General features: G+C 39.9%; 4 protein-coding genes across 4 annotated transcripts; 3 read left to right on the top strand and 1 right to left on the bottom strand.

The window, feature by feature from the left end:
• The first annotated feature begins 19,932 nt into the window (after positions 1-19,932).
• LOC110713236 ((R)-mandelonitrile lyase-like) lies at positions 19,933-24,039 on the top strand. The gene is made up of 3 exons (XM_021891698.1): positions 19,933-20,849; positions 22,046-23,558; positions 23,654-24,039. The coding sequence occupies exons 1-3, from the start codon at positions 20,738-20,740 to the stop codon at positions 23,691-23,693; spliced, it is 1,665 nt and encodes a 554-aa protein (XP_021747390.1). The 5' UTR covers positions 19,933-20,737; the 3' UTR covers positions 23,694-24,039.
• Positions 24,040-27,478: 3,439 nt separating this feature from the next.
• LOC110713319 (D-3-phosphoglycerate dehydrogenase 1, chloroplastic-like) lies at positions 27,479-49,198 on the top strand. Its single transcript, XM_021891776.1, has 5 exons — positions 27,479-28,409; positions 47,281-47,657; positions 47,762-47,872; positions 47,961-48,056; positions 48,157-49,198. The coding sequence occupies exons 1-5, from the start codon at positions 27,758-27,760 to the stop codon at positions 48,826-48,828; spliced, it is 1,908 nt and encodes a 635-aa protein (XP_021747468.1). The 5' UTR covers positions 27,479-27,757; the 3' UTR covers positions 48,829-49,198.
• LOC110713320 lies at positions 33,450-36,259 on the top strand. Its single transcript, XM_021891777.1, has 3 exons — positions 33,450-35,452; positions 35,544-35,865; positions 36,006-36,259. Exons 1-3 carry the CDS (start codon positions 35,345-35,347, stop codon positions 36,188-36,190), a joined length of 615 nt encoding a protein of 204 aa, XP_021747469.1. The 5' UTR covers positions 33,450-35,344; the 3' UTR covers positions 36,191-36,259.
• Positions 49,199-49,624: 426 nt separating the features above from the next.
• On the bottom strand, positions 49,625-54,883 carry LOC110713318 (receptor-like protein kinase). The gene is made up of 2 exons (XM_021891775.1): positions 51,628-54,883; positions 49,625-50,333 (listed from the first exon to the last, which is right to left on the bottom strand). The coding sequence occupies exons 1-2, from the start codon at positions 54,608-54,610 to the stop codon at positions 49,984-49,986; spliced, it is 3,333 nt and encodes a 1,110-aa protein (XP_021747467.1). The 5' UTR covers positions 54,611-54,883; the 3' UTR covers positions 49,625-49,983.
• Between the last annotated feature and the right edge of the window lie 17,206 nt (positions 54,884-72,089).

Genomic DNA, 72,089 nt, shown 5'->3' with positions numbered 1-72,089 from the left:
TGCTTGCATTATCTACAGATAAATTCCCACAAAGAACTTCCTCTAGGGGATCCCTTGCAAGAACCTGTGGCAAGCTATCATCACAAATATCGTCCATTATATCAATTACATCAATATAACAACAATTTTCCTCTAGCATAGGCCCTTTCAAAACTTTCCCTAAATTAAAAGTAACATTATCATCACCTACAGAAAGGGTTAGTTTACCCATTTTCACATCAATAATGGCTCCTACAGTCTGGAGGAAAGGCCTACCTAATATAATGGGTATTAATGTATCCTCTGCCATGTCTAAAACTACAAAATTAACAGAGATAAAAAATTTACCAACTCTAACAGGGACATCCTCTAAAATACATAGGGGGTATTTTACAGAATGATCTGCCATTTGCAAGGTTATATTAGTAACTATTAATTCTCCCATATTAAGTTTAGCACAGACAAACTATGGCATAACACTGACACTGGCACCTTAATCGCACAAAGCTTTATCAATAAAAACATTCCCTATATGACAAGGGATAGAAAAACTACCGGGATCCTTTAATTTAGAAGGGGATTTATTTTGCAATAAGGCTCTACACTCCTATGTAAAAGCTACAGTTTCTACTTCATTAAAGGCCTTTTTCCTAGTCAGAATGTCTTTCATAAATTTAGCATATGCAGGAACCTGAGTGATTAAATCAGTGAAAGGAACTGTTACCTGCAAGTTTTTCACAACCTCTAAGAACTTACCGAATTTTTTATCAAGCTTACTCTTCAATTGTCTATTAGGTAATGGTAGTTTGATAACCGGGCTCTAAACATCTCCTCCCTTATCCTGAGATTTACCCTGCTGTAGACACCCAAATGTGTCTCCCTAAAACCAAACCCAGAAATGAATACCTTTGATGTCATTTGATTATCGAACAAAGCGAAAGTGTGAAAAGTCTACTGATGAGAATGTTTTTATTAAAATATCTCTTCATTCTGTTTTTAAAAATATTTCTTTTCTTACCTTATTTATGAAAAACGAGCATTCCAGTTTAGTTTGGTCCGTGATAAGTGTCCAATAATGGTGTAGTTGTATGGGGCTTTAAAAGACCTTTCCAACTGTATATTATAAGCCCAATTCGGATGAGTAATGAGGAAGTTACGGCGAAAATACTAAACTGGACCCGATTTGGTTTTTATATACGGCCCAATGATCTACAGGAGGGCCTATTATTAATTATCATTCCTTAAGCTATTAGGATTGACTACAGTCTTATAGAATACTCTAGAAGGTTCTTTTAAATCCTAATGGAGTAAGGATTGATAATTATGTTTTAAAGAGTTTGAAATTGAATAAAACTACTCCTTTTAAGAATCCTTGTTTTGTACGAAGTGGAATATATTCAGTTTTTATTTTCGTGCCTCATAATATTTATCCAAATTTTATATGGTTGTATAGATCTTAAAATTATATTTCCAATTATATATTATAATATTAAATCCGAGCTATAACAAAAAAGATATGAATTAGATATGAAACTCTATCCAAAACAGACACCCTTCCACTATTTCGTCCATATATTTTTATTTACAAAATATTTTTATCTGATATTAATTTGGTTGGAAAGTATACTACAAGATCTTTCCACCGACATATTATATGCCTTATTTGGACTTCCGGATCAAAATATATGATAAAAACAAAAATGTGTGAAACTCATTATTAGCGCTTGATGCTAAGCATTAGCACTTGGCGCTAAGACTTGGCGCCTTAGCGCCAGGCGCTAATGACCAGCGTTTGGCGCTAATCGAGTTTTATTCTCGTTGAAACTATGGTTCGATTTTCTATCTTTTTTGCTGATTTTCTCTATAAATAGCCTCCTAAAAGCTTCGTTTTAAATCATCAATTCTTATTCTTTCTAATTCTTTCTTGTCACCAATTCTCATCAAGAAATTCTTGATTACTCTCTCTCTCTCTCTTTTCTAAACTATCCTTTTCTCAAATACAAAATTCCGCATTCGCAAGACTTAGATACACCTAGCCATATTCGAAGTTGCCTTCGCTCTAGACGTGAAAGGTTTTAATTTCTGAGGGTTTGGTCCCAAATCTCTATTTCAGTTATTTGATTTAATTGCTTTAATTATTATTTTCCTTGAAGTTACTAACGTGTGTATTTTGTTATTAGAAAGAGGTACGAGACATCCAAGTAAGTGTTTTAATTGTTTAATTAATATTATGATAGAAATCATGTCTAGGTTGTTATTATGATTTCTAGTATCATGTTAATATTTTTCTTAATTTGATGTTTAGGGTGACAATAATAAATTCCTAGTATCATGTTTAGGGTAAAGAATATAATGTCAATTATTATTTCTATGATGCTTCCTATTTTCTTTCCTAATATTCATGTTAGTATCATGTTAGGGCTATATATTTGATCTTTATTGTTTAGTGACATGCTAGGGTTTGTTATTAATATTGTTAGTATCATGCCTAGGATCTTGCTATTATTATGCTTTAACATGATTTATGATTATGATTATTTTTATGATTCATGATTATGGTTATGAATATTATTATTATTATAATTTTATTATGATGATTATTATTATGTTGCTTGATATATATTATTGTTACTGCTTGATCACGTCTTTTATGCATGTTTAAAGGGAATTGGTACTTGTAATCGTGCTTCATAAGATAATTTATAATCTTGTTTAGGGTTAATTTGATTATAATTCAAGTGATCGCCAAGGATTCCCGTAACACGATAGTTACCTGCCGTGGCGCGGGAAATTCCTACCTGTTTTTCCGTCTAAATACATTTTTAACCCTAATTTCCTTCGGCATCTTAAGTGCCGATTGATAATTTCGAGCCTTTTCTGAGTTTTTATTATTCGGGCTAAAATAATTAAATAAAAATAAATAAAGGGTTTGGGCCAAAAATAAATAATAAAACAATAAAATAAAAAAGGTTTGGGCTAAGAATTAATCAACAAGTTTGGGCTGAAATTAAAACTATGCTTTTACCAAACATCAAGACTAATCCATGGACTGTTCAAAAATATGAGTTTAATAAAATATGATTTTTTAAGCACTCTCGGGATTAAATACTAAACCCGACCAATAGTGGCGGTGAAAGGTTGTTCATCATCGGGTTTGGTTTTGGGGAGACATTTTTAGGTGTCTACACCAACTAATAGCTCCCCCAAGCCATGCTTGGGACTAGTAACCAATGGGGCTCATATAGGCTTGTAATGTGGCTAAATAAACAATAAAAAGGGCACATGCAACAACATGGGTAACAAGAAGGGAACAAATGTATCAAATATCGTTTGAAGGCTACCTAAGAGAACAAATGCTTTCGTCCTCCTCAATGTGCATAATATTGAGCCTTACAAACATTACTAATAGTTGCAAACCAATACTCAAATTCCTTGACATACCGGGAACTATCACACATTCCTAACCAAATCAACTAGCCAAGCACTATATTCACAAATAGTTGGAAAAATTGACGCATGTTTAGGAATCCAAACAATAAAACTTCAAATCATGATCAACAAATTCACAAAGCTCATTATCATATACCAAGAATCAAAATAATATTTTCCAAGTATGGGACACAGGGAAGCATGATTTATAATTCATTGAACGTATTTTTTAATTTTTATATTTTTTCAATTTTTTTTTTGTATTTTTTCATAAAGGAAAGCAATAAAAATTACACTAGAAAGCAATAAAATCTATACTAGAAAAGCAATAAATAGAGAAAAAGAGAGAAAAAGTTACCATATGTACAAGAAATCTCCCCCCAAGCCAAATCAAGCAATGCCCTCATTGACTTGGGAGTATAGCTAGGAGAAGCTACTCCTCGTCATCATCCATCCTCTTATAGCCTCTTCCAAAACTCAAGCCGGCACCACCCTGGCTTGTTCCAGCACCACCATAGCCCAAACCACCTGCAAAGTAGTTAGGGTCTACATTTCCCCCCCCCCCAATACCCCCAAAAGGAGCATCGCCCTCATATCCATGGACTGAAGAGTAGTCCACATAAGTACCAAAAGCTCTAGGGGTCGAATACCCTCCTTGGGGGTATTGGAACCAATCGAGAACTAATGCCTCGGGGGGAATAGCCCCTCGGCGTGCATAGTTGTCATACATAGGGTATAAACCCCTCCTGAGGTTCCTCTCTACATGACCTACCCGCTTATCTAAAGTGCCTAACCTAGAGTCTAGGTTTTGCACCATGCCCTCCACTCTCCCTTACCCTCTCTCTATGAGGTCAAGTTGGCTCCGAAAAGCCGAAAATTCATAAGGGGCATGGGGGTCGATATTATAATCGACAGAGGAGGTGGGCATGCCATAGGTGTAGGGTTGGGGTGGTGGTTGGTAATGTGGTGAATGGTGTTGGGGGGAATGGTGGGGTTGTGCTTAAAGGTGAGGTTCTTGAACCTCACCTTGACCGTTTATATCAAAAGTGTAAGAAGGCTTCCCCTTCTCAAATTTGGTCAAGGCGGGGTTGGGTAGTGTAAATGCTTGTTCTCTCCTACCCGATTCCCGGTAGACTATCCACCAAGTCTCACCACCCATAGGTTTCACCCAATTGAGGCCCCTTAAGTATTCTAGGTCCATGAGGGTAGAACCCTCCACTTTCCTATGCCCGGCTAGGTTCCATCCTAGGTGTTTCACAGCTAAATGGGTCACCAACCCCCAAAAGTAGATAGGCGCCCTAGACCTACCCCCCTCGGCCGCATTGGCCGCCCTTTGAAAATGTTGGGCTATCCTATGTGGTATGTTTAATTTCTCAGCGTTAGGAATCATATAGGAAGCCAACAGTTCAAGTTCATCTCTCCTAACGTTTGCCGGTTCATGCCTCCCAAAATTTGTGGTGCCGGCAAACCTTAGCCAAAACTTTGGGACAGGATGTTGAATCCACGTCCCTTTGGCATGTTTGAGGTTAAGCAAACCCTCCCCGGTGAGTCTCTTGTAGACCACGGCGATGTGGTCTTAGGAGGGTTCAATAGGTTTGTCCGATTTAAGCTCAAACAATTTACCAAATTCTTTTAAAGTTAATCGCACATCATTGTTTAGCAATCGGAATTGGACATGAGTGATTAAAGCATTAGTTTTAAAAACATTGAAGCTAAAAATAAATTCTAATGTCAAATAATCATAGGTATCATAATGCATTTGGAAAAATCCACTCATTCCTATACCTTTAAACAATTTCTCTACGGGTTTATCAAGACCTAGCCTAGACAATGTAGGATGATGAACAAATCGAGTAGAGATTACCTGCCTCTGGATGAGGTTGAGCATCCTAGCTTATTGTTCCGTTGAGGTGATAACAACTTCCTCCCATCCCGGTATTTGAAGCTCCGGGTCGACCATCGGTTGTTGTTGTTGCCTAGAACTTTCACCCCTTTGTTGTCTAGATCTCTTTGAAGCCATTTGTAGTGAAAAAGTTGGGAATTTAAGCTTTCTCTCTCTGAGGGTTTTGAGAAATCTTGAGAGAAAGTTGTAGAAATTTGGTGGAAAATGTAGAGGAAGGTGTGAGGATTAAAAATATGAAAAAAAAAAATTGAGTTTTGATGGATGAATTTGAGGAGATCTTGAAAGGGAGATGAGTTTGGAAGTTTGAAAATGGAGGTTTTAGAGAGATAAAGTGTGAATGAAGAAGAAGAAGTAAGAAAGAAAAAGAAAAGAAAGGAGGAAAAGGAGTTATAATGCCTGGAGAAAATTAGGCGTGCCCAATCGGGCGAAGGCTGGGTTTGCTGAAGTATAAAGTGCGCGCCCGATTGGGTGACTTTCGCCCAATCGGGCGCGAACTCGAACAATAAAATAGCCCTTTTTTCTCGCCCGATTGGGAAAGCTTCGCCCGACATTTCTTTTTGTGTCACTCAATTTCTCCAAAATTCCTCCCGATCGGGCGGCCTCGCGCATTAATGCTCGATAAAATCCATATTTCGCGCCCAATCGAGACTCCTTGCCCAATCAGGCATATTTTGCTTGAATTTTGACTTCTAGGTGCGAGCCTTGCGCGATCGGGCCTGTACCCAATAAGAAGCTTCCTTTTTCTTCAAACTTTTTCTCTTGAAAACTTCGTACTTTATTATCTAAAACCTGTACAAAAACACTTATGAAAGGTAAAAATTCACTCTCCTCACCTCTCTAAAAAAAATACAAATAAAATGAAATAAAATAAAAGAAGAACTAGTCTAGAAAGCAGGAAATACGGGTTGCCTCCCGCAAAGCGCTGGTTTATCTAGGTCCCGCATGACCCTCTTAGGTGAAGTAATTCAACTCCACCAATTTTAGCCCCCTCATGATATAGCTTGAGTCTTTGGCCATTAACCTTGAACTCGTTACCATGTTCATCGAAAACCTCCACATAACCGAATTTATTAGCCCTTTTTACAGTAAAAGGACCCGACCACCTTGACCTCAACTTTCCTGAGAATAGTTTAAGTCTAGAGTTGAACAACAACACTTTATCACCCTCTTTGAATTCTCTCAGAAGGATCATCTTGTCGTGCCATCTCTTTGTCTTCGATCTCCTTGTAGACACGAGCACTATACTAGGCCGTCAACCTAACCTCATTGAGTTGGTTAAGTTGAAGTAACCTCTTTTCTCCCGCTAATTTGGCATCCAAATTGAGCTCCTTAGTAGCCCAATATGCCTTGTATTCTAATTTAACCAGGAGATGACATGCTTTATCGTACACGAGTCTGTCTATATGGAGTAGTACCTATTGGGGTCTTAAACCTAATTCTATATGCCCAAAGGGTGTCATCCAACTTATCGCTCCAATATTTCCTTGACTTTTCCACCACCTTCTCTAGAATGGCCTTGAACTCACGGTTGGAAACTTCAACTTGGCCACTAGTTTGGGGATGGTAGGCTAAACCTATCCTATGGTAGACACCATACTTTTTGAGGAGGGTGTCTAACTTCCGCTCATGAAAATGAGATCCTCCGTCACTGAATATCGCTCTAAGGACGCCAAATCTTGGAATAATAGTCTTTTTAAAAAGTCTCTGGACCACCTTGGCATCATTAGTAGGAGTAGCGATGGCCTCAACCCACTTGGATACATAGTCGACGGCGACAAGTATATAGCGGTTCCCTTTTGAAGAAGGGAACGGTCCCACGTAATCAACACCCCAAACATCAAAATTTTCAACTTCCAAAATTCCAGTTTGAGGCATCTCAAGCCGCCTCGAGATGTTGCCAATCCTCTGGCAAGAGTAACAAGTCTGCACAAAAATGTTAGCATCCTTAAACATAGTAGGCCAATAGAAACCTGACTCATTAATCTTAGCCACCGTTTTAGTGGGGTCGTGATGTCCTCCATATGGTGAGGTGTGGCAACTAGTAAGCACACCATGAACTTCCCATTTGGGAACACACCTGCGAACTAATCCATCTGCACACTCACGAAACAAAAAAGGATCATCCCAAAAATAATGTTTAACATTAGAAAGGAATTTCTTTTTTTATTGGTAGGACAAGTCATGAGGTAGAGTACCACCCACTAAATAATTAGCAAAGTCAGCATACCATGGGTGTTGCTCTACAACTGCATATAGGTTATCATCAGGGAAAGAATCATCTATAGGGAGAGAATCCTTACCCTCATAATACCTGATACGTGAGAAGTTGTCTGCCACTACGTTCTCTACTCCCTTTTTATCTTTTATCTCGATATTAAAATCTTGGAGCAAAAGAACCCAACGGAGTAGCCTTGGCTTTGATTCCGCCTTAGCTATCAAGTACTTCAACGCTGCATGGTCAGTAAAAACAATGACTTTAGAACCAACAAGATATGATCTAAATTTTTCTAAAGCATATATAATAGCAAGAAACTCCTTCTCCGTTGTGGCATATTTAACTTGGGCTTCATCCAAAGTTTTGCTTGCATAATAAATAGCATGCAAAACTTTTTCCTTTCGCTGTCCGAGCACGGCTCCTAGTGCAAAGTCACTTGCATCACACATAATCTCGAAAGGTAAATTCCTATCGGGAACACATATAATGGGTGCCGATATCAGAGCCTGCTTAATCTTGTTAAAACCTTAAGACACTCGTCAGTAAAAATAAAAGGGGCATCCTTGAGCAAAAGCTGAGTCATTGGTTTAGCAATTTCAGAAAAATCTTTGATAAAGCGACGATAAAACCCCGCATGACCCAAGAAACTTCTAACTCCTTTAACATTAACTGGGGGAGGTAATTGCTCAATCACTGAAATCTTAGCTTTATCTACCTGTATGCCCTTATAAGATACAATGTGACCTAGAACTACTCCCTCTGTCACCATAAAGTGACATTTCTCCGAGTTTAGTACCAAGTTGCATTCTTCACATCGTTTTAAAATTTTAGCGAGATTTATTAGACATGAATTAAATGAAGAACCATACACACTAAAACCATCCATAAATACTTCCATAATAGACTCTATGAAATCAGAAAAGATGCTCATCATACAACGTTGAAAGGTAGCGGGGGCATTACATAAACCAAAGGGCATTCTACGATATGCAAAAGTGCCATCAAGGCATGTAAAGGTTGTCTTTTCCTGATCTTCAGGGTGAATTGGAATTTGGAAAAATCCCGAATACCCATGCAAATAGCAGAAGAACTTAAGTTTAGCTAACCTCTCAAGCATTTGATCTATAAAGGGGAGGGGGAAGTGGTCCTTTTTAGTGGCGATATTCAGTCTACGATAATCAATACACATACGTCACCCTGTTACATTTCTAGTGGGAATTAATTCATTTTTTTCATTAGTGATCACAGTCATCCTACCTTTTTTAGGCACTACCTGCACAGGTCTTGCCCACTTGGAGTCAGAAATGGGATATATAATACCTGCATCAAGTAACTTCATAACCTCTTTCTTGACTACTTCCTGCATGTTAGGATTCAATCTTCTTTGGGGTTGAATACAAGGCTTATAGTTATCCTCTAAATGTATCCTGTTGTCACGGTCCGAGAGTTTGGACCCCGAAACGTGCGGCGCGCTCTAGCCTTTTGGCAGCAAGAACGCTAGCCTTGAGCGGAAGAGGGGCTTGCGAGCACAAAGCAACACAAGCAGGCAATTGGATCAAGGAGCACTCACGTCTATTTGAGCGACGGAGTCCGGGTGGTCGGGGCTTGTGACGGTCGATACTTCAAAGCGGGCACAAGCGGGTCTGAACCACGAGTTCTTAGTGAATCAAGTTGGTTTGGAGGGGAGCTATTATGCAAGTAAGACACAATATCTATAAAGGTCTAACAACAAACAAGTATAAGAGCAAAGCAACACTTGGTAGAAGGCTTAAGATTTCATTAATCATTCACCCTTTAAAGAGCTTTAAATGACATACAAGGAGAATCCCTAGTGAACACTGATCTGACAGTAACACAATAATGGGACCTCAAGCTAAGAAAGCATAAACTAAACTCTAGGAAAGCACTTAAAGGGAATCTAATACATCAAAAGGAGTTGGATTCTAACATCCTCCCCCACTTAAGCTGTCGACGACCTCGTCGAATTACAAGAGTTACAATCCAAGTTCGAAAACCCTAAACTATCTCAAGTTACAGATGCGTCGTTGGTGTGGCTGTCTTCTGGAATCTTTGCTGACTCTTGAGCTAGATCTTCTTTTTTGACGAGGAGCTTGTCTCTGGAGTCGCTCGGCTCGAACATCTTGTTGAGAGCTTCATCTCTAAATTTCCTCCTAGGAGTGGTGTTTGTTGAATTCTGGGGGAGAGCTGCTTCCACGACCATCTGTTGGGGAGCTGCTTCCTTGAGACCGTGGTGGTGAACTTCAATTTGTGGTTGGTGCCTCTTGGGTGACCATTGTTTCTTTGATTTCCTACACGTGACCTGCGTTGTTTGCTCAACCACTATTTTCCCTCTCTATTGGGAGGTTCTTCTTTGGTGTCTCTTTGGTGTCACTGGGCTCGTCGCTCTTTGCTTCGAACCGGGTGTCTGATTCTGATCTTGGCAGGGGTGCATCTGGGATGTTGCCAATTCATTAGGCTTCATCTCCCGCTTCTTCGAGTCTCTGGTGCAAGCTTGTTTCCTCTATGTTTCCTTCTTCTCTGGCTCCATCACTCGCATTGCCGAAAGGTATCGAACTTATGGTTCCTTCTCAGGTGCTATCATTCTCATAGCACTCAAGCGTCGTATGGAACCCATCCTGTATGTAGGTTCCTCATTGCTGCTAGTCTATTTTGTGGCCTCATGCATGGACATGGATGACAATCTCTTTTGGATCTTGTCAAGCTCTTCTTTATGCTCGCAGTTCCACCATTTGTGTGGACCTCAACAAAGTATGCAGTTCAACGCCCTTGTATTTTCCGAGGATGCGCTGGCCCTTGAGTTTCCAGAGTTGTGGGAGGGGGTAGATGTTAATCTCTAGGCATCACCTCCTCCACTTCTTCTATGATAAGTATTGATGGTGTTGGACGATACTCGTGAGCCATTCTCTGTACCCTTTGGAGAGTTTAGAGACGGATTGTTAGAGCGTGTGGACGTCCCACTTGATTCATTCTCAGATTGACGACCCTTTCCGACTGAGTAATCCATCAATCTTTCAGCGGCACACGTAGAAGCAGCAAGGGTATCAATATTCTGCCTCAAAATCTCTCACTGCGCCCATTCCTTTAACCCGTTGAAAAAGTTGAACACCCGATCTTTCTCATTCATGTCTGTGACGTCCAACATTATCGCCGAGTGACAAGGGTTAAATCGGTCGCTACAATCTAACTCTCAATCAAACAATACTTATACGAGCACCCTATAACCAAGTACAATGGCAAATAAAGGTTCGGTCCACGAGGAACGAGAGTAATTGCAAATCAATCTTAAACCTAAGCTAGTTCGAAATCAATGGAAAAATGGTGTTCTAAAATACTACTAATAAGATGGAATAAATCAATAAACTAAGACACTAGGGAGAACGGGAATTCACCAAAGCATCGGTAACTACGCAACAAGGAATCACAGAGACAAACGGGATATGCAAAAACTATATGTCTGATCAATATCATGTGATAGGAAGACAACGGGCAATACTAAGCTTGGATTTCTCATGCACTTAACATTACTCGATACATAATCAAACCACATTCAATAATGAAATACTCAATTCACAATCTCTTGTTCAAATCAAGGATATCATGCAATCAAATTCAAGATTCTAGGTTAGCTACTCCTATTATAATGAATTAACATGAAATCGCATATAATCAATTTAATCACAATCCGTTTATCAAAATCAATCCTCAATTACATAGATTACCTAGGCCGGGTTTCATCCCGAAACCCTAGCTAGGAGACTACTCACACATATTCATAATCAAAGCAATAATGAATTCCAATAGCATAATAGATATAAACATGAATTCTGATTAAGGAATAATAAAGCTTGATTAATAAACAAGAATGAATAATACCAATTGTATTGATGCGAATCAATGGAAAAGTTCAGAACTTTGATATCCGTCGTCAATGAATAATACAAAGAATCTTCACAAATCTTGCTTCAAACCAATCCAAGAAAACTAAAATCGCTAGAATAATCTCTAAGAAAACTAATGAATCTCTAATACTAAGAACGTTCTCCAATAACTCTCTACAAAGGCTCTCAAAACTATCTCTAAAACTGTCTGAGGAATCCTCTTAAAGTTAGGCCTTATATACGTCTTCTAATGCGGAGAAGTCAAGCGCGCAGTTAACCCTGGATCAGCACGGCTGTGCTGTATTTGGCACGGCCGTGCTAGCTTGTTAGTAAGTAAACCGGATTTCTTCTTCAAATTGGCACGGCCGTGCTATATATAGCATGGCCGTGCAGCTTCCTGGCACGGCCGTGCTAAAAATGACACGGCCGTGCTGAATATGCTCTAGCACGGGGCTCATACTGAAGCTGACACGGGCACGGGCAACATCTGGCACGGCCGTGCTAATGGCCTGCACGGCCGTGCGGGTGCGTGGATACTGACACGGCCGTGCTATTGGCTTGCACGGCCGTGCTGCCTTGCCTGGGGTTGCTTGCTTATAGGCCAGCACGGGTGTGCCTATGGTAACACGGCCGTGCTGCCTGTGCTATGTTATCAATGCACGGCACTTGAACTTCCTTAACTCCTCGGACTCCGGTCAAGGCTAGCTCGGTTACGCATCAAGGGCTCGGGATCCGATTAAACTCGGTTGATATTACCTGATAACACATCAAAAACAAACCGAAAACCCGTGAAGCACGTAATATGGGGAACGTAAGCATAACAAGGTAATAATCGGCCAAAGTGGCCCCAAATACATCCAAAATCATCTTAAAATATGCCCTAAAGCGCGCCCTAAAGTGCGCTTGTCACCGAGTATTCCTTAACATAGTCATGAAGAGAACCCTTCTGGCGGCACTCTTGCAACTTCATCTGTGCAACAAATGCTGTGTTGACGGGGTAGAATTGTTCTTTGAGTTCCTCTTTGAACTCTGCCCATGTATCAATCTTGATCCTTCCTGCTTCGATGTCTGCGTGCTTGGTGCGCCACCACATCTTAGCATCTTCGGACAAGTACATAATGGCAGTATCCACCTTCTGATCGTCACTCAGTTGACATATTCGGAAGTACTGCTCCATGTCAAAGAGGAAGTTATCAACTTCTTTCGCATCTCTAGCGCCATTGTAGTCGCGAGGTTTGGGCGGCTTGATCTTCGCCGCACCAACACCTAGCGCGCGTTAAGGTAGCACATTTCTCAAGTGCTTCGTCGGCTTGTCCTTGAACAAATTACAATTGTTCGAGGAGGGCCTCTCTGTCAGCCATCAATTTCACAATTTGCTCGGCTTGCTCATGTACAATAACTTGGAGCTCGGCCCATTTGTCCGCCTTCTCCTCGAGCCAAGCGAGCCTTTCTTCTACGAATTCCATCTTTGTGTAGCCCTCCTTGGTGCCTACACGGGTTGCTTGCGACGAGGTTTGGGCCTCGGCTCTGATACCAACTGTCACGGTCCGGGAGTTTGGACCCCGAAACGTGCGGCGCGCTCTAGTCTTTTGGCGGCAACAACGCTAGCTTTGAGCAGAATAGGGGCTTGAAAGCACAAAGCAACACAAGCGGGCAATTGAATCAAGGAGCACTCACGTCTATTTGAGCGACGGAGTGCAGGTGGTCGGGGCTTGTGACGACCGATACTTCAAGGCGGGCACAAGCGGGTCCGAACCACGAGTTCTTAGTGCATCAAGTTGGTTTAGAGGGGAGCTATTATGCAAGTAAGACACAATATCTATAAAGGTCTAACAACAAACAAGCATAAGAGAAAAGCAACACTTGGTAGAAGGCTTAAGATTTCATTAATCATTCACCCTCTAAAGAGCTTTAAATGACATACAAGGAGAATCCCTAGTGAACACTGATCTGACAGTAACACAATAATGGGACCTCAAGCTAAGAAATCATAAACTAAACTCTAGGAAAGCACTTAAAGGGAATCTAATACATCAAAAGAAGTTGGATTCTAACACCTGTGCATACAAAAATCAAGGTTAATACCCTTTAGATCATCAATACTGTACCCAATTGCTTTCTTATGGGTTTGAAGAACCCCAAGAAGTTGGGAAGTTTGTAGGTCATTAAGTGCAGTACTGATGATCACGGGGTATAGTTCCTGTTCATCCACAAAAATATATTTTAAATGAGAAGGGAGAGATTTTAGTTCAAGTTTCTTGACCTCTGCAGGTTTCGATTCTCTTTCAATATCATGTACTTCATTACCCCCAGATGCTTGCATTATCTACAGATAAATTCCCACAAAGAATTTCCTCTAGGGGATCCCTTGCAAGAGCCTGTGGCAAGCTATCATCACAAATATCGTCCATTATATCAATTACATCAATATAACAACAATTTTCCTCTAGCATAGGCCCTTTCAAAACTTTCCCTAAATTAAAAGTAACATTATCATCACCTACAGAAAGGGTTAGTTTACCCATTTTCACATCAATAATGGCTCCTACAGTCTGGAGGAAAGGCCTACCTAATATAATGGGTATTTGTGTATCCTCTGCCATGTCTAAAACTACAAAATTAACAGAGATAAAAAATTTACCAACTCTAACAAGGACATCCTCTAAAATACATAGGGGGTATTTTACAGAACGATCTGCCATTTGCAAGGTTATATTAGTAACTATTAATTCTCCCATATTAAGTTTAGCACAGACAAACTATGGCATAACACTGACACTGGCACCTTAATCGCACAAAGCTTTATCAATAAAAACATTCCCTATATGACAAGGGATAGAAAAACTACCGGGATCCTTTAATTTAGAATGGGATTTATTTTGCAATAAGGCTCTACACTCCTATGTAAAAGCTACAGTTTCCACTTCATTAAAGGCCTTTTTCCTAGTCAGAATGTCTTTCATAAATTTAGCATATGCAGGAACCTGAGTGATTAAATCAGTGAAAGGAACTGTTACCTGCAAGTTTTTCACAACCTCTAAGAACTTACCGAATTTTTTATCAAGCTTACTCTTCAATTGTCTATTAGGTAATGGTAGTTTGATAACCGGGCTCTAAACATCTCCTCCCTTATCCTGAGATTTACCCTGTTGTAGACACCCAAATGTGTCTCCCTAAAACCAAACCCAGAAATGAATACCTTTGATGTCATTTGATTATCGAACAAAGGGAAAGTGTGAAAAGTCTACTGATGAGAATGTTTTTATTAAAATATCTCTTCTTTTTGTTTTTAAAAATATTTCTTTTCTTACCTTATTTATGAAAAACGAGCATTCCAGTTTAGTTTGGTCCGTGATAAGTGTCCAGTAATGGTGTAGTTGTATGGGGCTTGAAAAGACCTTTCCAACTATATATTATAAGCCCAATTCCGATGAGTAATGAGGAAGTTATGGCCAAAATACTAAACTGGGCCCGATTTGGTTTTTATATACGGCCCAATGATCTAGAGGAGGGCCTATTATTAATTATCATTCCTTAAGCTATTAGGATTGACTACAGTCTTATAGAATACTCTAGAAGGTTCTTTTAAATCCTAATGGAGTTAGGATAGATAATTATGTTTTAAAGAGTTTGAAATTGAATAAAACTACTCCTTTTAAGAATCCTTGTTTTGTACGAAGTGGAATATATTCAGTTTTTATTTTCGTGCCTCATAATCTTTATCCAAATTTTATATGGTTGTATAGATCTTGAAATTATATTTCCAATTATATATTATAATATTAAATCCGAGCTATAACAAAAAAGATATGAATTAGATATGAAACTCTATCCAAAACAGACACCCTTCCACTATTTCGTCTATATATTTTTATTTACAAAATATTTTTATCTGATATTAATTTGGTTGGAAAGTATACTACAAGATCTTTCCAACGACATATTATATGCCTTATTTGGACTTCCGGATCAAAATATATGATAAAAACAAAAATGTGTGAAACTCATTATTAGCGCTTGATGCTAAGCATTAGGACTTGGTGCTAAGACTTGGCGCCTTAGCGCCAGGCGCTAATGACCAGCGTTTGGCGCTAATCGAGTTTTATTCTCGTTGAAACTCTGGTTTGATTTTCTATCTTTTTTGCTGATTTTCTCTATAAATAGCCTCCTAAAAGCTCCGTTTTAAATCATCAATTCTTATTCTGTCTAATTCTTTCTTGTCACCAATTCTCATCAAGAAATTCTTGATTACTCTCTCTCTCTCTCTCTTTTCTAAACTAGCCTTTTCTCAAATACAAAATTCCGCATTCGCAAGACTTAGATACACCTAGCCATATTCGAAGTTGTCTTTGCTCTAGACGTGAAAGGTTTTAATTTCTGAGGGTTTGGTCCCAAATCTCTATTTCAGTTATTTGATTTAATTGCTTTAATTATTATTTTCCTTGAAGTTACTAACGTGTGTATTTTGTTATTAGAAAGAGGTACGAGACATCCAAGTAAGTGTTTTAATTGTTTAATTAATATTATGATAGAAATCATGTCTAGGTTGTTATTATGATTCCTAGTATCATGTTAATATTTTTCTTAATTTGATGTTTAGGGTGACAATAATAAATTCCTAGTATCATGTTTAGGGTAAAGAATATAATGTCAATTATTATTTCTATGATGCTTCCTATTTTCTTTCCTAATATTCATGTTAATATCATGTTAGGGATATATATTTGATCTTTATTGTTTAGTGACATGCTAGGGTTTGTTATTAATCTTGTTAGTATCATGCCTAGGATCTTGCTATTATTATGCTTTAACATGATTTATGATTATGATTATTTTTATGATTCATGATTATGGTTATGAATATTATTATTATTATAATTTTATTATGATGATTATTATTATGTTGCTTGATATATATTATTGTTACTGCTTGATCACGTCTTTTATGCATGTTTAAAGGGAATTGGTACTTGTAATCATGCTTAATAAGATAATTTATAATCTTGTTTAGGGTTAATTTGATTATAATTCAAGTGATCGCCAATAATATATTTATTTGTGCATTAATATTCAACCAACATAGATAAACAGGTTTAGGGTTAACCTGGTTATTGCATGTTAGTCAGAAAGCGCACATGAATACGATCAAAATAAAGTAGAGGTCTATTATTAGGGCAGGTTCAATCTCTTTTAGGTTGGATTTGTACCTTCATCCCCGAACTACCAGTCATGGTTCCAGACCTATTGGAGTTGACGATCTCCTGGATCGTTAAGGGGTGTAACCTTCACCCTGTGAACGGTTTACGAATTCCTAAAACTTGTTGGCAACTCTTTTGCTCTATCTTCTTTCCATTTGGACGCCACCGTACTTTAGTGTATGATCACAGTGGGGTTCAAGTTTGGGATAATGCTTGAAATATTCCCTACACCTGCAAAGAAACATTAGAAGGGTTAGTATTTGTATGTAGCCCTGCAGGGTTAGCAGGATTAGCGTTTGGTAAAGAGGAATTTGGATCAGGAACTGGTCCATCATCCTTTGGCATAGGAGGTCCATCGTAATGTGAAACACTCCTTAGAGTGATCGCATTGGCATGATCTGTGGGATGGATTGGTTGCGATGGTATAGCTCCCTGCTGACGGGTTTGTAGGGTAGATGAAAGTTGTGCAATTTGATTATCCATGATTTTATTGTGGGTTAAAATAGAATCAATTTGCGCATCCCTACTCTCCATATGCTTTTGCATGTTAGTAAGCATTGCTCTAATTTCTGTCATAGCAGGGTCAGAAAATGATGAGGGTTGTGCTAGGTTTTTCTGGCCATAATTTGGATGGTAATATTTCTGCTGTGGTGGGGGTTGCTGTTGTGGAGGTGGAGGGTTCTGTACATTGGTACTCTGGTACGAAAGATATGGATGGTTCCGGTAACCAGGATTATAAGAGTTGGAATATGGGTTATTCTGCCTATAGGTTTGGAAGGCATTAACTTGTTACATGGAACTCCTACAATCTTGCTCCCAATGCCCTACAATTCCACAATTTTCACAAAAAGCTTCATTGTTAGCAACAGCAGAAACATTAGCTACAGAGTTAGGAGTAGCAGTGAGATTATCTAATTTTTGACAAATAGATGTTAATTGAGCTTGCAAAAAGGATACGGAATCGACATTATGCTTTCCTTTATTTGCAAACCCTCTCGGATTTCCGTATTGGGAATTGTGTATTGCCATATCTTCGATAACCTGGCTGGCATCGTCCACATTTAAATTCACGAATCTCCCACTAGTTGCAGAATTTAGAACTGATCTAGATGAATTTCTAAGCCCATTGTAGAAAGCTTGGATCAATTGCCACTGTGCTAGATTGTGGTGGGGGCATTCTCTCTGTCGATCCTTGAACCTCTCCCAAGCCTCGTATAAAGTTTTGTCAGCCTCTTGAGCAAAGTTCTAAATAGCACTCCTTAGTACAGCTTTTCTCTCTGCAGGGTAATATTTATTATAGAAATTCAAGGCAAGAGTTTCCTAGTCATTAATACCAAGTGCAGTTCTATTCAAACCATTAAACCATGATTTAGATTTGCCACATAATGAAAAGGGAAAAAGAATCTCCCTGATTTGGTCCTGCGTGACCCCGGCTTCTCTAATGGTGTTACAATATTGGCAGAAATCTGCAATGTGAAGATTAGGATCTTCACCCTTAGCTCCACTGAGTGCTTCCTCTCTATCATAGTGATAAATTGGGGCTTGATTTCGAATTTAACTCCATCAAGAGCCACAGTAGGAGTAAGGTGCGGAAAATCTGTGAGCTTCGGCTGCAAGTAGTCACTGAGCTTCTTTTGGGCCGTCATCTCTGATTCTGAATTTGAAGGAATTTATGTGTCACTAGAATCAGAGGGAGGGTCTCTTCGATTGTTATCTTCCTTAGAACCCGCCAGAATTTGTCTATAAAGATTCCTTTGCCTATGAAACGAGCGCTCGATCTCAGGATCGAATGGAATGTAACCTGATCTGGAACACCTGGGCATAAACAAGGAACTAAAAGACAAATATGAGAATTGCCTCAAAGAACTAACGTTCTCTGAGACAAGAGGGGATAATCTAGACTAAAAAAAATTAGAGAATAAAAATAAGACTCCCTGGCAACAGCGCCAAAATTTGACAGGCTTAAGTCGTATTCACCTAATCAAAAATGAAACCTAAATCCACTAACTATGTAGATAGGGAAGAAAGGTCAAACCATAGGGAAACAGATCAATTTATTCCTAATTAATTAGAAACAATCTAGATTATCAAGTAACCAAATTTGTTGTAAAGAGTAATTAAACTACTAAAGGTAAAAGTAAGAAGGGAATAAAAAGGGATATAAATCAACGAAGGGAAAACCTAGGGCATAGGTTCACTAATAAACAATATTCCAGGGCAAATCATAATAAGCAATCATCATGCATCAATCAATCAAATTATAAAGGGCTTTCGCTACGTATTATAATCATAGAGTTAATTTATCGGTATTAAATCTCATCTCTCGAATCTCGACTTAACCATTTATAAATTAGTCCGCCTGTTGAAACTAAGCCTAAACATCAATTCTCATCTGTCGAATCTCGAATTAATATTGCTAAACTCATATAATTAAATCTGGTCAAACCTAATTGCATAGCATTAAATCAATCAATGGGAAATTAATCAAGCATTAATAATCAACAATCACAAATTAAATCTAAACTAATCAAAACTATAAAGCAAGACATGATGAAAGAATTAAATAAAATAACTAAAATTAAAAGAGAAGAAATTGTTACCAAAAGAAATCTGGATTAAGGAATGGAGTTAAGAACAAAGTTGAGAGAATTTTAGAGAGAAAATATTCTAAGTAGAGAGAGAAAATCTAAAAGAGAAGGTAATCAAAATTACGTCCAAAAATCGTACTTAAACATCCCTAAAACAAATCCTAATTGAAAACTAAAAATCTCGACAATCAAGTCTTCTAAAAACACGCGCACGATCGGGGGAAGGGCCGCCCGATCGCGCCCGCCTTTTTTCCCTCGCTCTTCCTGGTGCGCCGCGCCCGATCAAGCTTACGCTCACCCGATCGGGCGCGCCTTCTTGCTGATGCTTCTTGTATGCGCCCGCCCGATCGGGCGCAAGCTTGCCCGATCGGGCCCAGCTTCTTCTTCGAGGCTTGGACTTCGATTGGGCTCGATTCTTCGGCCCAATCCGGATTTCCTCTTCAAGTCTTGAATACTCGATCCAATTGCCCCGGTATCACATACCGAGCCCTTAATCACCGGCTCTAACCGGTCTTGGGCTTCAAAGATGGTCGTGTCCTCCTAATGCTCGTAGTTGCTTCATGAAAAACCCGGAAAACGCTCCAAATGTGCAATTTCCTACAAAACTCAAGCAAAACTACCAAAACACTTGAAAACACTAATTAGTAATAAATGTAGTTCTAAAGAGCCAAAAACACCACTAATTATGACCAAGGGATGGGGGTAAAACACTATATAAATTGGACATATCAAGGAGCTTGGGTTTGCAGGAGGTAATAGTTGAGAGTGATTGCTTCACTGTTATTAGATCGTTGCGAGATCAGACGAAGGGAGCTAGTCATTTTCATTTAATTCTTGATGACATTTTAGATTTATGTAATAGCTTTATTTTTGTTTCTTGGGAGTTTGTTAAACGAGGATGTAATAAGGTGGCTCATTCGTTAGCCCACTATCAACCTTGAGTGGTTGGCTATCGTGTTTGGGATGGTGAGATCCCTCCTTGTATTGTTGAACTAGCTTCGTCTGATTTATCTATTTAGTGTGCCCCGTGTGGGTTTTTTCAAAAAAATAAAAATAAAATAAAATAAATAACATTGGTAAGCTTTAAATTACATTTATTGTTAATATGAAAGATCCTTTTCTTAATTAAAAAATTAGGGCTCCCTCTTTATTATATGTCAGGTCGAGTTGTGTCGTGTCGTGTTGTGGCATATGTTGGCCTCACTAGGTGAATGACCCATTGACCCCATTCAGGCATTCACAACCAAAAAAAACAAAGGAGAATCTACGAAGTTCAAAACACTTATAAAACGCGGGTTAATTGCACTGAAACAGACAAACCAATGATACGAAAGACGGTTAAGATTACAAAATTCTTTTCATAATCATTATAAAATCTTACACCAAAACCAATTTCTAACCGAATTTCTAGCGACACCCACTACAGTCCATAGCTGCGTATTTGGGGTACCCATATTCGTTTTCTTTAATACCCATTTCTCGCTTCTTCAAGAAAACACCAAGAAATTGAGGAATTTCACAAGAAAATGGCGGAATTGGAGATACCCAGATTGTATTATGGCGAAATTTTCAGTAGATTGCTCGTAATTTTGATCTTCCTTACTTTGTTTGGGTGTAGCAGTGCACAACCTCAAGAGGGTATGTTTTGAAATTCTCAGCTTATGCCTTAATTTCACCATTTTGCTTATGCACCCTACCTTTTCGATGAAATGCTTCTGAAAAAACTCTTTTGTTTCCAAGATTTCTAGGTTTCAATTTTGGGTACCCTTTTTCTTGCGTATTCTTGTTATGCTTTCAGATTTTTCAGTAATTTTGTCGATTTTCTTACTGTATTAGCTTGCTATAATTAGTTTAAGTGTTGTAGTTGATGCATTACATTGAAACATGTATAATTCAGGACTTATAACGAGCTGTTATGTTGCTTATTTATATGCTTGGTAATCATAATTCTAAAAAAATTCAGGTTTTGGTTTTTGGTCTATTGGTAGATTAGTGTTTGTCCACATGACAATTGTGGAGAAAAGTAATCATTACTTCGTATTATTCAGCAATTATAATTTATCACTGATTGTGTAATTTTCGATTTCGGAAAAATATTAAGTTTTAGTGTCATGAAGATTGTGAAAAAAGTGTACGAAAGTTCTGATATACTAACAGAGGTTTAACTTTCTGTGCAATTTTAGCCAATTTCTTTTGCAGTTTACTTCAATTGATCTGATTAACAATTTTAAAATGTATGGGAAAAACTATTGGATGGTTCAGAAATCTGACCCTAGCAGCAGAATGGGCTTACAAGCCATAATCTTAGTTTCTAACTCAGTTTCCTCCTTGATTTAGATATCTAATTATTTACCGATTAATTACAGTCTGTTGTGTGAAATTTTAATTGCGGTCACATCAGATAATGTTCTGAGCTTACATTTTTCGATTATTCTGTTATCAATTGGCCTGTCCATTAGAGTATATGCTAAAACATAACTGGACTAGGAGGGTAGATTGATGGAATGACTAAGCAGTCATTGCTATGTATAAAGATATGCATATAGAGTTAGATATGATCATCCTTTTCCTGTCAACAACTTGTACAAAGAAACCGAGAAACTTAATGCTTAACAATTTGCATTTAGCTGAATAATGAAGACATTCAATTAGCCAATTTGTTATGCTGTGTACTTGTGTAGTATGCTATACTTTTTTAGTACACTTCTTGAGTACTTTCATCAGAGATTCGTATAACATTTTTGAGTGCTTGTATGCATAATTCTTACAATGGAAAAGGGTTTAGTGGTCTTTCAGTACATAATTTTCTGATTTAAATTTATCGTCCCCTGTAGCTCCTGCCTATATTCGATTTACTGCAAATGCTACAGAATTCCCTGTGGAAGATTATTATGATTATATCATTGTTGGAGGTGGAACAGCTGGATGTCCATTGGCAGCTACCTTGTCACAGAATTATAAGGTACTGCTGCTGGAAAGAGGAGGAGTGCCATATGGGATTCCAAACTTGATGACTCAAGAAGGCTTCTTGGCCACTATTTTGGAGATCGATACATTTGATTCTCCTGCACAAGCATTTACTTCAGAGGAGGGTGTGCCCAATACTCGTGGCCGGGTTCTTGGTGGAAGCAGTGTTGTAAATGCTGGATTTTACAGCAGAGCTGATCAAGAGTTCTATGCCAAATCTGGCCTTTCTTGGGATTTGAGAATGGTGAATCAGTCGTATGAATGGGTGGAGAATGCTATTGTGTTCAGACCTGACTTAAGAAGTTGGCAATCTTCTGTAAGAGATGGTCTGTTGGAAGCTGGGGTGAGTCCATATAATGATTTCAGTTTGGAACATGTTTTAGGAACAAAAATTGGTGGATCCACATTCGATAGCTCTGGCCGAAGGCATAGTGCTGCAGACCTTTTGAATTATGGAACAGCTTCAAATATAAAGGTAGCTGTCCATGCAAATGTAGAGAGGATTATACTTGCCACATCTTCTCCAGCTGACAGCTCAAAATTGTCAGCAATCGGAGTGGTGTACCGTGATACACGGGGGCATTACCATCATGCAATGGTGCGTGGTCAGGGTGAGGTTATTCTTTCAGCTGGAGCCATTGGGAGTCCTCAGCTTCTTTTACTCAGTGGAATCGGTTCAAGGCCATACCTGTCATCATGGGGTATTCCAGTTTCCCATCATTCACCGTATGTGGGCCAATTTCTCTATGACAACCCAAGAAATGGAATATCAATTGTGCCTCCAACACCTTTAGAACATTCACTTATTCAGGTTGTGGGCATCACTGAATCAGGAGCGTACCTGGAAGCTGCATCAAATGTAATCCCCTTTGCTGCCCTTACCCATCCTGCTTTTGCACGGTCACCATCTTCTCCTCTTTATCTTACTGTGGCCACAATCATGGAGAAAATTTCTGGTCCAGTTTCATCTGGTTCACTTCGGCTAGCATCCACTGATGTTAGACTCAATCCAAGCATCAGGTTTAACTATTTTAGTGACCCAAAAGACCTGGATTTGTGCATAGTTGGCATGCGTAAGATAGGGGATATTCTAAGAACCAGGTCCATGGAAGATTTTAAGTTTACATGGGCCGGAGGTAGAGACTTCAGATTTCTGGGACCTGCACTACCTACAGACCAATCAGATGACACACTAATGGGTGAATTTTGTCGCCGAACTGTGAGCACTATATGGCATTACCATGGTGGCTGCGTCGTTGGGAAGGTTGTGGACACTGATCTTCGGGTGATTGGTGTCAATGCGCTCAGAATCATTGATGGCTCAATATTAACAGTGTCTCCAGGAACTAATCCTCAAGCCACCCTTTTGATGCTTGGCAGGTACGTGAAGTGGCTGTAAACTAATTAACAAAGCTTATAGATTCTGTACTATTATGTGATGTTCTTAATGACTATAGTGTCTATTTCTTTGCCAGATATATGGGACTGAAGTTGCTTCAAGAACGAACAAGATAAATGTAAATGTCCGTTGTGGACTTGTGGTAGCCATAGCCAATCCAAGCAATAGTAGATGCACATCATTTGTTCCTTCAATATACACAGCAAAGTGCTGGTGTATGATTCTTTTATGCTTATTTTTTTGTTCATAGTTGGTAGATGTATGAGGAATTGTTTTGTTAGCTGCACCGATAGTAGAATACTGAGGCTGTACATACATAGGAGTTGTTTCTATATAGAGCACCATTGTTCCCATGATCTGGGTCATCTGAAAGTTTTATGGGATACTATCCAAGTATCCATACATCTAGATTTTGATCATTACATATGAATTAAAACTTCAACTTACATTGACTTTTCTTCCTTTTGCCCATTTCTTCTCTTCTGTTCATTGATTTTTATGTCTTCTTGATCTCAATGCTAACAGTCTGCGACCGTCAGACATGCTGCATCTGGATGTGATTTGAATTCATATATGTCAAGCTATGTGATGAAGGTTAGAAAACAGTGAACATATAACATTCTGGAAATTTATATAGCAAATTAATTGGAGCCGTGCATCATTTGCAAAATTTAATCAGCAATCGTGTTTCTAGTTAAAGGTCTTTAAGTTCCAGCTTTCAGAGAAAATAAAGTGCAACAGTAGTAGTACCGATGTATTGTGTGATAAAACCTGTTTTCAGGTATACAAAAATTGTCATAAAAGGGCTAATTTAGATCTTGTTTTGTTTACTTCATTTCCACTTCAAGTTATTTCTCACAAGTTCAAATAAGGTTGGATAAATTCATTTAACTTCAGACAAAATACTACTCCGTATAATTCAAATATGTTCAAATAATATAATTTCAGACAAACATCAAATGAATCAAGATACTAAAAATGTTTATGTACAATAATAATATTCAACCTACTTTTTTCTTGAGTTGTAGGCCTAATATTGATGTCTTGCAATGATAGCATTGTAGGTGGCACAAAGTTATTCATGCATATTTTGATGTAGGACCTTGACTTTAGTTTAATGTAGGGCCTAACTTTGAGCACTTGATAAAGAGACATACAAGAACCCTTCCTAAAAGTACTGAAAATTTATGCACTCCATAGAGTCCATCATGCTAATTGAAAAGCATGGTGGCCAATTAAAGAGAAAATTCTTTCAAGGATTTTATGTATGGACCCTCAATTTTTTAAAACATTAATTAGCTTTATTATTATTGTAATATAATCATTCATTATTCTTGCATCTATTTACTATGGAGTATTATTTCTTCTTTCTATTCATATCTTTTCAAAAATTCTTCAATCTTTCATTTAATTAATGTTGAAAGTCACCTCATTTTCCTTAATGTTTTGTTACCATAGACAAAATCAAATAATTGCTATTTTATTTTAAAATGGAAGTATATTATTTCAAATAAAAAATTACATTTTTCCCTCCTCAATAACATATGGTGTAAATTAATAAATGCTTTTATAATATAAAAGAATTAATTTTGAAACTATTATAAATTAGACAAAGATTTTATGCTTTTACTTTTGTTTTTAGAGAGATACTCTTTTGCAACTAAGGGCTTGTTTGGTTCACCTTATTTTTTCTCATGTAATCTGTTCCGGTCTGATCTGATCTTAATGTCAAATTTGACAAAACTTTGACTTTAAATATACGATAATCTATACGGAAAAAAATATATCAAGTGTGGTCTTCTTAGATTTGTAATAATGTGTATTTTATTAATATGTGATTTTCATAATTTTTTCATTACAAAATTAAAGATAATTAGCGATAAAAAACTACATATAAAACGATGATATGATCGTAACTTATTTTTTCTGAAATAAGTAAAAATAAGGTGAACTAAACAATGCCTAAATCACACTTAGAAGACGCTGTTCTTTTTCACCTTATTTTTACCAAACTGAAATCATTTCAACCAATTTAAAATTATTGTGTTGAAATGAAACTACTACGTATATATATTGATTTGAACTTATTTTTATTGAAGTGAAATATTTGTGTAATAAATCTTATTTTTGGTGAAAAGAACACGACCTAAATCATATTTGACTTCCATATTCAATTTTCCAACATTTATGGCATTATTTTTTTTTCTTTTCTTTTTTTTTAAGCCATTGTTATAATTTTTTTTCTTTTTTTTTCAATATTATAATTTTGTCTTAGAATAGTAGAACTTTTGTTATTTATCTTATTTTGGAAAATAATTACTTTTCTCATAAAGTCTAACAAATTAGATCATATAAAAAGATTTAAATAAATGCTATTATATCCATTTATTTCAGTTGCATGTATAGATATCTTTAGTACATAGTACTCCATTGTCTGTTTTATAGTTACGGTTTGACCTTTACGGTCTACAATGTTCATCTTTAACCACGTATATATTCACTATAACTTGAGATAAATTTTAAAAATTTATATTTTAAAATTTCGTTTTAAGATGAATCTAAGAACATCTCACATAATATATATAGTTTTAAGGCGAATTCAATATTATAAGTTTAAATAAATAAGATAAGATCACATGCATCCATATAAAATATTCCATCATGTTTAATAAGTGTTACACTTATCAAATGCAACAATGTTTTAATAAGTGTTACACTTTTTTTTATATACAAAAAAACCCTACATTTTAATATTATTATATCTTTTTTTTTTATGGTTCTCATCCAAACCTACTACTACACTTTGGGGAACCCATCTTGTGACTTTGAGGTTACGAGTTCGAGCCCCACCAACTATAAAAGGCTTGGGAGTAGGGGGATTCCCTTACCTCCCCCCTCTACTCTCAAGTGATGACCTGCGGAGCTGGCTGGCGAAACCTATGAAAGGTACCGGTATATATACATATAAGCTAAGGGTATGAATTACCTGTGTTAAGTAAGGAAGCATTAGATGGGTCAATTTCAACTTGGTATATCTCTCAATCTACTTGGATTTTTGATGTGATTCGAGTTGGAGGTTAAAGCTTGTTTCAAGAGCTTTCCAATGATAGATCATAAGCTTGATTTCGATGAGAAACGAGGAAATTATAGTTGTTTTACTACAAGCTATCTGTGTTGACCCGAACAAGAGATGCACGTCCGTGTCAAATTTGGCATGTCCGTGCAGCTCCAGTTCCAAACGAGCAATAGCTACTGGAATGATTTATCTTGGCTAGCACGTCCGTGCCATATTTGGCACGTCCATGCCTACCTGATACCCTGTTCAAATCCGTTGGGGGTATAAATACCCATTAAGAGTTATTTTGTTCATTATCCCCAAATTGAGTGAAACACAATTAGAGGTAGGGTTCTTATTCTTGAAACCTTTTTGCTTTAGAGTGGAAATTAGTGAGAGATTACTCTTGTAAACATTAATTATAATCAATACAAACATTCTCCTTGCTCTTGGGTGAGTTTTATAGTATTCAAGTAATTGCTAGAAGGATTTTCCCACCTTCAATTTTTTGTCTCTTTTTTTACTATCAAATTTCTTAATTGTTCTTGCTAATTACTTCAATTATCAACCATTTACTCTAACAATATATATATTTACAATTTTTCATACTGCAATGAACTATCACATTCACCTCTTATTTTATCTAAGTGGAATAAGTCAATTTAATTGTCTAAAATTATATACCGATTATAATATAACACTTATTAAAATACAAAGAAAATAAATTTAATTCAAGTGAATAAAACGCTATATCAAGAACATTAGACATGGCAAGTGAATATATCCAAATTTTAAGTCACTAGTTTCATTAGATACGAAGTACTTCAATTCATACCTTAAATTATAGGAGGATGATGCCTTTCATTAAAGTTAGAAGATTCCCACTCCATCGAGTTTTTACCCACCAGGCCACCACCATTCTTTAATCATACATGTGGACCCCACCTCCATCCTTCAAATATAGCCCCAAAATTAGATCTCCCAAAAGTTGGTGAATTAACAACAAATTAAATCTCACCTCTCACCCCATTTTTACTTTTCAGAAATTTCCTCTTTTCCCTTCATATTTTTCTTTCATTTCCTCCTTCATTCAATCATCAACATTTTTGCCCCCAAAAAAAAAAAATGGCTACATCTGCTAAAACTTCATTAATCTTTACATCTTTCAAAAACCAAAAACAACCAAAAAAATCATTATTTCATGAAAACAACAATATTAATAATCTCTCTTTTCTCAATAATTCATCCTCAAAAAAATTTCTTAAGCTCTCCTACACAAAATCAAAGCATAATAACCTAGTAACAAAAAACGCCCTCAACACAAACACCCTAGATGCAACATCCCCCGTGTCCACGAAACCTAAAGAGCCTTCAGTTCTAAACAATGGGACAAAGCGAACCCGTCCCATGATCCTGGTCTCCGAGAAACTCGGAGAAGCAGGACTCGCGGTTCTACGCGAGTATGGTGAGGTGGACTGTATATACGACCTCACCCCGGAGGATCTATGCAAGAATATATCAAAGTACGACGCGTTGATCGTAAGGAGTGGGACGAAGGTGAATAGAGCGGTGTTCGAGGCGGCGAAAGGGGGGTTGAAGGTGGTGGGAAGAGCAGGGGTTGGGATTGATAATGTGGATCTTCAAGCAGCGACGGAGCATGGGAGTTTAGTAGTGAATGCACCGACGGCTAATACAATTGCGGCTGCTGAACATGGGATTGCTTTGCTCACTTCTATGGCTAGGAATGTTGCTCAGGCTGATGCTTCCATGAAAGCTGGTATGAATTCTGTTATTGGACTTGTCTTTCTTTTTTATTTTTCTTGATTTCTTACCTTATTTGTATTTGTGGGTTGGTCATATGTCTTTTCTAAATTACAGTAGATTTTATAACTATTTAAAAAAAAAATAGATTTTATAAAAATTATAATTATTACGGAGTATTATAATTGTATTATTATAGGAATATTAGTGTTTTAAAATAAAAAAAACAAAAACTGTTGGGTACAGGGGTGCAAAAGGTTTATAATAATACTTTGTCTATTTCTTTTTTACATTACTATTGTAAAATTACACGGGAATTAAGAAACTTAGAATAAAACAAAGAACAATAAAACTAAGGACAATGGGAATTGCATGACATTAATTGATGTCTTTGAGTAAAACAAAAATAGAATAATATTTAATGATGTACATGTCATCAATCCTTTGAAGATAAAAAGGACCAATAACATTTTTTGATGGAAAAAAAAAAATCAATCATATTCATTCACTAGTAGAAAAAAACATTATGGGAAGCGATTCAAACCCCCAAATGGGAAGCGGTTTTGAACCTCATGGGTTTAAGGGGCTTGCCAATTGTTAAGCAAATGGCAAGTGGTTCAGAACCGCTTCCCATTTGGGGGGAATGGCAAGCGGTTTGGCGCCAAAACCGCTTGCCATTTGCACTTCACATAACATTATGTGCAGTGCAAATGGCAAGCGGTTTTGGCGCCAAACCGCTTCCCATTTGTAATTTTTTTTTATTTGAATATATATAATAATTAATAATAATATTATTAGTGACCTGTTTTGATAAGCACATTAATCCAGTTTTTTAAAAATTATTATTAATTAATATTATTATATTAATTAATAATATTATTATTAATTAATATTATTATATTAATTAATATTAATAATTAATAATAATTAATTAAAAATATTACAAATTTTTGAATAATAATAATTCAATAACAATAAAATGCATAATAATAATAACATATATAAAACTCATAAATAATGTATAGTACTAATTACAAATAAGTAATATAATGTACATATGGATTTACGTACTATAAAATAAATAAAAAAGATACGGTAACTAAATATTAATTGTTCATAAAAAAAAAAAAAAAAAATCAATCCAAGTCATTATCTAACTAACACATATATATTATATATTCTACCTAGATGCCATCAAATGTCACAAAAAAAGCCCACATGTCGCGAATTTCATTTCTCTCTTTTTTTTTTATTAATCAAATGGGAAGCGGATTTTGTAAACCGCTTGCCTATAACCGCTTCCCATCACATTTATTCTACTAGTGATTTAAAGGTGAAAAAATAAGAGTGAGAATTAAAAAACCACCAAAAAAAAATAAAATAAAGGAAGTATTAATTACAAAACAGAAAATAGGGATAATTTGGGATATTTAGTAAAAATTTAGTTACTAAAAAAGGAAAGTAAGAATGTAATTTTAAAATACCCAAAAAGGAAAGCAGAAATGTAAAAAAGGGACGGATGGAGTACAATATTAGTTTAAATCGAATAGCTTAAAGGTAATTCTTAGTTGCCACAAAAAAAAAAAAAAAAGGTAATTTTTAGCTAAATTAAGGTGATTTACTAATTGATTCTTACTCCATAAAAGAGATTAATACTCCCTCCGTTCCTATTGATAGTCTCTTATGGACATTTTTTTAGAGGAATTAATTAACACAAGTAAGAATAGTAAAAGTATATTGAAAAAGTAAATTGACATTGATTATGCAAAAAAGTAGAGAGAGAAAGTAATAAAAGTACGTGGAAAGTTAAATTTGCACAAATATTATTGCAAATTAGAGGAAATTTTTGTACAAAATTAATATTAATAGTTGTTGGAAAAAGCAAATGGGGTGAACATTTTAGGACTAAAATTTGACCATAAAGGACTATCATTTGGGACAGAGGAAGTGTAACTTTTAGTGATGGAGGGTGTCCACGTATATATGAAGGATTTATTATATAGTAGCAAATATATAAGTTTCGGTGAAAATATGCTATTTCTTGTACTAGAGTTGATCAAAGTCATCACGGCCTGACTCGATTTAGGTTTTTCTTGGATCTTGCAAATGCGTTTCTATGTAATTTAGTTGTTTAATTGACCCAACTTAAAAATGACCTAAAAAGCTCGCACGGTCCGGCCATCTAGGGCAGATTTGGACACATACTTTCCGGTCAAAGCTCTTCTCGCCCCGACCTGCCCAATGATCACTCTTTTAAGTTGTACATATCTATTAAACTATACGAAAATCAAATCCATCCATAACACTTGTCATTACCTTGTGATAAATTTTCCCATCTTTTTTGCCTTTTTTTTTTGTTCAAAATCTATAAATAAACTATTTATACCTTATGATTTTCATTCCTGTTTGACAATTATATTTCATATATACCCAAATGAAATAATTCTGAATAAATTTTATATACTTTATGAAGTATTTTAAAACTAACCCATAATCTACCTAAATAAAGGCCAATTCATAACCGACTTAGTCACCCAATAATTAACACCTCCATTTTTTTAAAAAAAAAACTTACAATAATTTACTAATTTTCCATTAATATATAAAATTATGTTTTTATTTTACAATGGAAATAATGTAATACCCCTCATATTGCTTCAAAAGGATTTGATATACTACTCATATCAACAAGATGCATCTTTCTTTTAGGGAGCTCATTTTCTAAGATACTCCATAATTAAGCGTGCTTGGCAATTTATTTATTTTTTTATTAAAACAATTCGTAGTCTATTATAAAGTTTATTATGAGGGATACCCAATCGATTCCCCAAATAAACAAAATTTGTTTATCTAGGGGTATAATTGTCTTTTTAAGTACCAGTGGAGGGGTATATGCGTCTTTTTATATACTAGTTGAGGGGTACATGTGTAATATCCACACCAAACAGTAAAAGCGAAAAGCAAACAACAAACAGTAATTGGACAGCTCACCAAAAGTTCTGAAAAAATGACCCTGCTTTTGCAATATAGTTACAAAAATGCCATCAGATTAACAAAAATTCATTTATCTGGCAGATTAACTTGTATTTTCCCGTTTATTATTTCTGCTTTGATTTTATTTTTTATATTTTTATATATTTTTTTAATTGAGGGGCAATCACAAACCGTTAAAATTGAGACTTGAGAGTGAGGGATATAGTTCAAATGGTTAGAACTTTCCTTCCGGTTCCATGAGATTCTAGGATCGATTCTCACCGTCGCCCTTGAGGCTCTCTAAACACCAAAAAAACAAACCATTAAAATTGAAATACATTATGAGGCAAAAAGTAGAGTGCCATCTTGCTGGGTCACACGACATATAGTCACCAGCAAACAAACCCTTTTTAATAGTAAATTTCCTCTATTTCTTAATTTTGATAAATTAGATCTTTGTTTTGAGAAAAAACAGACCTAATTATATTCAAGTATTGTATCTCACGTTTAAAGAATAGATAATAGAGGGAGTTTAGTTTAGACTTGACGTATAATACTTCTATATACTCCAATTTTTTTGGAGTAATTCTTAAACACATTCTACTATCTTCGTTACAGGTTATGTGCAACGATTAGACATATTCTCTCTCTATTTTATGTCAAATTGTTGCACATAATCGGTAGCGACGAAAGTATAAAAATATTTCAAATATGTATAGCCGTATAGGATTATACTTCTAATAAAAAGTAAAGACAAATGAGTTGGTGTTCACTCTTACAATAACCTTTATTCAAGACTTCAAGTGGTCAAATTGGTCATACCACAGTCCACATCAGTTAGTCAATTATAACAACTCTTATTAAGAATTTTCAATGAAAATTATGACATCATTTGTTATTTCATACGATATTCATTACTACATGCGTAAACAATTAAACATTAATATTTTCTTTTGTCAATATAAGAAATTACTGTATAAGAATATAAAATTTTGTAAATACACATTAAGGCTAACCTAAGAACATTTCACATGAGTATTCTCATATTTATTAAAAAAATATTTATAACAAGAAAAAAATATTTTTTTTTAAAAAAGAATCCTGCTCAATATGAAGATTTCAAACAATACAAATATTAAAAAAGCGGAAGGAGCTATATTTTCTAAAAGCAGTGTTATTTTATTTTGTTAGATTTATAGTCAACTAAACACTGAATATATAAGTGACTATTAAAAAAAAACACTGAATAAGTGAACAAAAAATTTCTTTTAAAGGAAAAAAAACATAGTTGAAACATCAATAATAATAATAATAATAATAATAATATTAATAATAGTAATAATCTATAAGTATAACTAAAGTAACAACCGCTGACATAATCCCTATTTAAATTGTACAGATGTCAAGTTGTGGTAAAAAAATATCCCGCCTAAATCAATTGTTGACATCATATTCTTATTTTTATTATTACTTATTTTTTTAAACCTTCTTATTTTTTTACCTTGAATTATTAAATTATAATACGAGTATTTTTTTCTGAAGATAATTATTATAATATGTTATTTCTATTTTATTTTTTTTTTACATTATTATGGATTTATAAAAAAACTATCTGGATCCCAAATATAATTATTCTCGGTTTAAGAGTACTCCGTATTGTATAATTTGATTAATGGTTATGTTTATATATATATATATATATATATATATATATATATATATATATATATATATATATATATATATATATATATATATATTCATATGAGGTACATGTTTTGGGGGTTTTTGTCCCTTGGGAGAGTTACGTCACGAAGTCTGATCCGGCTGAGCTGTACCTGCAAAATAACGGAGACTCCGGGTGGTTGGAGCTCCGCCTCCGACGGTCAAGTTAGTGACTTGAAATGGAATAAAGAGAACAGAAATTTAGGTGGGTATCTTCTCGGATTCCAAGCTCATGTCTTTCTCTGATGTAAGAGAATACAAGTGTAATAAATGATTGAATGTGTCCCCAAAATGGGGAAATATCTCCCTATTTATAGGGTCATTGGAAATTGTGCCCTTATCTAGGTCACTTGACCTAGATTGTGGTGGGCTGCGCCGAATTACGGCGTTCTCTTAGGATTTGGGCCCTTGAGGGCCGCCATTTCAGAATCTATCTGAAGGAGCCACGTGTCAAATGGCTAGGGGGCCACTTGGGTCATTCTGATCTTTACACGTGGCCTTCTCTTATTAGGACACCTGTCTAGGGTAATTTTTACCCTAAACATTTGCCCCTTACATGGGTCACGTGGATGTCACGTGGGGCATGTGACACGTGTCCACCTATCAAAGGTGAACAGTAACGGGTAAAATTTTTGAATTTCAAATAAAAAATTTCCCCCCACTTTCACTTTCTGTAAATAGAAAGTTACCCCCCCCCCTTTTCACACCTTACGTTCACATTGACTTTTTAGAGAGAGAAAGATAGAAATTCTAGAGAGAGATTCTCTGCTCCCGTCTGCGTCACAGCAAGTTCACGTTCCCGAGTGCGAGCAGTTCAACACCCGGCTGTAGCGGTTTTCAGATTTTTCAGAGTAAAAGCGAGGTAACCGCCTGTACCATTTTAGCTTTTCTCCCTTTCAATTTGTATACCATTTTTTCCGCCTGTATACCCAGCTTTTTTAGAGAATATAAATGAGTTCCCAATCCACTCACTCGGCACTGCCTAGGACACTCAGCCGATCCACCTGAACGGCTAAGTCTAGAACAGGGGGTGCCTCTTCTGGACTGTCGGAACCAATATGCTCATCTCCGAATTCCTCCCTCTTTGTGTCTGTGCAGGACACAATGGCCAGAACAAAACAAACGACCAGACGGTCTAAGAGCCGCACACTATGAGAGTGCTAGCCGATGAAGTTTTCCCGGAAGGGGAACAGAGGGATTGGGAGGAGAGCGAATCTGACGAAGAGGCTCCCTCTACCTCCGGGAGCTCTGGGGTACGAGAGGTAGACGGCGAGGGAGCCGCCTCCTCTAATGAAGCCGGCGATGCTGAGGCCGGCCAAGGATCAAGAGCTGAATCTTCCGGCTCTGACCAGGACAATTTTGCAGCTGACTAACAACAGCCGCCCAAAGTCGCTGACAATCCCAACTCCAAAAGGACCCGGATGCTGCCGGGTAACATCGCCCTCCTAAATAGAGGATTCAGGGCCTTCAAGGAAAAGCACCCCTTTGGAAGGGGTTGGGATATTATCGTCCCTCCGGCTGACGCTGTAATGGCTTGGAGTGATGATATTGAGCACGCAGATGATTACTTCATCTGCTACGAGGCGGTTATCAAAGTCGGCCTCCGGTTCCCCCTCCACCCCGGGATTAGGAAAATCCTTAAGGGGTACGATCTAGGGGTTTGGCAGCTCACCCCCAATTCGTAGGTGAATATCCTAAGTTACATCGCGGCCTGCGAGTTTCAAAACTTGAACCCCAGCTTCTCCGCCTTCGCTCATATGCACTATTTGAGCAAGGCTTCAGGCGGCCATGGGGCATGGTATGCTCTGACTACCTTGCCCCAATACTTGATGACTCTGGACAAAGTGTCCAAATGGTCCGGGTGGAAGGACAAGTTTTATTTGGTTTCCTCCCCCACCCTTAGACACAACCGGACACTGCGTCGGTACAATACTGAGCCGGCTCTTCTTGGACGCAAATGCCCTCTCCCGGCACTATCTACTAAAGCCCGGGAGCAAATAATGGAGCCGGGATTCTTTGAAACAACAACTGATCCCATGGGGGATGGGACTCACATTATTGTACCCAAAAACTGGATTCCCTATCCGGACTTCTTCAAGGACGAGTGCTTCTTGTCCGCCTGCGGGCTAAGTACCATGTTTCCCAGGGGTAGAATACTTCTCATCCGGAATGATTGTTATTTTACTTTAGTTGCAAACTTTCCATAACTTCTTCTAACCATAAATTCTTGCTCTTGCAGACGAAGCCTTGAGAATGGTAAACCAGGCGAAGACACCGGCTAAGTCCGCGGCGCTGCTGCGCAAAGAGGCGGCACTTGCCAAGAAGGCAGCCGTCGAGGCTAAAGATTCCAAGAAAGGCGGGGTAAGACTGCCTGACTTTATGTGTTTGCATTTTTTCTCTCTCTCTTTTTTTTTTACTTTACCGGTTGGGTGTACTTACCCTTATTTCTCAGGAGTCCGTCAAGAAGATCCCACGATCCTTCTCCAAGCTGCTCAAAAGGCAAGGAGACGATCTGGAGAAGACCCCGGCTGCGAAAGCCGCCAGGAAGGACCCCCCTCCACCCCAGAAACAAACATCTGCCCAATCCGGTCGTCCAACGACTGGGGGCAAATCCCCTGCTGTGCTGAAAAAACTTAGCGAAAGCTCAGAACGCTCGCAACAGAAAGCGCCGGATGTCTCTACGGCATCAAAGGGTGGCGAGCCACCTAAGGTTGCAGGCGGTGCGGCAACCACTGGGGAGGAGCAGAAGCCGGAGACCCATCCGGAAGCCCAAGGTAAGGAACGAATTGAAATACCTTGGATTTTATGAGAGTCAAGACCAAGGTTGATCCTTCAAAAGGGTCGGTCAGCAGCCGGCAACGGATGAGTGCCGACTACGCTGCTTCTATCTCACAGAGTGCTACTTTTGATGCAGATCTGACTTCTCACGAGCAGGATCTTGCAAGCTTTGCAAAACGAATGGTGAGGACCCTCACCCGGTCTGAGAAGAACTCCATACCTGATCTGAAGGTCGTGGACTTCGACCGGATAATGGGTCCACTGGCTGAGGTAAAAAATCCCTCTACCTTGATATCTTTTATCTTTAATTTGACTAAGTAACTCATAAACCGACTGTTATTGTCTTAGGTGATGCTGAGAGTGGACAGTCTCCGGGGCCCCTTCAGGCGGAAGCAGGTAAATGACGCCAACCCTAGAAAACCTCAACTCTGCTGAATATTCTGATTATATGTGTAATTTAAAGATTAAAGCAGTAGAGTTGAAACAGGAGGAGCTGATCCGGAGTTTGATGGCTGCAAACGATGAAGCTAACAGCCGGGCTGATGACCTTGACAAGCAACTGCAAGATGCCAAATCAGATCTCAAGGCATTAGAAGATGCTGATAAGGAGAACGCCCAGCTCCGAGCAGACGTTACCCGCCTGGGGATTGAACTTGTCAATCTGCGAAACAAGCAGTCGGGCGAGCTTGCCTAGGAGCAAAAACGGCTGACAGAGGAGAATGAGCGGGACAACTTGGTTCGGCTGAAGATCACATGGAGCCTTCTTTACCCAGAAATAGACTTTGAGGTCCAAAAGATGAGGTATGATTACGCCAATGAGGTGTATGATGCCCAGCAACTGGGTGATGCTCTCCTGCCTCGCTTCAAGGATTGGGCTGCTGAGCACGGATATGAAGTCTCTGATACTGAGGAGCCGGCGGATGAGCATAACGAGGGCCAGACTAGCCAAACTCAGCCGGAGCATCCACCTCAGCCTTAGGCGGGCCTCCCCCCAAACTTTTGCGGCATTATGCCATTTTGTTTCTTTACCGGCTTGTATGCCGTGTGTTGTTGTATCTTTACCAACTAAGGAGTTGGGTTAACATTTTATTTCTTTCCTTCTTCACCGGATGTGTCCGGTTAACACTTATTCTGGCCTTTGTGCCATTATTAATATTAATGAAGTATTCCGACTCAGTCGGTGTTTATATATGCTTGTGTTATGAGTTTTTTCAATTTAAAATTTTTTGCGTATGCTTGCAATTCTCTAATTTTTTGCCTAACTTAAAAAAGCATGCGACAATTTGCAATCCGGGTGCTCTTGCCCCTGGGCGGCTGTGTGGTTGGTTTTATTTCACATTGATTGATTGGCTTGAAAACACTTGATACTGGAGAGGTATGGAGTGTTTTTAGGCCAATCAATCACAATAGTGATTGCCCCAAACCAAGTGCACAGCCGGCCATTGGAGCGGGTGCTTTGAGCTTCTTACCCAGGCGGTTATATTCCGTCTGGGGTTAAAATTTAGCCATTACACAAATCTTTTGCCCCAATAGGGAGTGAGTGCAACTTTGGAATAAATAACCTAAGTGAGAACTTCAGCCGATGACCGACTGATGCCTCAGGGCATTCGGTACACGGTAACTTAATCGTTCTTCATAGATTATTCTGGTCATACGGTTATGAATTGACCAATGTGGTCGTTCAATTTTCGCCATCTGCATTTGTACATAGAACCGACGAATAGTTCGTTCTCTGCGACGATTGCACCCGGAGGGGTGTCGCCGGACGCCTATGTCCATATTGGGACAGGCGGTTTTATAAAATAGGCAACCATCCGACCATATTGGCCTTTGGTCTTGTTGGAGACCGGTTGTATAGCCACTAAGAGTTTTTGTGCTTAGTTTTTAATCGGACCATTGGCCGAGCGTTATTACAACATTGAATTTACACTAAATATCGAACTTAGTTGTTTGAACGAATAGTCCGTCTGATTATTACCCAGGCGGACAAGCAATTTATTAAATTACACTATCAAACGTAATTAATTAAACAAAGAGTTCGTCTGAGCTTTACCCAGACAAACCAACAATTATTAGATTATGCTAAGTATCAAACTTAGTTATTCAAACAAAGAGTCCGTCTGAGTTTTACCCAGGCGGACAAGCAGTTGTAATATTCAACCAAACCAAGTATCAAACTTAATAAGTTAAACACAGGGTCCGTCTGGGTATTGCCTAGGCGGATGAACAATAAAAATGGCCAAATAAATCTGCAAACAAAGCCTGAATTTTCATTAATTAACTTATTGTTTACAAAAATTATACATTCTCAGAAGTAGTACTTTTTTAGATTGTCTACATTCCAAGTTCTAGGCAGGTGGCGACCGTCTGGGATTTCCAGACGAAAAGTGTCGTTCCTGACTTCTTCATAGATCCGGTAGGGGCCTTCCCAATTAGGGGTTAGCTTCCCATCCTCATTGGCCCTACCGGTTGCCTCCATTTTTCGTAACACAAAGTCAACCACCTTCAAAGGACGCTTGTGCACTTTCTTGTTATAAGTTCTGGTCATTCTCAGACAGTATATCTCATGTCGCAGGACTGCGTTGCCCCTGCGTTCCGGGAGGGAGTCCAATGCCAGCCGCATGGCCTCCCAATTTGCCTCTTCATCATAGAGCATAACTCTGAGAGTCGGCTCATAGTGCTGGATGGGCAAGACGGCTTCAGCACCGTATACCATAAGAAATGGGGTTTCTCCGGTTGCCCCTTTAGCAGTAGTCCGGATGGCCCACAGGACATGAATTAATTCTTCTGCCCATAACCCACCGGCTCTTTCAATTTTCTTTTTTATGCCGTCTGAGATGAGTTTGTTGAAGGCTTCAACTTGGCCGTTTTCTTGGGGTCGGCCGACTGATGCAAAACAATGTGAGATACCCTGATCTCCCAACCAAGTCTTGAGCTGGGAGGTCTCAAACTGAGGGCCATTATCAAACACCATAGACATAGGTACCCCAAACCGGGTGATGATGTTCTTCCAGATGAAAGAGATAACATCCTTTGTCTTAATGTTCTTAACCGACTCAGCTTCTACCCATTTGGTGAAATAATCCACAGCCACCAAAATGTAGCGCTTTCCGCCTGGAGCAGGAATATAAGGACCTAAGATATCCATGCCCCATTTGGCGAATGGGACTGGGCTGTGGATTGCCGTCAGATCAGTAGCCGGGTGGCGAATCAGTGGGCCAAACCTTTGGCACTTGTCGCATCTTTAGACTAACTCTTTAGCGTATGCTTCAAGAGTAGGCCAGAAGTAATGCCGCCTGGCTCTCACGGCTAGGGACCTACCGCCTATATGAGAGGCGCAGTACCCAGCATGCAATTCTTCGAGAATTTCTTTCCCCTTCTCTGGGGTAACACACTTCAATAAAGGTTTGAGGAAACCGCCTTGAAGAGTTCTCCATTTCTCAACTCAAAATTTGCTGCTCGCTTTTTCATGACGGCTTCCTCCTGTGATGAATCAGGAAGCTTTCCGTCTGCTAAATATGCCCGGATGCCATCCATCCAGGTAAAGTTTCGGTCTAAGATTCCAATGGGCTCTTCATGTATGCTTCTCTTTTCAAGAACTTCCCAAAAGACCGACCGAGGAGTATAACAGCAGGCGGGTGAAGCCAATTTAGACAACGCATCCGCCTGGTTGTTATCTGACCTAGGCAATTGATTCAGACGGAATTCCTCAAGTTCCCCAGTCTCTTCTTTGAATGCCTGAAGGTATTTGATCATAGCCGGATGAGTTGCCTCATATGTTCCCTCGTACTGGCTGACGACCAAATGTGAATCAGAATAGGCGTCAATTTTAGTTGCCCCTGCTGCCTTACACATGCGGATTCCGGCTAGCAGGGCTTCATATTCCGCCTCGTTATTTGAGACTTGAAACTTAAACCGCAGTGCATATTCAAATTTGTCTCCCTCAGGGGACTCATATATAATTCCTGCACCGCATCCGTTCTTTGTTGAGCTTCCGTCTACATATACTTTTCAAACCTGGTCAATATTATCCGGTTGCACCGGTCGTGTCATTTCAACAATGAAGTCGGCAAACGCTTGACCTTTCACTGCCTTTCTAAGTTCAAAAGTGATTTCAAGACTTTGCATTTCAATAGCCCATTTCAACATTCTGCCGGATGACTCCAAAGTAGACATTGGCCGCTTGAGGGGCTGGTCGGTGTAGATTACAACCGGATGAGCCAGAAAATAAGGTTTCAATTTCTTGAAAGCCATATATAGGGCAAGGCCAAATTTTTCTACCACGGGGTACCGGAGCTCAACATTTTTTAGAACATGGCTAATGAAATAGACCGGAAGCTGAACACCGTCTCTCTCAGCAAGGAGAACAGCACTGAGGGCATGATCTGAGACGGCTAGGTACATATATAACACCTCTCTAGGCAGTGGACTAACAAGCCTTGGCAAAGAGTGTAGGTGTTCTTTAAGCCGTTGAAAGGTCGCTCAGCCTCATCCCCCCATTCAAATCTGGTCTTCTTCCTGATTGCTTGGAAGAAGTAAAGGCATTTTTCACCTGACCGGCTGAGGAATCTCCCCAAGGCTGGCAAGCAACCGGTTAATCTCTGTGCTTCCTTGACAGTACGGGGTGACTTCATGTCAAACATCGCTTGTATCTTCTCAAGGTTAGCCTCTATCCCCCTTTGATCAATCAGGAATCCGAGAAACTTCCCAGACTGAACACCAAAGACGCATTTCTTAGGGTTTAACATAACCTTATGTCGCATGAGTGTGGTGAAGGTTTCTCGGAGATCAGCAAGGTGATCCGCATGCTGTTTGGATTTGACTATCATGTCATCAATGTATGCGTCTACATTCCTCCCAATTTGATTAATAAAGACCGTATTAATCATCCGTTGGAACGTAGCCGGCGCATTTTTCAAGCCTAACGACATCACCGTGTAACAGAATAGCCCCTGATCAGTGACGAAGGCCGTCTTTTCTTGATCTTTCTTCCACAGGGGTATCTGATGGAAGCTAGAGTAGACATCCATAAAACTCATGAAGGCATGCCCGACTGTTGAATCGACCAGACTGTCGATCTTAGGAAGCGGATAACTGTCCTTGGGACATGCTTTGTTGAGATCTGTGTAATCAAAACACATACGCCAGGTACCATTCGACTTTTTTACAAGCACAACATTCGCCACCCAGTCGGGGAAATTACATGGCCGAATGAACCCAACATCTAACAGCTTTTTTACTTCGGCAGCTGCCGCCTGACTTCTTTCCTCGCCGTGACTCCTTTTATTTTGCCAAATGGGCTTCTTTTTAGGATCCACGACGAGTTTTTGGACAGCAAAATCCGGGCTGACGCCTGGCATCTCTTCCACTTCAAAGGCAAAAATGTCTTTGAATTCTTTCAGCAGAAGGTGCAAGTCTGCACCCAACTTAGCAAAGGCAACCGTCCCAACCTTCAGGGTACGCTCCGGACGGCTGTCGTCCTAAGGTATGTCAATATGCTCACCAGCCGGTTGGGGACGGAGTTCATCTGACCGTTCACCGGTCAGTGATTGCTATTTTTTCTCCTTCTTCGCCTCCACCAACATAGGTGCCTTTATTTTCTTTCCGGCTGCTGGTGGGGCTGGTGCTGGATCGGCCTCCTTGACATTGTCAAGGTCTATTGGCTCCTGGGCGCCTGGGTCCACGGTATCTTTGACGACTGAGAGATAGCACTCCCGGGCCGTCTTCTGATCCCCATTCAAGGAACCAACAGAGTCGTCATCCCTCTCATACTTGATGAGCATGAGGGAAGGGATGATTACAGCCTTGGATTCGTTGAGGGTTGGTCGGCCCAAGATAATGTTGTAGGCGGTCAGCTCCTCAATGACCAAAAACTTGAAGACCGGGATGTCGCCCTTTTCCTTTCTCGCCCAGCCGGATGGGTAGATCGACTCTTTCGACTGGGTATACCATTCCTCCCCCAAAGCCAACTAGGGGGTGGGTGACCGGATGCAAGTTGCTGTCATTGTATTTCAGCTTCTGCAAGCATAGGAGGCTGATGATGTCTGATGAGTTGCCGGTATCAATAAGGATCCGCCCAACCAGCAGGTTGGCAACCTTACACTCAATGACGACCGGGTCATCATGTGGGCGGCGAACGCTGCCCCTATCTTTCTCAGTGATCAGAACATCCGGGAAGGAAGAGCTTGCAGACGCCTGCCCATCATCATCTTTGTCCATCTTTCGAAGATGGTTATTGGTGCCCCGGATGGTAGGGCCACCGCATGAGAACCCGCCTGCTATTGTGTAGACCGGCTCCTTGTCGGTATCCGAGCTACTAGCAGGCTAGGGGGTAGTCTTAGAGGACTGACTCTTATTCTTCTTCTTTGCCCCGGCTGGGGACTTAGAACTATAGGACATTAGCATTCCCTTGTCAACCAGACGGTCCAACGCCCGTTGAAGGCTGAAGCAGTCGTTGGTGTCATGGCCAACTTCCTCATGGTATTGGAAAAATTTATTTTTGTTCCTTGATTGAATGGAACTTTTCATTGGATTCGACTTCTCTAGGGACAACCGGTCCTTAATCTCCATGAGGATGGAGTTGCAGTCCTTGTTAAACTCGTACTTTGGGACGTACGGTTTAAATTCTTTCTTCTTCTTTTGGGACGGCTGGTCAGAATCACTAACCGCCCAGATTTCTTTTCTCTTCTTGCTCTCTTCTTTCTTTTTAGCCGGCTGAGCAGGCCGACTGTCTTTCTGCTTGTATTTGAGTCCGACTGGCTACCAGGCGAGCAGAGGTCGGTTGCTTGAATGTAGCTTTTCGCCTCCCTCGGGGCCGCCTGTAGGGTGAAAGCCCCCTTTTCTGACTAGGTCGAACTTAAAGGTCGACCCGTCTCTCAGACCCTTAAAAAAGTCTGTAAAAGCTACCTCATCAGACAGTCCCTGAATCTGAATTCTGATCAGATTGAACCGCCTGACATATGAGCGCAGCCCTTCTCTCTCTCCCTATTTAACAGTGCTCAAGTCAAGGCTTGTTTTCTTAGCAGGGATGTTCATTGAGAAGTTGGAAGCAAACAGGAAGGCGAGCTTCCTGAAACTATCGATGGACCCGGCTGGCAGATTACCAAACCATTGTTGGGCAATGCCCTTCAATGTAGCTGGGAAGCACCGACACAAAGTGGCATCATCCAACCCCTGCAGATACATGAGGTTGGTGTAAGCCATGAGGTGGTCTTCCGGATTGGTGGTACCATCATAGGTACCAACCAATACATTCTTAACCTTGGCCGGCTGGGCCGCCTCGGTTATCTCCCGGGTGAACGCAGAAGGCTGTTCACCCAGGCGAAGCAGACGGAGCTGCCAGTCCAATGGTTGGACATTTTGATACGCCGCCTGACCTCCAAAGAGAGCCGGCTGCATGAAGTAAGGGGGATACTGTCCGTAAACCTAAGTAGGCACGTACGGTACAACTCCAATCATATGAGGGCCAAAATGGACGGTATTACCGCCTGTCTGACTCTCATGCAAGGAGGGTGCACTCCCTGCAGAAATGTTGTTGAAGCTATCTGGAAAGTTCGACGTTGAAGCCGACTCAGACAGCGATTGGTTTATCTTCCGGTTTATGATCTCCCGGGCATCGAGAATTGATTTTTTGCTTCCCACCGGCTGCTGAGTCCGGCGGGTGTTGTTGTTGTTCCTCTTAGGAAGGAGAATTTTTGACCAATCAATGGTCCCGGCTGCCTTCTCTGTTGGATGAGGAGTGGGCTGCCGTTCTCTGACTGACTTCCCCTTCTCTGGAGGAGTCTTCTTCGCCGACTGACCTTTACTTGGGCCATCCCGGCTTTGGGTGATCAGCTCTTTCATTTCACCCTTAAAACTTGTCATGAATCTCATGAGTTCGTCTCGGGTGACAGGGGCTGATCATGCGGTCGTTTGGGTTTCCCCTTCCTGCTGCCCAGAGGGTCGGCTTGTACCCGCCTGGGAGGCACCCCGCTCCAAAGTGTTTTAATTTTATTGTTTACACTTTAATGACCGATTTTCGACCATAAAGCCAAGTCTCTAGCGTTTGACTTTCATTTTTCCAACATCCTGGTGTGCGTGTGACACACTTACCTCTTATTTTTATTTAAGTCAATTAAATTGTCTACACTATGCGTCGATTAAAGTATAACGCTTATTAAAACACTAAGGGAGTAAAATAAGTTTAATAAATTCAGTTAAATAAAATCAGGTAATGATATGTCTTAATGGAAAAATATGATCAGTAACATCTTATTTTTGTATTAAATTATCTTATAAAATTTTGATGCTATAAATCTATAAAGCATGGCCAATATAATCAAAGTTTATCTAATAATACATACTATCTACGTTTTCAAATTATTTGCAATGATTAGTTATTTTCCACTTACATTTTATGTCAAATTGTTGTAAATATTTTAAATTGAAAATAATATATTAGTAAAATATCGAAGTCAAATTGTGTAGTTTATTATTCTCTTCGTATCTGAATAATTTTTGCACTATTTACGTATTAATAAATAGTGCAAACAATACGAGACATAGGGATAAAAAAAGGAAGAAATAGAGGTCACAGAGACCATAATAACATAATGAAATTGCGAAAGTGCTCCACCCTATTTTGTTCACCACTAAAAATTGTTTAAAATTGGTATTTCTCTTTCCGAAACGGCGAAAACTAAAGGCAGCTCATCAATATGTGGGCCTTATGGGCAGCCCAGAGTCCAGAGCGAGTGGCCCATTAACTACATTTCCTCTTTTGTTTTTATTGATCAGACATCAATTTAACATTGAAATTAAAGCAGTACAGTATAGGAAAATTTAATATCTAAATTTGGTGGTTAGATCTTATTTTCAACACCCGAGGAAAACTAGATCTTGTCCTTTTCTAGTTATTGTACTCATATTCTGTATCTTGTATCTGGTCATTTGATTGCGTCTTATAACTTGTTCATTTTAACTAAGATATGATAAGATTGATAACTGATCGAATTATAAGGTATGGTGACTTTGATCTGATTTAATTTTTAAATTTGTGAAAGGATATTGACTGTGTATATACTAAGGTATTAAAAAAAGTTATTAAGACAATATTATTAGGTGTATTTCCAAATATACAATTACTAATCAAGTATACTAGTATAGTAAAAGGAAAACAATAATAAGTAATTACTAGAGCAATAAGTCTTCTATAGAGCAATAAGTCTTCTATAAAATAGAATTGCGTTATTATTTTTTATTTTTTTTTTGAAAAATGGTCATTTTACTTTAACAGTTTTTATACTAACGTTAACCCCTTAACGTTAATTTTGTATTTGTTATGAATTTGAATATTTGATTGTATTTTAATGTGTATATTGTAATGAATACATGTTATAATAGCTAATCTATACAATGTACTAAAATAATCGGCAAAGGGAATACTTGGCATAATTTTGTGAAAAAATTTCCCTCCAAAATGCTATTTATTTTTCTTTAAAAAATTCTATTAATAAATTAAAATTCTTTTAATAAATTTTATTTATGCAACACATAATTAAGAATTAAAAAATGGACATTAATAAATTTAATTTAAATTTGAAAAAAAATAAAATTGTTACATAAGTAATTTAATTTCAATTAACACTATTTAGTTAATTTCAATCGACTAATTATTAATAAATCTTACTTTATAAATCCGTGCATTGCACGGGGCCAAAAACTAGTATGATTAATTTAATACATTATAAACGTTATAAGTAAAAGGAAAAATTGCCCGGAATAATCCGACCTTTTGCCCGTCCGCTGAAAATAATCCCACCTTTGGATTATTTTTTAATAATCCCACCTTTATACCCATTCTGCTATAAATGGTCCCATTTTACTTGGAACCGACTAAGCAGATATTTTTTTTTTTTAAAGTAGAATTTACACGTGTTGCTCCTTAATTAGTAAAAAAATAAAAATAAAAAAGTAGTAAAAAAACCACCACCGCCACCTAAGCCACCCCAATTCAGCCACCACCACCCAACCTAAACCCTAGAACCACTATCCCACCCACACCTGAAACCACCAAGCTGACCGGAATCCCACCGAGCCAAGCCAACCTAAACCCACCCATTAACCCAAGTACCCAACCCCTTAACCACATTAACCATTTAACACAACCCCTCCTCTGTGGACGACGACGATGACGCGGCTGGAAACGGTGGACGGGGGAGACGCGACGCGACCAGAATCTGGGGATGGGGGAAGTCGGCGCGTCGGAGCTGGGTTTAAGGGAGTTGGTGCGTTTTTCGCGGACGGAGTCTGGGTTTAAGGGTTGGGTTTTCACGGGGGTAAGAGTGAGGGAGAGGATTGGTGGTTCATGGGAGGGGAGGGTAAGCCGGAGCCACGTGAATGGGGTTGGCCGGTTGGGGGTTGGCTTGGTTTCGTGAGGATTCGAGGGTGGTTCATGTGGAGGTTCGTGAGGGAGGGAGGGGTTCGAGGGTGGTTCAGGGAAGGGGGTTCGATTGTGGTTCAAGGGAGGGTGGCAGGGGAGGCCGGCGCGCCGGGATTGGTGGCAGGGGAGGCCAGCGTGCCGGATTGGTGGCAGGGGAGGTGCTTTGGGTGGTGGGTGGTTTCTAAATTAATTAATTGTTTTTTTTATTTTTTTTAATTTTATTTTTTTGACTAATTGGGTGCCGACACGTGGCTAGTAACTTGCTATAACAAGTTAACTAACCGATTTGGACCAATAAAAAAGATCGGGGGTAAAGGTGGGATTATTAAAAAATAATCCAAAGGTGGGGTTATTTTCAGCGGACGGGCAAAAGGTCGGATTATTGCGGGCAATTTTTCTTAAGTAAAAATATTGTTAAGAAAATGGTAACTTTTATACTATATAAAGATAACTTTATTTATACATTTTTAGGGCAACTTAAATCCTTTTTTATTAAAATAATTATCTCTATAAGATTATCTCAACATTAAAATCCTGTTCTTCATAGAATCATCTCAAAATGACATGCTACTTTGTATGTTATTACCTTTATTGATAATTGCAATCATGGAATCTATCAAAGTTTAACCTAATGCATGGTTGATAATTCAATTGTAATATTTTAAAGGTTGAAAGATAGTTATGATATTTCAACTCAAATTCAAGTTTAAAAGACAATACAACAAATTAAATCATCATTTGTTATTATAGCCTGCTACTCTGCTAGTAAGACATTAGCAATGTCATATTTGTGTAAGATCATAGTTACTTGCCTTGCTGGAGTAACTATGTAACCTGAAATTATGATACTACCTCCGGTCCAAATTACTCGCAACTTTGGGGTATTATTTATGAGAGATAAAATATTCCAAAGTTGCGAGTAATTTGGACCGGAGCTAGTATATCAAATACTAGCATAAGGGCTTGAATCTAATCACTTGAAAATCTCCAGGGATATGGGGAAGGAGCAAGTATGTTGGTGTCTCTCTGGTGGGGAAAACATTGGCTGTGATGGGATTTGGTAAGGTTGGATCAGAAGTTGCAAGACGAGCAAAAGGTCTAGGCATGCACGTTATTGCCCACGATCCTTATGCTCCGGCAGACAGAGCACGTGCAGTTGGTGTTGAGTTGGTTTCCTTCGACCAGGCCATCTCCACTGCTGATTTTATCTCCCTCCATATGCCTCTTACTCCAACAACTAAGAAAGTCTTCAATGATACCACCTTTTCTAAGATGAAGAAAGGTGCGCGTCTCATTAATGTTGCTAGGGGTGGTGTCATTGATGAAGATGCTTTGGTTAGGGCTCTCGACAGTGGCATAGTTGCTCAAGTAAAAACCTGTCTTATCAGTTATTGAATAGATGATCCTGGTCTACCTATGTTGTGGATTGACTAACAGCTGATTATTTTGTTGTACTAAATGATATGGAACAGGCAGCTCTTGATGTGTTCGCAGAGGAGCCCCCTGCCAAGGATAGCAAATTAGTGCAGCATGAAAATGTTACTGTCACACCTCATCTAGGAGCCAGCACCAAAGAAGCTCAGGTTAGTCTTTTTGAGCCAATGTAATTCCAATTTAACACTTTTCTTTGCCAAAATATCTTCATTGATCCACACTTCTGATATCAATCAGGAAGGAGTGGCTATTGAAATAGCAGAAGCTGTTATCGGAGCATTGAATGGGGAACTCTCTGCAACTGCAGTGAATGCACCAATGGTTCCTGCTGAGGTATTGATGAACCAACAAAAGTATTCATACTTGATTGAAACAGAAAAGGGAAAAAATCCATTTTTTTGTTGAGCACTTCTAAGGAGTAGTTTTGCTGCAGATTTTATCAGAACTAGCTCCTTACGTCCAGTTAGCTGAGAAGCTAGGGAGACTAGCAGTACAGCTGGTGGCTGGAGGAAGCGGGATCCAGACAATCAAAGTGTCGTACATAACAGCAAGAGGCCCAGATGACCTTGATACTAGACTCCTCAGAGCAATGATCACCAAAGGTATTATTGAGCCAATCTCTGATATGCACATCAACCTTGTCAATGCAGATTTCACTGCCAAGCAGAAGGGTCTCCGCATTAGTGAGGAGCGTGTTTCTGTTAATTCCTCCCCTGAGAACCCAATCGACTCTATCCAAATTCAAATTCCAAGTGTACAGTCGAAATTCGAGAGCACCATCACAGAGAAAGGGGATATAAGCATCGAAGGAAAAGTTAAGGATGGGATTCCCCATTTGACCCGTGTTGGATCTTTTGCAGTGGATGTAAGTCTCGAAGGGAACATTATCCTTTGCAGGCAAGTTGATCAACCAGGCATGATTGGCAAAGTAGGGATTATTCTTGCTGACCATAATGTGAACGTGAACTTTATGAGTGTTGGGAGGACTAGCAAGAAGCAGAAGGCTATAATGGCAATCGGTGTGGATGAAGAACCTGAAGAGGATGCTCTCAGGAAGATAGGCCAAGTTCCAGCTGTCGAAGAGTTCGTGTTCCTTAAACTTTAGGAAGCTTCAAGAGTGTAGAAAGAGATCATAGAATAATGGCTAGCTTCTGCATAACATTCAGAAGTAATAGGGTAATTATATCAGATAACCCTGCTTTGCATATGCAGCTCAAGGTTTCTGATCTCCCCCTATATGTGTGTGTTAGTAATAATATTTCAGGAACTTGAACTCTTTTTTGGGCTAATAATATGTTTTGGTACCATTAGTCCCCCCCACCCCCCACACTCCCTCACCCCGAGGAAAAAAAAAACGAATTTTGTCTGTTGAATATTTGATATATGAGCTCGAGTTGAAATTAGCTTCATATATCTATGTTATGTAATGTCCTTGTTTTATTACAATATATGCAGCGAGTTGGTTTGGGGTGCAATATGTATCAAGAGTTAAGAGCCTAACTATATTCATCCACTAAAATTTCACTCCTAAAACGGATAGTAATTAGAAAAAACAGCAAGTTTAGAACAAGGGAATGAAGTGACTACATAGGCTGTGTTTTGTTGGGAGAAGATCATTTTATTAGACTATTGCTCTTCAAATCTTACTTCGTTTCATTTGTGAAAGAGATTAATATTTTATTTGGTCCATCGATATTAGTTTTTGGTGGAAAATATTCTTCTTCATAAAGAAAGCAATGCCACATTTTTCTTCCTCTCTTTCATCCTCTTCCATTCATGTTCTGTACTTCTCTCACTAATTTATCTATAAAGGATTTAATTGAAGGAAATTCAAGTATAAAACGAGTTCACATTGAAATATGCTATTACTTTCAATTGAAGATGACATATAGTTGAATATGTTTTCCTTTGAACCAAATTATTTGGGAAGATTGAATTAGGAAGTGCTCAAATGCAATGCGATGGAGGGTCCATTAGTTTTACACCATTGACACCACTAAACAAATAACTAGAGATGTAAGATGCTACACTAGCTAGCCATCAGACCATACAGAGCAGTAATCATCATTTTGTAAGAAAGAGGAAAAACTGCTACAGAAACAATTTAGAGCTAGAAGAACTAGAGGGCCACTTATGATGCATGAAATATACACTTACACAGAAGGGTTACATCCATCGTCGTCCAAGACCACCATCGAAAACGCAAGAATGCAGATTGGCAGAACAAGGAGAGTTAGAATAATGAGCCTAAATAAAGCTACTAAGATTTCTTCCATCTTGCAGTATGATTGGTATCTTCTAATTGCTTCACAACATCTCTCATTGTTGGTCGCTTGCATGGATCTCTTTCTGTGCACTTGAGAGCTATAGAAAGGACGTCATATACTTGTTCCATGATCTCAGAATCCACAAATTCCTCACGGAGGGCTTCGTCAATCACATGGTCAATCTGTTCAGAACAGTCCAAAGCTGACCTGACCCATCCGACTATATCCATTCCCTCAGGGAATGATGCATCAACTGCTTTCTTCCTGGTCAAAAGTTCAAGCAATACAACCCCATAGCTATAAACATCTGACTTAGTACTTCTCTTTGTTGCATAAGCATTTTCTGTTAAATTAACACGGGAACATATAGTGTTATCAGCAGTTCAGCATTCTTAGCTTAAAGGCAATATTAATATCAATATGAAGTCTCGAGTATATATATATATATATATATATATATATATATATATATATATATATATATATATATATATATATATACGAAAATTGAATATTCTATGGGTGATTCATAGTGTTGTACACCTTGTAGTTGTTATGGGGTAATTTTGTACAATGGTTGACCGATAATGATAGTCAACGATCGATGCTACAAGACCGGGTCAAGATAGTTACGAGTGCTCCCTAGAATCAAGGAGAGACAATGGGTCAACAAGAATCAATCTTCAAGATTGTTACTATGTATCTACACCCTAGAACAAGTCCTAGTTCATTAAAAGAGCAAGTAAAGGAATCAACCACTACTCCACCAATTAAGAAAGCGGGTGAGAGAATCAAGGAACCACTATGCAACAGCCACCCAAATATCTCTCCAACCTACTCTTGGAAGTTTTATAAATAGAAGTCTTCCTCCCATGAAATGAAGTCACAACCTACGGATACTAGCCTCCCATGCAACTAAATACAAGCCTAAGTTCTCCCCACTACCTACATACTACTCCTGCGAAATATATCCATACATGAGCTTAGACCACATATGAATTCCACTAAAACCCACAAGTATCATTTGCAGCCTCATTTTCCGTATGCCCTCGTAACTATTCTTATTATTTCCTAAACCACTTGTATAATCCACTTACCATCTACTATATTGTATACCCTTCATAATCTCCATACAAACATCTTTTTACCCACAAATGTGTCACATACCTCCTAGCCATATTACGAGATTGATACACTCCATTTACTTTGTATTTATCTACGTTGTATTTCATATGCACCAAACACGCATTGTACTTGTAATTATTGGCTTTATGCCCGTATTATAGTGGATTGGTGGACTCATTGCCACCCGCGGTTTTTACCCACCTTTATTGGGGTTTTCCGCGTCACCATATCATGTCTCCTCCCTCTCCCTTTATTTTTCTGTCATTTACATTCCGCATTCCATACTCCTTATTTTAATTTAGTTGATTCGTAGCCCGTATCCCACATCAAATCCTACTTGACGAAATTTAGCATAAACAGTAGTCATCTTGTAGATACATTTTAGGAAGGGAAAGGCAAAAAAAGCAAAAGTTGATAGACAAAGTTAGAACTAACACTTGAGAGTTGTGGAACAGTCCAAAATAGAAGATCAGCAAGATAATAGATGAAAAACAAAACCCTAGAAATGGTACCTGGTGCAATATAGCCGGTTGTCCCAGAAATTGCAAGAGATTGAATTGAAGTTGGTGATTGATCTAAAAGCTTAGCAATGCCGAAGTCAGAGATGTGAGGCTCCAATTCTGAGTCCAAAAGTATGTTTTCAGGCTTGATATCACGGTGTATGATAGCAGGAACACAATCAAAATGAAGGTATGCCAATCCATGTGCCATTCCAAGAGCTATCTTATATCTTATATCCCATAGCAATAAAAGAGGATCTGTCTGCTGGAGAACATCACGAAGGCTTCCGTTTTCCATGTATTTATACAGTATCAAGCCATAACCCTTCCTCAACCAAAAACCTTCCAATTTAACTAAATTTCGATGCCTGATTTTCCCAAGTGTCTGCACTTCTCTAACCATACTCTCATTTGCACCAGTCTGACCACCAAAATCAAGCTTCTTGACAGCATAGACATCTTCTGGAGCCAATGAGGCTTTGTAGACAGTTCCATGAGCTCCTCTACCAACGGCGTATTTGTCATTCAGATTTTCAGTAGCCTCCATGATTTTGCTGAGCAGAAAGGACGTACCTTCCTGATTTGATAATTCAATGTCTTCTTTCTGTCTTCCTTGACTTCTGACACAGATATAACAGATTAAAAGGGCAAGAAGCACCACAAAGAGCAATGACCCAAGAGCTATAATTGCTATGTGAATACTGTCCAATCGGCTTTTAGAGCTTTTCCTCCCTAGCACATCATCACATGGCCTTACGTACCTTTGTGCTGTGCAATTAGAATCAGTGGCATGAGAGCAGTCAACACAAAGTGCAGAATTTCCCAAGAACGATGATGGTGATATGTTCAACAGGTTCGATAGTGTTGAGGGTATTGGACCAGAGAACAGATTGTATGAGACATTAACCTCAACCAAAGAAGGCATATTACCGAGAGTGGCCAAGGATCCCGATAGATTGTTGTGAGACACGTCCAGCTGCTGTAGATTGGCTAATCCCCCCAGAGAAGAAGGTAATTCACCGGTTAGCTTATTGTTGCTAAGATTTAAAGTGTATTTCAAATTTGTCAACAAGCCAATTGAAGAAGGAATTTGTCCTCTGAATAAATTGCCACCAAGTTGAAGTTCTGAGAGCATTCGGAGTTCTGATAGAAAAGGAGGAATTCCTCCAGTAAGACTATTCTCTCTTAAATTCAAGGTAGATATGGCTTCCCAGCTTCTTAGAGTCGGTGGAATTGACCCATTCAAGGAATTGAAAGTGGCATCAAATTGAAGCAACTTATTCCAGTTCCCTAGCTGGGGTGGCAATGATCCTCCTAAACAATTGTGAGATAGGTTCGCTGCCTGAAGATTTATCAAGTTTCCAAGCTCTGGAGGCAAAAATCCAGTAAGCTTGTTCAATGACAGATTGATTGTGGTGATATTACGACAATTCCCAAGGCTTGGTGGCACTTTTCCGCTAATATTATTTTCACTTAAGTCCATGAAAATGAGACTGTGATGCTCAGCAAATTCAGGAAGTCTCCCTGCCAGGTTATTTTGCTCAAGTCTTAACCTAGTCAAACTTGAGCAACTTCCAATATCAGGGGGTATGCTACCACTGAACATATTTTGACCTAAGTTAAGAACCTTTAGCTGCTTACCAAAACAAAGGTGAGGAGGAATTTCACCAGTGAATTTGTTGTTTGTAAATTCAATCTGCACCAAACTATTATTGATCCCCAAACCTCGTGGTATGACCCCAGAAAAATGGTTCTCATGTAAGGAAATGTTCTTGAGATTCTTCATCTTCGTCAGTTCCTGAGGTAGCTCCCCTGATAAGTTGTTGCTATAAATAATAACATCCTGAAGGGTCTGAATTTTCCAAATACTAAGTGGAAACTCTCCTGACAGTCGATTTTCAAACAATTCAAGGTTGCTCAATTTACTTAGAGACCCCAATTCACTAGGAATCTCACCCTCAAGTTTGTTCTCTTTCAATTGTAATTCAGTCAAGGACCTACAGTTCCTAAGTTCCGGAGGTATCTTCCCTGACAGAGAGTTCTCTGCAAGGTACAGTTTAGAAAGTTTGGAAAGCTGACCTAATGAAGCCGGGATCTTTCCCGTTAAGAGATTATTTACTACAGCAAAAAGCTCCAGGTTGCTGCAGTTACCCAAGCCATGAGGTATACCACCACGAAATTTATTAAATGACAAAACGAGCTCAATCAAATGCTCACAACTACCAGAACCTAAGGGAATGGTACCTTCCAACTTGTTTTTGCTAACATCCAGATAGGCCAAATTAAGGTTATTTAGACTCTCAGGCAAAACACCCACCAGCTGATTATCATTCAAATAGACAACTTCAAGGGCAGAACAATTGCCTATGGAAGAAGGTATAATGCCAAATAACTGATTGTCATACAGATAAAGAGAAACAAGTTCACTAGCATTGCCAATATTGGAAGGAATTGAACCAGTAAGCTTGTTATCATTCAGAAAGAGTGACTGCAAATGTGGGATCCGAAACAACGATTCCGGAATCCGAGATGTTAAAGAGTTGCTAAACAAGCTAAGAGCCAATAAGTTATGCAAATTCCCTAAGGTTTCAGGAATTTCACCAGTGAAATTGTTGTTTGAAAGGTCCAAATACTCAAGAAGACTACAATTGGAAATCTCAGCAGGAATTTCACCAGAAAAGGAGTTATAACCAAGATCAATAGTATTCAAATGAGATAATTGACCAATTTCAGGGCCTAAAATCCCAGAAATCCCAAAATTTGACAAGTTGAGAGAAACTACATGATGGGTTTTGTCACATTGAACACCAACCCATGAACATGAGCTAAAATTGGAAGAAACCCAGTTAAATTTAACTGAATTAGGAACAACCCAATTAGCTAAAAGTGATGTTAAAGCCTTTTCATCTGAACTCACAGAGAATGCAGTTCTAAACAAAAAAGACATGAAAATTGACAAGAAAACAGTGTAAATGAAGCTCTTAACTTCTGCCATTACAAATCTAACTAGGAAATTGAAAGATAGAGAAGAAAAATACCAACTTTGAAGGGTGAAATGTTTGGAATCACTTCATTTGGAACATGATAATAGAACCCACCAGAAAATTTACGACTAAACGAGTTAATAGCAAGTACAGAAAAAATTAATTGAATAGTGAACAAAGGCAGTATAAATGTCGAAGTATTAAAGAAGAAGAATAATGAAAAATGTGTTTCTGATACCGAGTAGTATAAATTCCACGCGGTTTCAAACTTTCAATATTCAGTGTCCACTAGCCACGGTCTTTGTCCTAGTGCATTACTACTGCAGCAAAGTTTGGTGTGAACAAGTATGAACAGTTGAACACTAGTTCCTCTAACAAAAAAAAAAAATTACTTAATTTAATTTTTTTTTTTGAAGGAACTTTTTTTTTAATTTAACTATCCATCAATTGAATTAATTATACTTTGGTCATTTTACATTCGTGTGTTGCTTGGTGGGTGCTTGAATGGTTGTACAAACTTGTGAGCTATGATATGATTAATATTCCATTCGGTTTATAATAATCAAAATGCTTTGATCGACACATATCAATATGTAGTTTTGACAAATGAAAATTAATATTTGTATTTGAAAGAATTCTTTTCCGTGAGATTTCCATTCCATTCACTATGAATATATACAAATTACATGCTCTAATCAAGCCACTAATTATGCTAAGAGATATACATCAAAATATTCATAGCTACAAACTAGGAAACTAATATATACAAAGTCAAAGATATATTAACAACTAATATATCTTAACACACCCCCATAGTCTAAGCGGGAGGAGGGCGAACACTTAGAGTATCCTTGAAGTCTTCAAAAAGTACACGAGGGAGCCCCTTTGTAAAAATATCTGCAATTTGGTGCCTAGAAGGAACATGAAGAACACGCACCTCACCACGTGCTACCTTTTCCCGAACAAACAAAATGTCCATCTCTATATGCTTTGTTCGTTGATGATGCACTGGATTGCCAGAAAGATAAATAGCACTCACATTGTCACAATACACCAATGTTGCCTTTTTAATCGGACAATGTAACTCCAAAAGTAAGTTTCGAAGCCAACATGACTCAGAAACCACATTAGCAACGCCCCTATACTCTGCCTCGGCACTAGACTTAGATAGAGTCGGTTTCCGTTTCGAGGACCAAGAAACCAAATTATCACCAACACACAATATCCAGATGTGGAGCGTCTAGTATCCGGACATCCGGGCAAATCATCATCTGTATATGACACAAGAGATGAAATAGAGGACGGATACAGATGCAAACCATGGTCAATAGTGCCCTGAACATACCGAATGACACGTTTGAGAGCCGCCATATGACTCTCTTTCGGATCATGCATATGTAAGCAAACCTGTTGGACCGCATATGATATATCTGGTCTAGTAAAAGTAAGATACTGCAAGGCTCCTGCAAGACTACGATACAATGTAGGATCAGTACAAGGAGAACCTGTAGAATTGTCCTTCGGTTTGACCTCAACGGGTGTAGCCGAAGGTTTGCACGAAGCCATCCCTGCTCGGTCAATAATTTCCTCCGCATATTTGCGTTGCGACAAAAATAATCCACCCTTATGTTTTGTCACTGCTATGCCAAGAAAATATTTAAGCAGACCCAAATCCTTCATAGCAAATTCCGAGCTAAGAAGGGACATAATAGAACGTCGCAGAGAATCAGAAGAAGCAGTAAGAATAATGTCATCAACATATAAAAGCAGATAAGCCACATTGTTCCCCTGACGATAAATAAATAGGGAATTGTCACTCTTACTATTAGTGAAACCAATAGAAGCAACATAATCTGCAAACCTCTTATACCACGCCCGGGGTGCCTGCTTAAGACCATATAATGAGCCTCGTAATAAACACACATAATCAGGGTGAGTTTTATCACGGTACCCAAGGGGTTGATGCATATAGACCGTTTCCTCAAGCTTACCATGCAGAAATGCGTTCTTAACATCAAGCTGATGGATCGACCAAGCTTTAGATAAAGCAAGGCTAAGAACAGTACGGATAGTAGCCGGTTTCACCACCGGACTAAAAGTCTCCCCACAATCAATGCCAACCTGTTGTGTTTTGCCATCACCTACAAGACGGGCCTTATGCCTCTCAAAAGAACCGCCAGATTTCACCTTATGAGTAAAAATCCACATAGAACGAATAACATTGACATCAGGCGGACGCGGCACCAACTCCCACGTCTTATTTTTAATAAGAGCATTAAATTAATCATCCATTGCCATTTTCCAATTCGGGTCACGAAGAGCAGAAATGGGGTTACGAGGGAGAGGGGACTTCGTAACATTAGAAACCATAGTGTTGAAATTTTTATACTTCAAATTTGGGTTAAAAATCCCATTTTTGCTTCTCGTGGTAATAGAAGAAGGAATAGAAGGAGTTGGATCATGAACATGTGGGCTAGGGGGAGGAATTGGGTTTGCTGAGTGGGTAGGCCGCGAGTGGGCCGTGGCTGAGTGAACAGGCCCACGGTCCACCAGTGGCCTATTCTGCGCAACATCAGCGCCCAAGGAAGGAGGGGAAATGGGAGAGAATGGTGGGCTGCGGTGTGGGCTCGTAGGGGGGGAAGGAGCACGCGGCCCAGAAGAAGAAAGAGGAGGAGGATGGAGAGGTGGGCTCGTAGAAGTAGCTGGCCCAGAAGATGTTTGGGCTTCAGTAGAGGGCTGCCCAAACGGTGGAGAATCAAGCTGCATTTGGTGAGTGATAGAAGGATGAATTTCGTCATCCAAAAAATCATATGTGTGAGAAGAGGGAGTATGCAACTTAGAAAATGGAAAAACCGATTCATCAAACACAACATGTCGGCTTATGAAAATCTTACGAGAAGATAAATCATAACACTTGTAACCCCTATGATTAGACAGAAACCCCAAGAAAACACAAGGTGTAGAACGAGGTTGAAGTTTATTAATCGTAGTAGACGGGAAAAGGGGGTAACACAAGCAACCAAAAACACGTAAATGAGAATAAGACGGCTTTCTTTGATATAGAACCTCTAGAGGAGACTTAGACTCGAGTAACTTACTTGGAATTATATTATGAAGATAAGTAGCCATTTGTAACGCATGATGCCAAAAAGATGGAGGTAAAGAGGCATGTGCAAGAAGTGTGCGAATAATATTGTTCAATGACCTTATTTTTCTCTCGGATTTCCCATTTTGAGACGAGGTATGGGGACATGAAAGACGAAATGACAGCCCATTAGACTCACACATAGCCCAAAAAGGTCTGTTATCATATTCCCTCCCATTATCACATTGAAATGTTTTAATAGGTCGGTCAAATTGGGTTCGTATTAATGATTGAAATGCTAAGACCTTATCAAAAACATCCGATTTCTTAGCTAAGGGAAATGTCCACAAAAATTTCGAAAAATCATCCAAAAGAAGCATATAATAACGGTGACCTGATGAACTCAAAACAGGTGATGACCAAAGATCACTATGAACAATATCAAAAGGCATAGTAGTAGTAGAAATAGAAGAAGCAAATGGCAATTTAATATGTTTTCCAAGTACACATGAATGACAAACACTTGAACTAGAAGAGGAGTGAGTACATTCAATGCTTTTATTATTACTAAGAGTCTTTAAAATAGAAGCTCCCGGATGTCCCAATCTATCATGCCAAAAAGAAGAGGCTAAGGCCGTAAAGGTTGATGGAGAAGAGCGTGAGGAAGTGGTAGTGAGTGGATAAAGGTCCCCTTGGCTATCACATCTCATTATGGGCATCCCCGTCCGATAGTCCTTCACAGAAAAACCATAAGGGTCAAACTCAACAGACACACAATTATCAGTGGTAAATCTACGAACAGAGATTAGATTTTTAATGAGTTTTGGGGCATGTAGGACATTAGAGAGAGACAATGGAGGATTAGGGGATGGCAAAGTAGTATTTCCACAACCACGAATTGGAATAGTATGACCACTACCAACAACAATACTATTATGATGATTGCTCAAATTAAAATAAGACGAGAGATTACCGGTGGTGGATGTCATATGAGAAGTAGCGCCGGTGTCCATGTACCACGAAGGATCGAGCTGCTGTAGAGACATGGTGTGGAAAGCCGACTCCAAGTCAGTTAGAACATAAGAAGGAGATTGAGAGGCCGCATATGCTTGTTGTTGAGGTCGTGGACCAAGAACACCTTGTTGCTGCCTTGTTGGGCCTTGAGGCCTAGCCCAACCTTGGGTTGGAAATGGGCAAGGAGGAGCAGCCCACGGCCAACCCCAAGGTGGGTAAGCTTGCTGCTGCCAGAACGGAGCCACGCCCCACTGCTGCTGCTGCTGACTGCCGCCACGGTTACCACCCCCGGCGCCGGAATTCAGACCACCTCCGGCGGCTGGACCACGGCCACCACTGTGCTGCCCCTTTTTCCCAGAATTTTTCTTATGATTTTTTCCCTTTCCGCGAGTATTACCCGAGCTATCCGAACCCGAATCACCATCACGAGAGGACGCCACCAAAGCTGAAGCAGAACCCGAAGTCATGGCTGCCCGTTTTGCCAAGCCCGCCTCCTCCAAGATAAGCATGGATCGGGCTTGGTAAAAGTGAGGTAGGGGAGAGCTTTGACGGATAAGTGTAGCAACACCATTATACGGTTCGGTGAGACCCAAAACCAACTGTAGAACAAGTCTGTTATTGTCCACCGGAGCTCCAACATTGCGCAACTGATCGGAGAGACCTTTGAGTCTTTGACAGTAGGCTGATGCGTTTGGAAAGTCCTCCATTTTAGTAGAGGAAAATTCTTGTTCAAGAGTTACGGCGCGATATTTTTGATTGTCTTGGAATATATCACGCAACCGATTCCAAGCCTCCATTGTCGTAGCATCGGGTTCCATAATTGTCTCCAAGAGATCACCAGAAATAGTGGAGTAAATCCACGAGATTACGGCAACATCTAATGTAGACCACCACTTCTTTTCCGCGACAGTAAGAGTAGGAGTTTCCTTCGCCTTGTCATTGGTCAGGGGAGGGATAATATGGTGTAGAACCCGGTGAGAACGAGCGTGAATTTTAAAGAGTTCCGCCCAAGTAGAGTATTGTGAGGTATCAAGAGTAAGAACCATCGGAATGGATGTCTTGATGTTATTCACGGTGAGAGCGGGGTGATACGAGGTCTTTGAATCCCCCATAGAGAAAAAAAAACAGAGAGGAGATGAGATGAGAAACAGAGAGGAAGGAAGAAGAGGGCGGAAAATTCAGTTAGGGTGCAGCGGAATAACCCTAAGCAACTGATACCATGAAAGAATTCTTTTCCGTGAGATTTCCATTCCATTCACTATGAATATATACAAATTACATGTTCTAATCAAGCCACTAATTATGCTAAGAGATATACATCAAAATATTCACAGCTACAAACTAGGAAACTAATATATACAAAGTCAAAGATATATTAACAACTAATATATCTTAACAGTATTTATATATTATTAAAAATTATAAAAGCTTAATCTAATGAAAGTATACATAAAGACTAATCTAAAAATATTTTACATAGCAATATATGTATTTTTATTTTTGTATATTGATTTAAAAAAAAACAAAGTATAGTTATAGTAAGCATATGAATAATTAAAGAAATATAAAACATACAAATAGTGTAAATGTCAAAACATTGCGACTATTACGAAATAGGGGGAGTGATGAAGTTTTCGCTCAAAACTATGAATGTCATCCTGATTTCTGTGGATTAAATACACTTGTATTTGCACTTTATAATCCCGACATCAACATTTACTCCCTCCGTCACGAAATAAAGTATTTGTTTTTCTTTTTTAATGTCCCAAAATTAAGTGCTCATTTCTAAAACGGCCCAGTATTTAGGACAATTTTACCTTCATCTAGTCGTCTCCAATATTAAATCCCCAATTTCTCACAAGATTCCATCCACTTGTCATAAATTCTCCCGCACATTCACTCATTTCATAATACACCTTCCAAATTTTATTACTTGCTCCATTTTTCCGGAAACGGAGTTTTAAGAAGAATAGTAAAAAAAAAAAAAGTACTGCCTCCGTTGTTTTTTTAGTTGACACATTTCTATTATTACGCTTGCCAAAACATTATTTTAACGATTAATATATCAAATTATTGATATTGCAAAATTTTAAAATGTGGATATTAATAAAATATGCATTGAGCTGATTTAAACAAAATCTCACATGACTACGTTATATCATAGCGATAAATTACAAAAGGTACTCAAATCAGAAAAAATATGTTTTGACACACTTTATCATTTTATATGCGGTTTTTTTTTACTGCTAAATGTCTTTAACTTTGTAAAGAATAATAAAAATTACTCCTACATTTTTATAAAATATTTAATACTACGAAGCTAACCAAGCCTCATTATATTTTTTTTAGATTATTGTACACCTAAGGTCAAGTTTGGTCAAATCAAACAGTGAGATCTAATTAGATCATACCATATCAGATCAAAACAAAGCATACTAGATTAGATAAATAAAAATAAGATAAGCTAAATAAGCCTTTACATTGCATCTTGGTCAGCTATTTGATCGAAATTCTTTGTTAAATTGTAGAAGAAGCTTCAAAATTAATTAGGCTTTACTAAAAAAACACAAACATTTTTTTTCTTCTAGAATTTTAAAACAAAGAAAATGATTTGGGGTGAGAGAAAGAATTTCTAGAAAAAGCATGATTTTGCTGTAAAAAAAATAAAATAAAAGAAAAAGCATGATTTTGGTAAATGTTTTTTTTTATTTTTTTTTTGGAAAGATAATATTAGGGATGACAATGGCCCCAAACCCGACCCAAATTCGATTAGACACTTTGACCTGACCGATATTTTAAGAATGGGTCCCAACGAGTGGTGGTGGCTGTAGTTTGGAGTTAGATTGTTTAGGTTTTCCTTTTATCTAATCTTTAGATGAGATAACATATGACTTCTTAATCATCCCAACGTACGGAGTACAAAGTAATACATTGTCAAAGACGTATCACCAAAAATTACAAATCGTTTTTAATAACACAAAACAAATAACGGGGTTTGTACTCATGAAAAAGATCCATGATTATTTATAAGGGAAAACAAAAACAACAAATAATTTAAAATAAATTACAATTGTTCTTGTTTAGGGTAAAAATAGCCTAGACACATGTACCAATGAGAGGAGGCCACGTGTCGAGTTCAGGATGGCGCATGTGGCTTAATATCCCTTTGACACATGGCCCCCTTGGATAGATTTCTGAAATGGATGCCTTCAAGGGCCCAAATCCCAAGAAGCGCCGTAAAACGGCGCAGACCACTGAAATCTAGGTCAAGTGACCTAGATGGGGGCACGTTCTCCAATGACCCTATAAATAGGGAGATATTTCCCCATTTTGGGGACACATTCAATCATTTATTACACCTACATTCTCTCTCAACAGAGAAAGACCTGAGCTTGGAATCCAAGCAGATCCCCACCTAAATTTTCGTACTCTTTATTCCCCTTCAAGTTACTAACTTAATCTTCGGAGGCGGAGCTCCAACCACCTAGAGTCTCCGTTGACTTCGTGACGTAACTCTCCATAGGGATAAAAACACCCAAAACATTTGGCGCCGTCTGTGGGGAGAGTACCTCGAAGATGGTTCAAGAGTCTGTACCACCCCCTAAGCATCTCGGCGATGACCCGGAAGTTTTTATAGACCAGGAGGATGAAGATCCTCAGGTTGAAACCTATACAGCTGTTGATAGCTCTCTAATAACTAAGCGCATCCGGCACAGAGACACTCTGGAGAGGGGTGCCACCCAGGCGGGTGCAAATTGACCCCCTGGGCAGCCGGAAGGGGAAACCCACACGGCAGCTGGATCAGCTCCTGTCACCCGGGACGAACTCATGAGGTTCATGACAAGTTTCAAGGGTGAAATCAAAGATCTGATCACTAAGAGCCGGGCAGGCCCAAGTAGGGGTCTGTCGACCAAGAAAACTCCTCTGGAAAAGGGGAAGTCGGTCAGAGATCGGCAGCCAACTCCTCATCCAAAGTAGAAGGCAGCCGGGACCATTGAATTGGTCCAAAATTCTTCTTCCTAAGAGGAATACCAACAACACCCGCCGGACTCAACAGTCGGTGGAAAGCAAAAAATCAACTCTTGATGCACAGGAGATCATCACCCGCAAGAGAAATCAACAGTTGTCTGAGTTGGCTTCTACGTCGAATTTTCCAGACAAATTCAACAACGCTTCTGCAGGGAATGCACTTTCCTTGCATGAGAGTCAGACAGGCGGTAATACCGACCACTATGGCCCTCAGATGTTTGCGACTGCACCGTATGTAACTTCTTAGGTCTACGGCCAGTATCCACCTTACTATATGCAGCCGACCTTCTTCGGAGGTCAGGCGGCATATAACAATGTCCAGCCACTGGAGTGGCAGCTCCGTCTGCTCCGCCTGGGTGAACAACCTTCTGCGTTCCACCGGGAGATAACCGAGGCGGCACAGCCGACCAAGGTTAAAAATGTGTTGGTAGGTACCTATGATGGTACCACCAACCCGGAAGATCACCTCATGGCATACACCAACCTTATGTACTTACAAGGGATGATGCCACTTGGTGTCGATGCTTCCCGGCTACGTTGAAGGGCATTGCCCAACAATGGTTTGGTAACTTGCCATCCGGGTCCATTGATAGTTTCAGGAAGCTTGCCTTCCTTATTGCTTCCAACTTCTCAATGAACATCCCTGCTAAGAAAACAAGTCTTGACTTGAGCACCATTAAGCAAGGGGAGAGAGAAGGGATGCGCTCCTATGTCAGGCGGTTCAATCTAATTAGAATTCAGATCCAAGGACTGTCTGATGAGGTAGCTTTTACAGACTTTTTCAAGGGTATGAGATACGGGTCGACTGTTAAGTTTGACCTAGTCCAAAAAGGGGCTTTCACTTTACAGGCGGCCCTGAGGGAGGCGGAAAACTATATTCAAGCAACCGACCTCTGCACGCCTGGTAATCAGTCGGACTCCAAGAAGTCTAACAAACAGAAAGACAGCCGGCCTGCTCAGCCGGCCAAGAAGAAAGAAGAGAGCAAGAAAAGAAAAGAAGTTTGGGCGGTTAGTGACTCTGACCAGCCGTCCCATAAGAAGAAGAAGAAATTTAAACCGTACGACCCTAAGTACGAGTTTAACAAGGACTGCAACTCCATACTCATGGAAATTAAGGACCGGCTGTCCCTAGAGAAGCCGAATCAAATGAAAAGTTCCATTCAATCAAGGAACAAAAAAACAAATTCTGCCAATACCATGAGGAAGTTGGCCATGACACCAACGACTGCTTCAGCCTTCAACGGGCGTTGGACCGTCTGGCTGACAAGGGGATGTTAAATTCCTACATTTCTAAGTCCAAAGGGACTAATAAGAAGAATCCGGGGCAGTCGTCTAAGACACCCCAGCCTGCTAGTAGTTCGGACACTGACAAGGAGCCGGTCTACACAATAGCAGGCGGGTTCTCATGTGGTGGCCCTACCATCCGGGGCACCAAGAGCCATCTTCGAAAGATGGACAAAAATGATTATGAGCAAGCGTCTGCAAGCTCCTCCTTTCCAGACATCCTGATCACTGAGAAGGACAGGGGCAGCGTCCGCCGTCCGCATGACGACCCGGTCGTCATTGAATGTAAGGTTGCTAACCAGCTGGTTGGACGAATCCTTATTGACACCGGCATCTCATCAGACATCATCAGCCTCCGGTGCCTGCAAAAGCTGAAATACAATGTCAGCAGCATGCATCCGGTTACCCACCCCTTGGATGGTTTTCGGGGTGGAATGGTTTACCCAGTTGGAAGGGTTGATTTACCAATCCGGCTGGGTGAGAAAGGAAAAGGGTGACACCTGGTCGTCAAGTTTTTGGTCGTTGTGGAGCTGATCGCCTACAACATTATTTTGGGTCGGCCAACCCTCAACGAAGCCAAGGCTGTAATCATCCCTTCCCCCATGCTCATCAGGTATGAGAGGGATGACGGCTCTGTTGGTTCCTTGAATAGGGATCAGAAGACGGCCCGGGAGTGCTATCTCTCAGCCGTCAAAGATATTGTGGCCCCAGACGGCCAAGAACCAATAGACCTTGACAATGTCAAGGATGCTGATAGTATAGCCCCACCAGCAACCGGAAAGAAAAGAAAGGCACCTCTACTAGTGGAGGTGAAGAAAGAGAAAAAATAGCAATCACTGACCGGTGAACGGTCAGATGAGCTCCGTCCCCAACCGGCTGGAGAACATGTTGACATACATCTGGACAAAAGCCGTCCGGAGCGTACTATAAAGGTTGGGACGGTTGCTTATGCTAAGTTGGGTGCAAACTTGCACCTTTTGCTGAAAGTATTCAAAGACATTTTTGCCTTTGAAGTGGAAAAGATGCCAGGCGTCAGCCCGGATCTTGCTGTCCACAAACTCGCCGTGGATCCTAAAAAGAAGCTCATCCGGCAAAAGAAAAGAAATTACGGTGAGGAAAGAAGTCAGGCGGCAGTTGCCGAAGTTAAAAAGTTGTTGGACGCTGGGTTCATTCGGCCATGTAATTTCCCCGACTAGGTGGCGAATGTAGTGCTTGTAAAGAAGCCGAATGGTACCTGGCGTATGTGTGTTGATTACAAAGACCTCAACAAGGCATGTCCCAAAGACAGTTATCCGCTTCCTAAGATCGACAGTCTGGTCAATTCGACAGCCGGGCATGCCTTGATAAGTTTCATGGATGCCTACTCCGACTTCCATCAGATACCCCTGTGGAAGAAAGATCAAGAGAAGACGGCCTTCGTCACTGATCAGGGGTTATTCTGTTACACTGTGATGCCGTTTGGCTTGAAAAATGCGTCGGCTGCATTCCAACAGATGATTAATACGGTCTTCATTAATCAAATTGGGAGGAATGTGGAGGCGTACATAAATGACATGATAGTCAAATCCAAGCAGCAGGCGGATCACCTTGCTGATCTCCGAGAAACCTTCACCACAGTTAGGCGGCATAAGGTTATGTTAAATCCTAAGAAATGCGTCTTTGTTGTTGAGTCTAGGAAGTTTCTCGGATTCCTGATTAATCAAAGGGGGATAGAGGCTAACCCCGAGAAGATACAGGCGGTAATTGACATGAAGTCACCCCGCACTGTCAAGGAAGCGCAAAGACTAACCGATTTCCTGGCGGCATTGGGGAGGTTCCTCAGCCGGTCAGGTGACAAATGCCTTTACTTCTTCCAAGCAATCAGGAAGAAGACCAGATTTGAATGGGGGATGATGCTGAGGCGGCCTTTCAACGGCTGAAAGAACACTTGCACTCTTTGCCAAGGCTTGTTAGTCCACTGCTTAAAGAGGTGTTATACATGTACCTAGCCGTTTCAGATCATGCCCTCAGTGTTGTTCTCCTTGCTGAGAGAGACGGCATTCCGCTCTCGGTCTATTTCATTAGCCATGTTCTAAAAAATGCTGAGCTCCGGTACCCCATGGTAGAAAAATTTGGCCTTGCCTTGTATATGGCTTTCAAGAAATCGAAACCGTATTTTCTGGCCCATCCGGTGGTAATTTACACCGACCAGCCCCTCAAGTGGCCAATGTCTACCTTGGAATCATCCGGAAGAATGTTGAAATGGGCTATTGAAATGCAAAGTCCTGAAATAACTTTTGAACCTAGAAAGGCATTGAAAGGTCAGGCGTTTACCGACTTCATTGTTAAAATGACACGACTGGTGCAACCAGATAACATTGACCAGGTTTGGAAAGTGTATGTAGATGGGAGCTCAACGAAGAACGGCAGCGGTGCAGGAATTATATATGAGTTCCCTGAGGGGGACAAATTTGAATATGCACTGTGGTTTAAGTTTCAAGCCTCAAATAATGAGGCGGAGTATTAAGCCTTGCTAGCCGCAATCCGCATGTGTAATGCAGCAGGGGCAACTAAAGTTGACGCCTACTCTGATTCACAGTTGGTCGTTAGCTAGTATGATGGAGAATATGAGGCAACTCATCCGGCTATGATCAAATACCTTCAGGCAGTAAAAGAAGAGGCTGGGGCACTTGAGGAATTATGTCTTAATCAAGTGCCCAGGTTGGGTTATAATCAGGTGGATGCGTTGTCCAAATTGGCTTCATCCGCCTGCTGTGATGCGCCTCAGTTGGTCTTTTGGGAAGTTCTTGAAAAGAGAAGTATATATGAAGAGCCCATTGGAATTCTAGACCGAAGCTCTACCTATATGGATGACATCCGGGCATATTTAGCAGACGACAAACTTCCTGATTCACCACAAGAAGCAGCTGTCATGAAAAAGCGAGCAGCAAACTTCGAGTTGAGAAACGAAGAGCTCTTCAAGGCGGGTTTCCTTAAACCTCTATTGAAGTGTGTTACCCCAGAAAAGGGGAAAAAAGTTCTCAAAGAATTGCATGCTGGGTACTATGCCTCTCATACAGGCGGCTGGTCCCTAGCCGTTAGAGCCAGGCGGCATTACTTTTGGCCTACTCTTGAAGCAGACGCTAAAGAGTTAGTGAAGAGATGTGACAAATGCTAGAGGTTTGGCAAACTTATTCACCGCTCGGCTACTGACCTGACAGCAATCCACAGCCCAGTCTCGTTTGCTAAATGGGGCATGGATATCTTGGGTCCTTATATGCCTGCTCCAGGCGGAAAGCGCTACATTTTGGTGGCTGTGGATTATTTCACCAAATGGGTAGAAGCTGAGCCGGTTAAGAACATCAAGACAAAGGATGTCATCTCTTTCATCTGGAAGAACACCATCACCCGCTTTGGGGTACCTATGGCTATGGTGTTTGATAATGGTACTCAGTTTGAAACCTCTCATCTCAAGACTTGGTTGGGAGATCAGCGTATCTCACATTGTTTTGCATCAGTCGGCCGACCCCAAGCAAAGGGCTAAGTTGAAGCCTTCAACAAACTCGTCGCAAACGGAATAAAAAAGAAAATTGAAAGAGCCGGTGGCTTATGGGCAGAAGAGCTAATTCATGTCCTATGGGCCATCTGGATTACTGCCAAAGGGGCAACCGGAGAAACCCCATTTCTTATGGTATACGGTGCAGAAGCTGTCTTGCCCATTGAACGCTACGAGCCGACTCTCAGAGTCATGCTCTATGATGAAGAGGAAAATTGGGAGGCCATGCGTCTGGCATTGGACTCCCTCCCGAAACGCAGGGGCAACGCTGCCCTGCGCCATGAGATATACCGTCTGAGAATGACCAGAGCCTACAACAAGAAAGTGCACAAGCGCCCTTTGAAAGTTGACGACTTTGTGTTACGAAAAATGGAGGCAACCGGTAGGGCCAATGAGGCTGGGAAGCTAACCCCTAATTGGGAAGGCCCCTACTGGATTTATGAAGAAGCCAGGGATGGCACCTACCGTCTGGAAACCCCAGACGGCCGGCGTCTGCCTAGAACTTGGAATGTAGATAACTTAAAAAAGTACTACTTCTGAGAAATGTAAATTTTTGTAAACAGTAAGTCAATTAATGAGAATTCAGACTTTGTTTGCAGAATTAGTTTGCCATTTTTATTGCTTGTCCGCCTGGGTAATACTCAAACGGACTCTTTGTTTAACAAACTAAGTTTGATACTTAGTATAATTCAGTGTTATAATTGTCTCCCCGCCTGGGTAATACTCAGACGGGCTCTTTGTTAAACTAACTAAGTTTGATACTTAGTATAATTTAATGTTATAATTGCTTGTTCGCCTGGGTAAAACTCAGACGGACTCTTTGTTTAAATAACTAAGTTTGATACTTAGTGTAATTTAATAATTTCTTGTCCGCCTGGATAATACTTAGACGGACTATTCGTTCAACCAACTAAGTTCGACATTTAGTGTAAATTCAATGTTGTAATAACGCTTGGCAAATGGTCCGATTAAAAACTAAGCACAAAAACGCTTAGTGGCTATACAACCGGTCTCAAACAAGACCAAAGGCCAAAATGTCTGGATGGTTGCTTATTTTATAAAACCTCCTATCCCAACATGGACAAAGGCGTCTGGCGACACCCCTCTGGGTGCAATCGTCACAAAGAACAGACTATTCGTCGGTTCTACGTACCTATGCAGACGGCGAAAATTAAACGACTGAATTGGTCAACTCATAGCCGTCTGACTAGAATAATCTATGAAGAACGATTAAGTTACCGAATACTGGATGCCCTGAGGCATCAGTCAGTCACCGGCTGAAGTTCTCACTTAGGTTATTTGTTCCAAAGTTGCACTCACTCTCCCTATTGGGGCAAAAGATTTTGTGTAATGGCTATGTGATAACCCCAAACGGAATATAACCGCCTGGGTAAGAAGCTCAAAGCACCCGCTTTAATGGCCGGCTGTGCAATTAGTTTTGGGCAATCACCATTGTGATTGATTGGCCTAAAAACACTCCATACTTCTCCTAGTATCAAGTGTTTTCAAGCCAATCAATCAATCTGAAATAAAACCAACCACACAGCCGTCCAGGGGCAAGAGCACCCAGATTGCAAATTGCCGCCTGCTTTTTTAAGTTAGGCAAAATATCAAAGAATTGCAAACATACGCAAAATTCAAATTGAAAAATTCAAACACAAACATATATAAACACCGACTGATTCGGAATACTTCATTAATATTAATAATGGCACAAAGGCCAGAATAAGTGTTAACCGGAATCACATCCGGTGAAGAAACCAAAAATTAGTTGTTAACCCAACCCCATGGTTGGTAAAGATACAATATTACACGGCATACAAGCCGACAAAGAAAATGGTTGGCATACTGCCGCAGAAAGTGGGGAGGCCCGCCTAGGGCTGAGGTGGATGTTGCTGCTCCGGCTGATTTTGGCTGGTTTGGCCTTCATTTTGCTCATCTGTCGCCGGCTCCTCGTTATCAGAAACTTCATATCCCTGCTCGGCAGCCCAATCTTTGAAGCGAGGCAGAGGATCCTCACCTAGTATTTGGGCATCATACACCTCAGTGGCGTAATCATACCTTAGTTTATAGACCTCAAAGTCTATATCTGGGTAGAGGAGGCTCCAAGTAATCTTCAGTCGGGCCAGATCATCACCCTCATTTTCCTCCGTCAGCCGCTTTTGCTCTTGGGCTAGCTTGTCCGACTGCTTGTTTCGCAGATTGACAAGCTCAGCCCCCAGGCGGGAAACGTCTGCTCGGAGTTGAGTGTTTTCTTGATCGGCATCTTCTATGCCTTGAGCTCAGATTTGGCATCCTTTAGTTTTTTCTCAAGGTTATCATCCAGGCTGTTAGCTTCGTTCTTCGCAGCCGTCAAGCTCCGGATCAGCTCCTCCTATTTCAACTCTACTGCTTTAATCTTTAAATCACACATATAATTAGCATATTCAGCAGAGTTGAGGTTTTAAAGGGCCCTCTGTTTGGCGTCATTTACCTCTTCTTATTTCCGCCTGAAGGGGCCCCGGAGGCCATCCACTCTCAGCATTACCTGAGAAAAGAGCAGCCGGATTATGATGTGCTTAGTAAAATATAAAGAAAAGATATTAGGGTTGTGGGACTCCTTACCTCAGCCAGTTGGCCCATTATCCGTTCGAAGTCTACCACCTACAGGTCAGGTATGGAGTTTTTCTCCGACCGGGTGAGGGTCCTCACCATCCGTTTTGCGAGACCCACAAGATCCGGCTCGTTGGATGTCAGATCTGCACCAAAATATTACTCTGTGAGTAAGAGGCAGCATAGTTGGCACTCATACGTTGCCGGCTGCTCACTGAACCCCCATAGGGGTCTACCTTAGTCTTGACTCTCATAAAGTCAAGTGGCCAAGGTATCTCAATTCCTCCCTTACCTTGGGTATCCGGATGGGGCGCAGGTTTCTGCTCCTCCCCAGTTGTTGCCGCACCGGCTGCAACATTAGGTGGCTCGCCACCCTTCGATGCTGTAGAGGCATCCGACGCTTTCTGCTGTGAACGTTCTGAACTTTCGCTCAAAATCTTCATCGCAGCAGGAGATTTGCCTCCGGTCGTTGGACGATCGAATTTGGCAGCAGAATGTGTCTGGGGAGGGGGGTCCTTTCTGGCGGCCTTCGCAGCCGAAGCTTTCTCCAGATCTTCTCCTTGCCTTATGAGAAGCTTGGAGAAGGATCGTGGTATTCACTTTGCAGAGTCCTGAGAAATGAACTAGGGTAAGTATACCCAACCGGCAAATTGCTTTTTTAAAAAAAATGTATGAATACATATAAAGTCAGGCGGTGTTACCCCGCCTTTCTTAGACTCTTTTGCACCGACGGCTGCTTTCTTGGCAAGAGCAACCTCTTTGGGAAGCAGCGCCGCCGACTTAGCTGGTGTCTTTGTCGGATCGACCATCTTCAAGGCGTCGGTTGCATGAACAGAATTCAAGGTTAGAAGAAATTGTGGCAAGTTTGCAATAAAAATAAAAATAACAAACACTCCGGATGTAAGGTAATTTACCCTTAGGAAACATGGTACTCAGCCCGCAGGCGGACAAGAAGCACTCGTCCTTGAAGAAGTCCGGATGGGGGATCCAGTTCTTGAGAACTATAATATGAGTCCCATCCCCCATGGGCTCGGTTGTTGTTTCAAAAAAACCCCGGATCTATTATTTGCTCCCGGGCCTTAGAAGACAGCTCCGGGAGAGGGCACATCCTGCCTAGAAGAGCCGGCTCAGTGTTGTACCGGCGCAGTGTTCGGTTATGCCTCAAAGTTGGGGAAGAAATCAAGTAAAACTTGTCCTTCCACCCGAACCATTTGGACACTTTGTCCAAAGTCATCAAATATTGGGGCAAGGTAGTCAGAGTATACCATGCCCCATGGCCGCCCGGGGCCTTGCTCAAATAATGCATGTGAGCGAAGGCGGAGAAGATTGGATTTATATTTTAGAGCTCGCAGGCGGCGATGTAACTTAGAATGTTCACCCATGAATTGGGGGTGAGTTGCCAAACTCCTACATCGTACCCCTTTAGGATTTTCCTAATCCCGGGGTGGAGGGGGAACCGGAGGCCGGCTTCAATGACCGCCTCGTAGCAAACAAAGTAATGGTCTGCATTATCACTATCATCGCTCCAGGCCATTACAACGTCAGCCGGCGAAACGATGATGTCCCAGCCCCTTCCAAAGGGGTGCTTTTCTTTAAAATCCCTAAAGCCGCTCTTAAGTAGGACAATGTTACCCAACAGCATTCTAGTCCGTTTGGGGTTGGGGTTGTCGACGACCTTAGGCGGCTGCTGATAGTCAACCGCAAAATTATCTTGGTCAGAGTCGGAATATTCGGCCCTTGACCTTTCGTTGGCCTCAGCATCGCCGACTTCATTAGAAGAGGCGGCTCCCTCGCCGCCTACCTCTCGTACCCCAGAGCTCTCGAAAGTAGAGGGAGCCTTTTCATCAGACTTGCTCTCCTCCAAATCCCTCTGTTCCCCGTCTGGGACAACCACATAGGCTGGCACTGATATAGTGCGCCGGCTCCTAGACCTTCTGGCCGTCTGTTTCGT

Source organism: Chenopodium quinoa, unplaced genomic scaffold (genome assembly GCF_001683475.1).
Source record: "Chenopodium quinoa cultivar QQ74 unplaced genomic scaffold, ASM168347v1, whole genome shotgun sequence".
Taxonomy (NCBI): Eukaryota; Viridiplantae; Streptophyta; class Magnoliopsida; order Caryophyllales; family Amaranthaceae; genus Chenopodium; species Chenopodium quinoa.
Note: the sequence above shows the minus strand (reverse complement) of the source record. Positions and strands in the feature narration are given on the sequence as shown.

Bases quoted from the DNA above. Each gene is read 5' to 3' on its own strand.
- LOC110713236 (XM_021891698.1), top strand. From the start codon at position 20,738: ATGGCGGAATTGGAGATACCCAGATTGTATTATGGCGAAATTTTCAGT. The intron at 20,850-22,045 runs GTATGTTTTGAA...CGTCCCCTGTAG, and splicing joins CAGTGCACAACCTCAAGAGG to CTCCTGCCTATATTCGATTT. The intron at 23,559-23,653 runs GTACGTGAAGTG...TTTCTTTGCCAG, and splicing joins ACCCTTTTGATGCTTGGCAG to ATATATGGGACTGAAGTTGC.
- LOC110713319 (XM_021891776.1), top strand. From the start codon at position 27,758: ATGGCTACATCTGCTAAAACTTCATTAATCTTTACATCTTTCAAAAAC. The intron at 47,658-47,761 runs GTAAAAACCTGT...GATATGGAACAG, and splicing joins ACAGTGGCATAGTTGCTCAA to GCAGCTCTTGATGTGTTCGC. The intron at 47,873-47,960 runs GTTAGTCTTTTT...GATATCAATCAG, and splicing joins CCAGCACCAAAGAAGCTCAG to GAAGGAGTGGCTATTGAAAT.
- LOC110713320 (XM_021891777.1), top strand. From the start codon at position 35,345: ATGGTAAACCAGGCGAAGACACCGGCTAAGTCCGCGGCGCTGCTGCGC. The intron at 35,453-35,543 runs GTAAGACTGCCT...CTTATTTCTCAG, and splicing joins AAGATTCCAAGAAAGGCGGG to GAGTCCGTCAAGAAGATCCC. The intron at 35,866-36,005 runs GTAAGGAACGAA...CTTTTGATGCAG, and splicing joins GACCCATCCGGAAGCCCAAG to ATCTGACTTCTCACGAGCAG.
- LOC110713318 (XM_021891775.1), bottom strand. From the start codon at position 54,610: ATGGCAGAAGTTAAGAGCTTCATTTACACTGTTTTCTTGTCAATTTTC. The intron at 50,334-51,627 runs GTACCATTTCTA...TTAATTTAACAG, and splicing joins AACCGGCTATATTGCACCAG to AAAATGCTTATGCAACAAAG.